The sequence below is a fragment of the Rattus rattus genome, chromosome 1 (assembly GCF_011064425.1).
Source record: "Rattus rattus isolate New Zealand chromosome 1, Rrattus_CSIRO_v1, whole genome shotgun sequence".
Classification (NCBI taxonomy): domain Eukaryota; kingdom Metazoa; phylum Chordata; class Mammalia; order Rodentia; family Muridae; genus Rattus; species Rattus rattus.
The window spans coordinates 197,481,924-197,554,012 of record NC_046154.1 but is presented as its reverse complement, the minus strand read 5'-3'; positions in this window follow the sequence as shown (position 1 = coordinate 197,554,012).

Sequence of the window (72,089 nt, the reverse complement as noted above, 5' to 3'; positions counted from 1 at the left end):
GAAAGACATTTTAAAAATCCCGCCTGTGACTGTTCTATCACGTCAATCCTTTCCCTTAAAGACATCAGTGCAAACTGGCTTTGTCATTTTTATCCCTTCATAAGTTTTCGCTCACCAACTTTAGCTCTTACCGCTCAGGGTCCTGCTCTAACCTAACATAGACTTTGCTTTAGTCTCCTTACCATTCGCTGGGAGTCTGCTTCCCTTTGTGCTCTGAGAATGCATAAAAGTCATTTGAAACCACATTCTACCCAGAAAGGCATTGTGAAATACATTCCACCATCCCTGAACTGGTCTTTAAGCTTCAGGCTTCCTTCCCTGAACTTTTTGTGAACCCTGGATTGAAGGGTTTTTCTCCATTTGATCCCAAAGGGCATAGAAGCCCTACCCAAACTCATGTGTTGACCAAAAGGAAGACTCACAGAGCTGGGGGAATGACTTTGCCAGAAAATGGGTTGAATTCTAAACTTAAAACGAGGAGAAGTTAGTCTACTAGATTTGTTTTAACCACTGGAGTCTAGTCTAATCGAGGGAATTGTGATCTTCTCCCAGATTTATCAAATCCTTAAAGGAGAGGAGAGTGTCATATTTTTGCACCATGTCACAAATGAAATAACTCCTAAAATCAATGCATTTAGATGCTGAAGCATGGACAGGGTCTGACACTTCCTGTAATGTAGTGTGCTCCCCGACTGGGCTCCACACTGTTGCTGTCTGGATTTGGTACCCTCTCATGGATGCTGAAAGTCAACGGAACAGATGTAACACGTCTTCACAGGAAGCAATATAAAAGGGAAAATTGAGAGACCAAGAATCGAACTTTGCAAATAGGCGACCATCTGAACAAGAAGAAAGAGAACAGGAAGAACATGGGAGTTTCACGCATGCTGTAGGACTTGAGACAGAGGGTAGGCTGAAATCTGCATAGAGCAAGATTTCACCTAATGTCAATGATCTCACCTAAAAAGGACATTGAAATCTGCATGAGAAAGAGGCCCCTGAGGTCCATGGAATTCTCAAAAGGATACTATGACAAAGGCTACCTAGACCAATAGTGAAATACAGTGAGGAACTGATAGTAGCCATCCACTAAATATGAGAGCCACTGAAATCTGCAAGCACTACTTAAACCCTTAAGTAAAACCATCACCATGATTGTCCTTCTTACGTTTGGAGACTATCCCGGGTTTAGAAAGCAACAAGAATGACCATTGTATAAATCCTCTTTTTGTAGAGAGAATCTCTGCTGGACCATGTAAAAGAATTCACCTGTCAATAAAAAGTCTTTGGCAAATGAGCTGAGACAGGAAATAGGAGGTGGGATTTCTGGCAGAGAGAGAAAAGAATTCTGGGACATAGTCAGGTGTGAGAGGAAGACAGAGAGGAAGAGGGTCACATAAACCTGAGGAGAGGTTACTAACCGGTAGATGAAGTTAGACTAGAATAAACTGGAATGTTGAGGTAGAAGCTAGTGGGAGAACAGAGCCAAGGTTATTGATCTAAGCATTTATTAATATATAGTCTCAGAATCTTTACTTCTGGGAACAAAGGGGCTAGGAGGCAAAGCCGAGGGTCACATCCTTTTAGCAACATGGATGAGGGCCCATGGGCTTACATCTCAAAATAATAATTCTGAATTGAAAGTAGAAGGAAAAAATACCAAAGAAGAAATATACTGCCCCAAGACTATAGGGTTTTCTAACATGGTATTCAAATATTTCTTCCTTAACTCCACTAAATCATTGTCATGAAGCTTTTGGATCTCTCAAACATTTTAATTAATTGTTATAGGACCTTAAACTGTATATATCATATTCTAAAGGCCTCTTGGCCTCAAATAAAAGAGTTTTATTTGTATGATTTAATGGCTAAAGGATTATCCTCCTTGTTGTTTAAAATGATAAATGTCACCTATATCAGTGGTTCTCAACCTCACTTCACTTTATTACAGTTCCTCAAGTTGTGGTGACCCCCCCCCACCGCCGTAAAATCATTTTGTTACTACTTCATAAGAGTAGCATTGCTACTGTTATGAGTCATAATGTAAATATCTGATATTAAAGATATTTGATATATGACCCCCAGAGAGGTAGAGACCCACAAGTTGAGAACCACTGATCTAGAAGATGGTATCTATGGGGTTGGTCAGTAACCACTATTGGGGACATTGGCAGAGGCAGTCAGGTAATTGGGAACTTTCCAATGACACAAACCTCTGATACCATGAGCTGAAACAAACTATTCTTCCTCAAAACTAGCTATTTTAGATATTCTACCAAAGACAGAAATACCATTAGCCTAACACTCATTGAACATGAAGGATTCAGAAGAGAAGGGACATTCTTGTCAGTAGTGTTATACACATACATATAATTTATAGATAATGAGATGTTATTAAATATTCCCTCTTATGTATTAAATCTGAAGAGATAAAAGGCCAACTGTTATCAACCACAATGCAGCAGCTACAGAGATGAAGAAGGCCCATGGCCAAAATGTGCTAAAGGCTACAGGACCTGAGAGCATACAGTGTGTCATTTTGAAACCCTCAGGACCATTCCACCCATGTAGGAGCAGCCAGCAGACACTCCCTACTACCCTACCACCCTTTAGTCCCTAGTTGTTTTTTTATCTTGTAATTGTCATCAAAAGATGGCAAACTGGAAACTTTACTACTTGAAGAATAAATTCTTGTGCTGAAAAGAAATCAGTGAGCTAATCAATCAACAACCTTAGCTAAGTCTTTAGAGGGGATGAAGTCAAGTGCAGCCCTGAAACCAGCAAACAGACTTCTCGGCTGGACGTTAACCCTAAACCTATCCCATGAGTCACTCAGTATGACAGCAGGATAAAGATGCTGCATATACATTGGAAACAACGTCAGTGCATCTGCTGTGAATGACCAGTGGGCCTTCCTGGTGATGGACCTGAAGTGAAATCATCCCCACGGGCAACCACTTCCATTCTAATTAGCAATCTTTTCAAAACGTAACATCTTTTGGCATGTGGGTCAGTTTTCCTCCTGAATACTGACTGAGCTTAGTAGCTGGTGAGAGTCTAAAGCAAACTAACTTTTGACGCACTGATCTAACCCTTCTCTGGTGGAATATAGTTGGCAGCAGAAATTGAGGCTGATACCATTTTTCCATGTCCGCGCCAATCCAGACACATGGCTGAGTATGTCGCTCTTCCCAGAGGAGCTACACAGGAGTTCGGGATCATCAACACATCGATTCTCCAGAGAAATCAGAGTAAACGATGAGGTCACCTCTGCATAATTAAACTAAAAATAAATTCCATCTTGTATGGAAACCGCTGTGGACATTTTTTTGCAAACATAACTCTGGTCTCAGAGAGGTAAAAGGAACTGGAGCTTTTGTTGATTTTGAAATGCATCTTCCCTTCTGAATACATCTTCTCTGACAATGAGTTTCATTCTCTAAACATCTTAACAAGAATGTACATCGTGGTTATTTCATTCCAAAAAAAAATTGAGGAAGAATTCCATACCTACTGCTGTTTTTGAATGTGGGAGCATCATAATTAGATGTAATGAAGAAACTGACATCTTTGTCCTAGACATCTACTCTTTGATGATGATGATGATTATGATGATGATGGTGGTGGTGGTGGTGGTGATGATGATATATAATCACACACATACGTTTACCACATGCATGCATGTGGCAATGCCAATTATTTACTTCAAAGTAGTATCTACTTTCCTTATAAAATAGAAATATTCTAATAGGTCTGGAATTCACAGCCACTAACTTCTAACTTGCATGATGTTAAATTAATAATGCAGAATCAAATCTCACAATAAACTGTGGGCCACTGATAGTTTTACCTACAGTAAGTTGCTCTTTGGATGGCCCATTGTTACCTTGCATGGAGGTTTCTCTTTCATCCCTAGCCCCAGTATCTCCTGGAGAGCTACTGCTCATACCCTAAGCAAAACATGCATCACAGATCACAACACCACAGAATAGCTTACGCCACTTCGACTGAGCGTGCTGCAGAGACCCTGCCCCTCACACCAGTCTCTGCTCCTGTTCACACATGGTCAATAACTGTCTTTGTCCATATTCTTTACAGACATATGTCTTTCCACCTCTAATATCTACTTCGGATATTGTCTCCTCCCAAAACATTCCCTGACCCTTGTATCTCTACACCTGAGGAGTTACTTTTTCCTTCTGCATTTCCACGATGTATAACAAAGAATCACGTCGATTAAACTTACCAGACTGCATTCTAATCTCATTCTGGATCTGAGAGAGAGATGAAGTCCCAGCCGCGTGGGCTAGGATGGTCTTATACAGTTCTCTTAATGTAGTGTTTGCTCAAAAATATTTGCAGAACCAAACAAAAAGTTTAAAGACACACTTCAATACATCATAACAATAAAAATGGCAAGTGAAAGAAACTTAAAAAAATTACCAAGCTCTTTCATCCATAACAATATTGCTTAGCTGTTTAATACTTTATTTTTCAACAATTTTCAAGCTATTTACTTAGCTCATTGTTTTGACAAGATATAAGACACAAGTAAGTGCTTGTTTAAACTTGAAAAAAATCCTACGGGATCCTGGGAGAAGATGGAGGAAACACAGTAAGCAACTGAACAAATATGTGTTGTGAGATTTACCCTCTGCCCAGGAGACACCAGAAAGAACTTCATTAGCAAACTTCTTCCTTCATCTATGAGGTAATGAAAGGGGAATTGCCAAAGCCCTCAAGCAAGGGAGTGGGTGACATCAACTTTATCCTGAGCAACCTAAATCTATCCACAAGGCCATGCCCTCTAGAAAAGGCTTTGGTAAAAAGGGGAGTTAAATCGCGTGTTTCATTTATCACTCATTTATATCCTGAACAGCTGCCCCTTGAACAAAGACATGAACTTGAACTCTGAGTGTGGGAATTCTCTAAACAGTCTGGAGGTTTTGCCTCAATTAGTTGCTGCTTTCTTATTCTGAACCAGCTGCCTTATAATAAAAAATCATACGGCAGACAGTTTTCCAAGTTCCTCTGTTGTATAAATAAAGAATGAGTCTTGTCTTTGTCACAGGTCCCAAGGACAGAACTACTATACCTTTGGCATTTCCCAGGGGATAAAAATATCCTTGTTATTCATGTTAAGTTCTCAGACCACACACATATAAATTCCTGCTTATGGGAGAACACCTGGTGGGTCCTACTTTGTTCTAACATCTGACTGAGATAGAAAGATCAACTATGCAATTAGAGGGGACTTTGAATCAAGTGGTAGCCCCTGGTTTCTGAGGATGGAAGGGGCCATAAAGACTGAAGTCAGGGGCCCAGTTCACACGATTCGCGTGCATTTAGGCAATAGAACTCCCTAGAGCTCTTCTGAACTTTAGACACATAGTTCCTGTGAAGTCCTTGCCAGGAGAGTGAGCAGAGTGATGTGCCCAGAGAGAAACACATCATGATTCCAAGAGAACACTTAGAAGATCTATATACTCAAGCTCTTCTAGACTTGGTCCTGTGTATCTCTTTTGTTGGCTCTTGTCACAACCTTGCAGCAAGAATGTGAAGGGCTTTCCTGAGATCTGGGGGACACTCTGCTGGACATCATACCTGAAAGGCAGGCCAACTTTCAAATTTTTAATCGGTCAGAAACACAGGTAGCCTGAGGACTCGTGTGGGCAAGTGGTGTCTGACATGAGATGCATGCTGTTTGCAACTCTTCACTTAATCTCTGGGATCACTGACAACTCTGAGAGGAGGAGGCGGTTATCAGCAGAACTGTACAGAACTATTACAATGCTCTGCCACACGTTTGCTCTCTGTGAATGAAACATGGCAGGCCTAGACTCACGGGATGTTGGTCTAACATTGTCTTAGTTTCTTTCTCATTGCTTACGATAAAATGCCTTGACAACAGCAACTTAAGGGAGAAAGGTTCATTGTGGCTTGTATTTCTGAAGGGATACCGTTTATCATGATGGGGAAGAGAAGGCATAGGTCAGAGAGGACATGGTGGCTGAACAGAAGGCTAGCTGGTCATACTGCATCTGTTCCTGGGAAATCTACTTCCTCTATCAAGGCTCCACCTCCTAAAGGGTCCATAATGTTCCCAAACTGCACCATCAGCTAGGACCAAATATTCAAACATATGAGCCTATGAAGGACTCTTAACATTCAAATCATAACTGGTGCCAAACTCATCTCTGTATATATGTGATCTTAAACAAGCATTATAGCGAAGTGTCCATATTCTCATCCTAGCTCTGTGGCTCCTGCTGGTTCCTGCCTTTACACTGCTACCATGGTTCTCAGTATGGAGGAGAAAGCAATGATCACTGTCTTAGTTAGGGTTTGACTGCTGTGAACAGACACCATGACCAAGGCAAGTCTTATAAAGGACAACATAAATTGGGGCTGCCTTACAGGTTCAGTCCATTATCATCAAGTTGGGAGCAGAGCAGCATCTAGGCAGGTATGGTGCAAACAGAGCTGAGAGTTCTGCATCTTCATCTAAAGGCTGCTAGTGAAGACAACTAGGAGGAGGGTCATAAGCCAATGCCCACAGTGACACACCTATTCCAACAAGGCCACACCTCCTAATAGTGCCACTTCCTGGGCTAAGCATATTCAAACCATCACAGTTGCTTTCTTCTAGATTGTAGTTATCAAATTTTAGGTCATGACCCCTTTGGGGGTTGAACAATCTTTTCACAGGGCTCCCATATTTGATATCCTGCATCTCTGATATTTACATTATAATTCATAACAGTAGCAAAAATAACCATCATGAAGTAGCAATGAAATAATTTTATGGTTGGGGTCACCACTGTATGAAACTGTATCAAAGGGGTGCAGCATCAGGAAGGTTGAGAACTGCTGTTCTAGATAGAAGCCTTTGTATTGTACTTTATCAGTAACTACAAGAAGGCAGTGTGAGACCCTTAGCACAGTACTTCCTTCTACCTGAGACATCATTCCCCAAGTAGACCTCATTGGCAATTTATCCATGCTCTGTAAAAAGAAAACAAACTCATTTTTGTTGGATCTTTACTGAACACACTATTGTAATTTCAGCTCCCATGCTAACTTCTTGAGGCGCAAAAAGATGGCCCATGACTTACCTTCAGCATTTAGAGAAGGACATGATAAATAATGAACGGGTATTCACTAAAATAGGTATGTGGATCCATGATTTTTTTTCCTGAAATGTGGTAAGCTTAGGTTAAAACTCTACATGTCTTTTCCTGTAATAACTGTAAAAAATGATTATCCCAAAATCCAAGGAGAAGCAGGAGAAAGAGACAGGAAACAAAATGCCAGGGGTCGTGCCCAGAGGAAGAACCTGTAGAGTAGAGTTTTGAGGATAGTGAAAACGAAAGGATGAAGATGTTGGTAGCAAGTGGAGTGAGAATGTGAAGAGACACAAAGAGAGTCAGACCATCTGCGCTACAATTTTCAGGCGGGAATGACTACTAGCAAATGTTACACTAATTCAGAAAAGGGAAAAGGTACCTTGTCGGTCCCAGTGAAGATAACAAGAAATGAGTCTTATGAAAGTAAATCTCATAAACGTTGAGAAATTACAGAGAAACAAGAGTTTGAAACAGCTAACCCTGATGCATATGGAAACCACCAGATTATCAGGAAAATGAAACATCTGAAATTTGACCATTTTGAGACCAGATATGTTATAAATGTCTAAGAAACACCCTGGACATCAAAGGCATAGGACAAATAGAATTTTCACAGCTCACTAATAGTTTTATATTAATTTCATGTTGAAAAGATCATCTAATTTTTGGAATATGTTGAGCTAAACAGATCGTATGATTACATTTCATTTCATGTGTTTCTATTTCCTAGTTCAATGTGGCCAGTGGAATATTTGAATGATACACAGATGCCAACATGATGCTTCCATCCGCTGTGTGTAGATAGAAGCATTGCAAATGTATAAAGAGTTCTGCCCATTTACTAAGAGTCCTCAGGAGATGGAGAATGAAAAGCATGCTCCCCTTAGAGAAGTCTGTCAAGGAAGAAATATCTAAGAAAAAGACAGTTTTGACATCAGGAAAGCAGCTAAAACATGGTTGGAGAAAGCTGGGGAAGGCAGAGCGATAGATTCATTGACAGGAAAAGTGGCTGCTCGGCAGGTCTTCTACTCTGTGCTGGTTTAAAAGCTCAGAGCCACTCAGTTAGTTAAAGCTGACTACATTTTGGTAGGAGGTAAGTGAATGAATGAGCCATTCAATTACAATATACTTCATCAATAAACATCTATCAGAGTTCATGTTTCCTGGGCTCTAGAGATCTACAAATGACTGCCTTCATTGCTATCAGTATGGTAAGTCTGTCAGAGTGTATACATTCCCGTACATATCTTAGAAGACTCTCTAGGTAGGAGTCTGAAGTCATAGTTGAGAGTGAAGCACTCACACGTTACAGCCAGTCTACTACCACTCATGCTGGGACATGTGCTAAGAAAATAATCCACACGGCACAATTTTGTGTCGTTCTCACTACAAGAAGGGTTATTCTCTCAATTAAAGGCTTTTATTTTAACGAAATACACTAAATTGGTTAGTTGTTAGTTTTATGTCAACTTGACACAAGCTAGAGACATTTGGGAAGAGGGAATCTCAATGTCTCCTTAAGACTTGACTTGCCTATAAGCAGATATGTAATGCATTCTCTCTCTCTCTCTCTCTCTCTCTCTCTCTCTCTCTCTCTCTCTCTGTGTGTGTGTGTGTGTGTGTGTGTGTGTGTGTGTGTGTGTCTGAGACAAGATCTCTATACATAACTCTGGCTATCCTAGAACTCACTATGTAGACAAGGCTAGCCTTGAACTCACAGAGATTCCTGCCCTCACCCCTGCCTCCCACCGCTGCCTCTGCCTCCCACCTCTGCCTCTGCCTCTGCCTCTGCCTCTGCCTCTGCCTCTGCCTCTGCCTCTGCCTCTGCCTCTGCCTCTGCCTCTGCCTCTGCCTCTGCCTCTGCCTCTGCCTCTGCCTCTGCCTCTGCCTCTGCCTCTGCCTCTGCCTCTGCCTCTGCCTCTGCCTCTGCCTCTGCAGTGCTGGGGTTGAAGCTGCTCACCACCATGCTAGGCTTTGTAGTGCATTTTCTTGATTAGGTGTAGGTGTTGCCACCCCTGGGTGTGTGATCTTGGATGCATAAGAAAGCCTGCCCAATCAGCTATAGGGAGCAAACCAGAAAGAGGAATTCCTCTGTGGCTTTTGCTTCAGCTCCTGCCTCCTTGTTCCTGCCCTGACTTGCTTTGATGGAAGATGGAAACTGAAACTATAAACCAAATAACCTTTTTACTCTCTAACTAAGAAGTGTATTTGAGGGAAAACATTTATAGGAATCAAGGAAAGTAAGAATTTGCCTCCCCCCCCTCTCTCTCTCACACACACACACACACACACACACACACACACACACACACACTACAATGATAGACCGTTCAAAACTTTTAAAAGTATCAGCTCATGGTGTAACAATATCATTCTGTGCACCCAAAAAGATAGAAGGTCAGATGTGGAAAGTTCTTACCATAAAGAAATTGTGTTTGAAGGGCTTGGTACGGTTAAGCCACATGTTACAGAACATCTGTGAGCATCTCAGACCGCTCTATACATTTGTACATTTCCAATGTTTTGGTTTTTTTTAATATTAGTTAAAATCTAATTTAAAATATGTAAAAGAAAACATGAGGTCTTGTTGGAACACGTGAGGGAGTTACTCGGTGCTGGTCTCGAGGCCACACTGGAGTCCTATCAGTTACATTTGTGACATGTAGTTATTTAGTCTCTGCTTAATGGTCCAGTGACTCACCCCTTTTATAAGGTCACTGTTGCCATTTCTAAAATGTCTTCTTCACAATGAATCTAAATCTTTTCTCCAGATATTTTTATATAGTTCAGTCCAGAACCACAACAGCATAAATCTGATCTCCTACTACAAAAGAGCTGGTCCCTTAAAACCATTCAGCTTCATAGCTAAACCTCCCCACCCCCACCTCCTCTGAAGATCTGTCCCCACTTCTTCCTTCTCATTACCTATTCCTAGCTCTGACTTTTTTTTTTTTTTTTTTTTTTTTTCCGGAGCTGGGGGACCCGAACCCAGGGCCTTGCGCTTCCCTAGGCAGCGCTCTACCACTGAGCTAAAACCCCAGCCCCTCTGACTTTCACTTCATAGCATCCCTGTGGTATCTGAAACGTCATAAATATACAGGTCATTTAAAAGACATACCAAGAAACAGCAGAGAGTCACACAGCCGGAGCCTTCCTGAGTTATCCGTCATTCTGAGCTCTCTGACACTAGCAGTAGTGATCTCTTCACCCTGGACAGTCAAAAGCACATGAATCCACAACTGGTCACACTTTTACTGGCAACCAATGTGCTACATCCTGTGGAGGACGCCTGGGAGTCACTACCCTTCTGAAGACTGACTGACATTACTGTCATTACCCTTCTGAAGACATTACTTCCTGTGAAGTTGCTTCAGTTTACAACAAAGGCAAAATGGGACAAGTAGACAGGAAGATCCCCCCTTTACTTAAGTGAAGGTGACATCACCACAAATGCATGTTCAGATCATTCTCCTCGGGAACTCAAGGCCCTAGAATTGTTCTTTCTCTTCAAACTTATAGAACATTTAGAAGCCTTTAAAGCAGGATTGTTGGGGTTTATTAAATAATAAGAAAAGGGTCTGTGACTGTACAAAGGTGATAAACTGGAAATGTACTGAAACACCAAGTGCCTGATTCAACAGCCTTGGCTCTGTGTGTCTTTACTGGTTTCTCTCTATCAACGGGCGGAAGCATCAGAATCAACTTAATTATCTCTTCAGTCAAGGACTTTCGAAAGCCACCTATGAGGCAGGCTAAGAAAGACTGTAATCTCTGATCAACTTTCATGCTCAGCATGCAGGTATTGCAGGATCCACAGAGTGGACCACACTGCTCCGGAGTCTTCAGGAAGAGCTTTCACAGGTGAGGGGGTGTGGCGCCTTCCTTACCTTCCTTGACGCTCACTTCCTGTTGACAGTAGGGACAGTGATAGGCTCTAGGCACCGCAGAAGGGCGCCCATTCCAGCTGGGTCAACCCATGTCCCTGGCAAGCTCTTGATCTGTTATACAAAGCACTCTGTAAACCTCCAGGTCCTCTCTGCTCCCCCCACCCTCTACCCTGTGAATTGTGATGCCTTAGATTTTCTCCAGCTCACTGCATGACCAATAGCCTAACCCCCGAGGCAACTATAACAATCCATCTTCAGTGTAATTTCCTGTTAAGTAAATGTGACTGACACGCAGCCTGAACTTCAAGTTGATGAAGGGGAGTCCTGATGGGTTTGAGTTGGAGCACTTCTGGATTTTGACAGGCACCTTGATGAACAGAGTACCATGCAGTCACTCCCAGACACAAAGGATGTGGAACTCCCTCGGCAGGGAGGCGGTTAGAGAGCTCTGCTGCTGAAGAACAAGTCCCACAATACTGCTGGGCCCAGGAATCTCACGAGAGTCTCATCAGGGAGTCTTCTACCTTTCTGTCAACAGAAGTTTTAAAGTCACTGGATATGGGCTTTCAGGACTAAATGCAGTCAGTGTCACAAGACAGCACCTTTCACTACAAACACATTCATCTGTGATCATTGAGGTGGAGCACAAATGTCAATGTCCACCACCTAAATGCCGGCAAGTGAGACCCAAACTCCATTCAATAACATATGGAAATGTCTGATATTGTTGTTCAGTTGTTTAGTAATCTTTGGAGCTGCTGAACTATATTCTATTGTTCAACCCCCAGCAGCTATCCTGTTAAAACTTAGCCCAAACCTAAAGCGAAGCTTCCTCTCTTCCCATCATACATCCCGTTCTTCCTGTTACACAACCTTTCACAGCTTTCCCCTCAGCAGACCATTTAGAGAAGGCTGTGGGGAGATTACTACCCAGTCAACAGCTCCGTCTGTGTCCTTCCCTCTCAAGAGGTTCTCGACTTCTTCCCGGGCTTCTGGCTGTTTGCTTGCCCCTCTGGACACACTCCTCACCTCCCACATTTTCCAAGTGCATTTAGAATAATGTCTCTTACTCACGGAAGTGGGCATTCTAGAGGTCTCTCTGATAAAATAGCTTCTGGCCAAGCATTGCATGACTCAATCCCAATAGAGAGCCTGGGATGACAGACTTTCCTGAAGGACATGGTCAAAGGCTGGAGAGGCAGTCCAGTCAGTAAAGTGTTCTCTCCATTCCCAGAACACATGTAAGAACGTCAGGTGTGGTGGGTGTCGTGAGCGTGTGATCTCAGCATGGCCCGCTAGTCTAAGAGAATCGGTGAGCTCCAGACCAATGAGACACATTGCTTCGGCTTTCCTTACAGTCACGGTTGTCCCAAGAGGGTAAGGAAAGTCTCCTGAAGTTGTTCACACACACACACACACACACACACACACACACACACACACACACACACACAGTGGTGATTTGAATAAAAAATGGCCCCCATAGGTCCATGGGGAGTGGCACGTGGTGGAGGAAGTACAGGACATCAGTATCACTAGGGTGTGGGCTTGGAGATCTCAGAGGTTCAAGCCAGGCCTAATGGCGCACTGTTTCTTCCCGCTGCCTGCAGATTCAGTAGAACGCTCAGCTTCCTGTCTGGCACTACGTCTGCCTGCACGCCACCATGCTTCCAGCCATGCCGATGGACTAAATCTATGAATTGTAAGCCAGCCCAATCAAATATTTTCCTTTATAAGAGTTGCCTTGGACACTGTCTCATCAGAGCAATGAAGCCCTAACACACACACACACACACACACACACACACACACACACACACACACACACACACACACTCTGATGGGAAATACTCAGGAAGTAATTGTGGTTAATACTATTCTTCCAATAAAACAATATTCTCTAAGTTGATAGACATTGATTCGAATGTAAAATTAACCTAGATATATTACCATGAGTTCCAAAACTGGATGCCACGCACGTATTACTGTTTATGCCATGTGTGTATTACTCCTTATGCCATGCATGTCTTACTTCATGCATGTGCTATTCCTTATGCCATGCATGCATTACTTCATGCGTGGTACTCTCTATGCCATGCGTGTATCACTTCTTACTCCATGCATGTATCAGTCCTCATATGCTTTGATGCTGTTGCTCTCACATGTTGGCCAGCATCAGAAACAGCTGGAGAGATGATGTAGGCACAGACCCTTGGACTTTACATCCAAGACTTTTGTTATAGTACATTTGAAGATCTGTACCACCAGCATATGCCCAATATGCCAGGATCCTGTGTCCCTTTAAAATGCAATGCTTCAACAGAAGTGTACATCCCTTTCACCCGAAGAGCACGGGAAGCACATCTCACTGCTGTTGCTAGCACAGTGGCTGGATCATGTAGGTAGCACACATGCTCACCTGTCCCCTTCAGCCCACACGCAGCAGTGGTGAATCATCCTGTTCCCACAGATCCTATTTCACTTTCCTGTAGGATCTTCGGAGTGAGGGCTGCTGTACCTGGCCTATTGATCATCCCTCCCAGACCCCTGTCACTATAGTAGCCGTAAGGACAGAAATGTGGAACTACTCAGAAGAGGATGCTCATTTCCCAGCCCCAGGGCCGTCGCCCCTTAATCATCACGTTTGTTGCTGATTGCTCCTGAGCGCTGGTGGGAAAGAATATGCAAAGAGGGAGAACTTTGAAGGCGACGGAAACAGACGAGGCAGTACACACAGCTCCATACGTTTAACTTTTAGACGTGACAATAATTTTTGTCCTCTCCGGAGCAGGTGACAAATGGGTGGCTCCCGGCATAAAAATGACTGATGTTCTGATTACGTGGCTGCTTCCACCCCGCTTTTGTCAAGGCACTATGCATGAGAACTGTAACCAAAATCATAACCCCTGTTCCGCATCTTCTCATGAACGAGAGTTCTCTGTAATGTCTACAAGATTCTATGACCTTAAAAAGCGTAGCAGTAATCAGGTCTGAAGCCCCGGCCACACTCACAGAAAATAGGCTCTGTAGACTGAAATCCAGCGTCGGTTTTCCTCTTTCTGCCCTCTCTGTTGCTAGCCCCTCTCTCGTGTGTTCAGTCCACAGCCACCTCTGAACATGTGGAACTCTCAGACACTTCGGCAGCACGGGCTCCTCTGCTCAATGTGACAGGACACATTTAGATATGTCAGCCATGGCAGGTCTGTTTAACGTAAAACTCAGATGGGGCGTTTATCCCCAAATCCAGGGTGTAACTAATGTTTACATCAAAAGAATTACTATTAAAAATTGTCGTTGTTGTTATTGTTGTTCTTATTGTTGGTTTTGTTTTTTTGGTTTTCGTTGTTGTTGTTGTTTGCTTGTTTTTCACGACAGAGTTTCTCTGTATAGTCCCGGCCAAACTGGAGCAGCCTGGCTCAAACTCAGGAATCCACCTGCCTCTGCCTCCCAATCGATGTAATTAAAGGTACACCACCACCACCTGGTATCAAAAGTTACTAAAATATCCATGTTTCTTATATATTAGAATTATTTCAGAAGTGTGCCATTCAGTATCCTTGACCATCGACTTGCAGATGCATTCTTAAAATGTTTTCTCCTGTTCCTCCGGCGTGGAGCTAGGGGCTAACCAACCGTTTCTTCTCTGTACTCAGGTGAGCTGCAACTTGACCACACTTTAGAACTCTTGGCTAGAGATTGTTTTTATTTGACATGGATCTATGTCCAAACAACAGTGACGTCCAAGAGGGGTCCTGAAGTGAAGTAATATTGGCTGCATGTGTCCTGAAGAGGCTTACAGTCACAGAGAACAGGCATGAGACCGAGTGGAAGATTGTGAGCAGACTACAGAGAGCAACGGCTAAGTCCTGTGACCTGGGAACGTGAGGCCGACCACCTTTGCCTGAGGGTATGAAGACTCCCAAAGGAGGGCGTGAGCTTGGCTTCTGAGTGCTCATGGGTAAATAAAATTAGAAAAATAGTTCAGGCAGGCCACCTGTACATCTACCTTTTCTTCACTTTGCATCCAGGACAAACAGCAAACTCCCAACCACAGAAAGCTGAAACCATAGAATATTTTCTGCTGTCTATTTCAGTTCCGTCTTCCACCAATAGTAGAAACTTTCAGTTCTAGATCACTGAGGATGTTTGCAGTGAAAACCGCAGGGTTGACTCACATTGTAGATGAGGAGAATAGCAGAGGACCCACAGCAGCAACGCTGTGTCACCTCCAATTCTATCCACAAAACTTAATCTAATTTAACTACCTTCATTAAAAAGCAATCACTTAAATTTGGTTGAAAATATTTGTTAAAGGGCCTTTGACTCTTTATGAAAATAATGTCAAGATAGAATTATGGGTAGCTTATTCTCTAACTTAAATATTTTATTACAAGAAAAGGAAGTAGATAGGAAAATAAAGTTTATGTGCATCTGGTTCCTAGGGAAACATTCTTTAGTGTTTTCTATAAAGGTGGAAATAAAAGAAAGAAGGCAAACACTCTTCCGACAGGAGAAGGAATAAAGTCATTATTCTACAATTCCTCACTGAGAGGTTAGGTGGAGAAGCCAAGTGAGGTGTGTGTGTTATTGGCACTTCTAGCTGTCCTACCTGATGTGAATGTAAGTTACAGCCGTGATGGGGTAGCTCAGCCCAAGAGCTAATAGACACAAGAAGCTGAAAGGGGTAAAGTTAAAGACAATGACAGAATGGGTGTCCCTTTAAAATGTTTTCAAAATTAATCATTTGTCTTAATTACTTATCATTGGGACAAATCATCTCTCTCCTTCCAAAGGGCAGACATAAGAATGTATTCATGCTAACCACCCTATTTCTCTGGTCATGGCATGCCTTTGACTTGGTGTTTCAAATACCCTCATCAAGTTAGCTCTCGAGTGGGGAGTGGCGTAGAGGTACCAACACCTGATTCTCCAACATGCATGACCACAGGTGCCTATAACTCCAGCCATGGGATTGGCAGAGACATGGGGCCTCACTTGCCAGATGCCTAGCCAAGGAACAGGGTTCAGGGAAGGGCCTTGTTTCAAGGGAACAGTCAGAGAGAAGGACCCCTGGCACCTTCCTCCAACCTCCACATGGGCACACACACGGGCCCACAGACATGTGGATGATATTTGTTTATAACAGCATGTTTACAAACCCAAGACTGTATGCTGCTGACGGTTACACACCTGCTTCCTCCATGGAGTTGGCCTGCTTTGTTTTTCTCTATCTAAAACTTCAAGTCCTTGTTTTAGACACAAAAGAAGGGAGGAGGGAGGACCGTAAGAGTCAACAGTTCTCAAAGACGATAACTATAAAACGCTTGTCAGAAAAATCACTTAGTAAATTCTAAAACTTTTATTTTTACTTTATGCATATGGACATTTTGCCTGCATGTATGTCTGTTCACTATGAGTGCAAGGTCCACAGATGCTGGAAGAGGATGAAAGAGACCTGTACTTACAGGGCTGTGAGCTGCCATGTGGATGCTGGGAATTGTATTTGTGTCCTCTGGAAGAGGAACAAGCGTTCTTACCTGCTGAGCCATCTCTCCAGCTTAACTTAGTACATGAGATGAGAAAATGTCTACACCTCCCAATTTTTTTTCTTTGTATAAGCAAGATAATTTTCTTGTTTAGAAATAATATATTACTCAATTTTAACATTTATATTTACTGAAATCCACAATTTTAAACCAAAATAAGTAAAACGACTAAATTGGGTGGGTATGGTCGCTCACACGTTGGGAGCCATATGCACTGAACTGCTGTGAGTTTGACACCAAACTGGGCTACATAGTAAAGTCCAAGCCAGCCTGGACAACAGGGTGAGATAGCCCAAGAAAATAAATGAACAGATTCATAAATAAATATATTCCTTCCCCTACCTTCCAAAAATTCCTATTGTGGAATCAATTAAAGTAAGCTTTAATGATAAACATAAAATGCATAAAATAGGAGCAACAGGAAAATGGAATACAGATACAATAAACTACATATAGCATTGGAAAATATTAGTGAAGTTTGTATTAATCAGTGTGTGTGTGTGTGTGTGTGTGTGTGTGTGTGTGTGTGTGTGTGTGTAAGACAGATCGGGTGAAAGAGTATGTGTGTTAATCTTTACTCAACCATGATCATGAGCTGGTCATGGCCAACATTTTGAAACCTACTGTTCTCAAGCACTCTGATTACAAGCTCAGTGCCAGCGTGAGTAACCCCCTTTTAAGCTGTCAGTCAGTGGGGTCCCACAGACGATACACAAACATAGCCACTGTTCTTAGTTCCTGTCTTAGTTAGGGTTTACATTACTATGAGGAAATGCCATGATCATAACCGACTTGATGAAGAGAGCTTTATTTCACTTCTGCTTCCACATCAATTTATCATCGAAGGAAGTTGGATTAGGAACTCCAGGCAGGACCCTGGATACAAGAACTGAAGCAAAGGCCATGGAGGAATGCCACTTCCTGGCACTCCCCATAGCTTGCTCAGTCTACTCTCTTACAAGATCCAGGACCTGGAGCAAGGAATGGCACTGACCACAGAATGCTGGTCCCTACCACAGCAATCATTAATCAAGAAAATGCACCCTGAATTTGCCCCCAGACCAATCTGGTAGGGACATTTTCTTAACTGACACTCCTTCTTCTCATATGATTCTAGGTAGCATGAAGCTGCCATATAACGACCCAGTACATCTACCCTCCAGAACTTGAGGACAAGACCCAACTGTGGAAGGCATCATATCATTGTGTCATAGGATATGGAGAAATCACCTGGCAGTGTCAGCCTTCTGTCTAGCTTTTGTACTTGTTGGAAGGATCGACGCATGCTGCTGGTGGAGAAACATAATAGTCTTATCTAGATGTGAGCCCTGTGATCTATAAGAATGACTAGTTAGACAAGATATGCTCACTGGGGCAAGGGCATGAGTATTAGAAGAGTAAATCCTTTCTGGTTGGATTTAATTCCTTCATCCTGTGGTGCTGCTAACTAGGACAAAGACCTGTTGCTGGCTAGACTCTAGGCTGTAGGCTGTAGGCTGTAGGCTGTAGGCTGTAGGCTGTAGGCTCTAGGCTCTAGGCTGTAGGCTCTAGGCTCTAGGCTCTAGGCTCTAGGCTGTAGGGGAGATCCTAGTACCTATTACTCTGCTAAAAGGACATATTAATAAGCTAACTCCTAAGATCGTATCCTTGTGCCTGTAGAGTAGTACATATCTCTGCCCTCGTCAGAGAAGACCCTTTGTGTCATTAAGAGAAATTAACAGAGACCCAAAATAGATCAATGGGCAGAGAACAAAAGACTGGGGTGTTATGCTCTAAATGAGACATCTGTATCATACCTCCTCCCAAAAAGGCTCAGGGATCGTCATGAAGGAAAGATCGAAGAGTCAGTGGTAGAAGATGTCTGCGACGAAACAACATGTGCTGGGCAGACTAGGGTCATGGCACACTTGAATTCACAGTGGCTGGCTGGAAGACAGGACAAAATAAAGCCAGCCAAAAATCCCAGTGTGTAGGGGGTGGGGCGGAATCTCCACCTCCTAGCTGAGGTGCTAGTGGCAGTTGATGACTTCTAGGGGCAGAAGAGTCGCTTTTCTTCAGAGCTGCAGCCTGAGGCTAACCATACTCCTGTAGATGGTCCTGAATCAATGGGCCTACAGCAGCTTGAAGTAGATTCAGTGGTTTAAGGGAAACAATAAAAATAGCAGAAAACCAAAGAATAGCATGGAAAGTTGGGTGATGAGGGCGGGACAGGGGCTGGGGGTGCCAGGGACAGACATGGACAAACAGGAGAAGCTAGAGAAGGGAGTAAGGAGTACCTTTGATCAATGTACATTTGATGCATGCTTAAATTTCTCAAACAACAAGACAAGAACTAAAGCAGACTGATGTTCCACTGTATTACATGTGTGAAGGGAAAGCACTGATTACTGATCACGAGGAGTCTGTCCACCTACTTCTGTACCTCAAAGACAGCATGCAATATTGAAGGCCAAGGAACGGGCCTCCAAAGAAACACTTTCCTGTTTTGAAACTAAAGCTCAAACATCTCACCGGCCATCCGAAAGAGCATTCTGCAGGGATGTGTCTGTGACTTTCCTCCACCCTGGTGACTACAGTGTCTCCAGATCTACTTTACAGGGCTACTATGTTAGACACTGGAAGGAAAACAGAAAGTCCGTGACCCTTGTCATCATGGTGAGTTCACTGTCTAGGAAACACTGGCAAAAATAAGTATGTGTGTGAGGCGCTACAACGGCTGTGTTAAATGGGATGGATCTGATTGGGAAAAAAGAAAGTAAGCATTCAGGATATTACAGGTACGATGTCCTTTACTCAAAATGCTTGTAACCATGGGCTTTGAATTTTGGGACTTATTTTTTTTTAAGTGGGAGATATTTGCATAAAACACTTTGGGAGCAGGACAAAAATCTTAAAAAAATTATGTCCCCAGTATATATATATATATATATATATATATATATATATATATATATATGATATATACCTTCTACATACAGTATTTTATTCACATTAACAATATTAAATCCTGTGAGAAGCTGGCATTTAAGCCTCAATCTTAAGGATGAGAACTAGGAGCTCAATGATGTGCTGAGAATATTCCCAGCGAGGGGATTTGGGGAGGGGGGTCTAAAATGTCCCAAGGTGACAGTGGTCACAGGACACATTGTCAGGAAGTGAATGACAGAGAGACTGATGACAGGAGCAGGGAACATTCCTGACGCAGGGACTGCCCCGACTCTGAGGATCTCGAAGGTGATTCCAGCAAATAGAAGGACTGGGAAATGTATGTGTGTTTCAGAGGGGGGGGGGTTATTGGAAGTGAGAGAGGAAATGAGAGGGTAGAGGGAAGTTAATATTCTCAAAGTGCATGGTATATTTGAATACAAATGTCTTTCAGAAAGCAACCATTATGCACAGTGTATGCTAATAAGTGTAAAATGTAAAGAGAATTGCTTTATCATCAAAGTGCTGACTCAGCTTAACTCATATAACGCTTAAGTTTCAAAACTCAGGCATACGGCTATAAATTACGGGCAATATTATCTATAAATGACCTATTACGGCAGCCTGATAAGGAGTTGGACATCAATCCCCTTTCACAAGGACGGAATGAACAGCGGCATCAGAATGTGTTCACATCTTCCCTTGGTCGATCATATAGTCTGCCCTTAGCAATGGCAAAACAGGGCTGAAAATGAAGTTATGAATAGCAGTCAACATTTACTTTTCTTTTTAATACAAAGCATCATGCCTCGTCTCAATGGAGATGAAATTCCTGTGACTCAATATATTCAACATCTTTCATGACCACAATTCCTTCTGATTTGACATCTCATTAAAAACATTCTCTGCTTGCGGCTGGATGAACGGTTTCATAAATCGCATACACGAGTCCCGCCTCGGCAGACTGAAAGGAACATGGTTCTGAAGAGTAAACGCACGCCGATTTTAGTTCGTTTTTTGTCGTTGTTGTTGTTGTGCTCACTTGCAAAGTTAGTCAAGTTTATGATTACAGTGCCACGACCACTTTTATAAATATTCTGTACAGCTTGACTACGCTGCACAGAGAAATTCAGATACCAAAAGCTGGTTGAGCAGAGCCGCAACACAAACCAGAAGGGGACACACGACACGGGAACTGATTTTCAAAGTGCAAAAATTATAGCACCTCTCAAAAGAAACCGTTCAGGCAGCAACACATGGAGAAAGCCGTTTAGTGCTCTTGATAATGCCTTTTCATCTAAAAATGTTCAAAACACTCGAGCATGCAGTGATTGGTTTTGTCATTATTTATTCTGTGGTCTGGGTTGGATAGAAGCCACAGGTGTGACCAGAATGTATATCCATGTGCCAGGAGAACTACAGTCATGGAGGTCTATGGGGAAGGACCATGGAGTAAGAGGGGTGTGAAGGTAAGAGAATAAAGATGGTGAAGGCGACTCCAACCACTGACATTGACTCAGTAGTCCTCCAGCACACTCAGAGGACACACCCATGAGGACGGTGATGCCTTCCACTTGCATAAGGACTGTGATGCTTTCCCCTTGCAGCTACCTTCTGCATAGGCTGATAACGTCATCTTCATTTTAAGACAGTAATGTAGGGATGTTCTGGTGTTGGTCATTTTTAGCATAGGTCACGATGTCCACAGTGTTTATCATGAACTTTGGGAAATTGTTGAAATTCAATGTTGCTCCATAAAATCATAAAGGAGCCAGGCCTTCAGAGATAAGTTACTAGACTGCAGACATTGCATCCGAACCATAGCAATGTTCTCAATTACCAGTGGCTTCTCACGAAGATATCCTAGCCTCCCTCCAGATGACAGACACAAAAGGTAGCAATATAATTGGGGGGCGGGGTGCAGACAAGAATAAAATAGACAAACCAGAGCATTACTGGATCAGACCCTTCCGTGGCACACAGAAGAGTCACACATGTGCTCCACGCCGGCACCACATGCAACCCGGATAATGAGGGTTTGGCCTTACACCACACTCTGGCAGTAAAACTCTACATTCAGAGTCTGGTCTCCAGCTCAGCAGATTGCAAGAGCTCTTCACAACCCCCGAAACCATGATTGCCCAAACCGGCTTCCGTTGCTGCTGTCACAACATTCCCTGTAGCATGATCCTGAGTTGCCCATACACAATTCTCATCTCACTGAGTCTCAGGACCCTCTCCTCATGGGCTGGGCCTGTAGCACCTTCCCACTTAGTTAGCTACCTCTGTGAACGCACTTGCTCTGGGCTAAGTCCGCTCTGCCTCACCCTTTCCCTCTTACTTTTTAATTTAGGAAATCTCCTCCGGTGTCTTTCTGCTAAGAACAACTCTGTAGCCCGTACCTGCTGCTCTCATCCCTGAAAGAAGGCTGCAGAGTTCAGCAATATTTGAGAAAACAAACTCAGTATAGCACAATGGCACAGGAAAATGCATTTCAAGTCCTTTGAAGTTACAAAGACCTGTGAGTGAAATTTCTCCTGGAGTCCCGCTGCTTAGAACTAGGCCCTGAGGAAAATGCTGAGCGCTGGAGCCAGCTAGGATGCCCTTTCCTGCCTCAGGCGAGGCTTTGCTGGATGGCTGTGGACTGTGCAGCCTAACTATGGAAGTTCCCAAGTCAAATTAGATATGACCAACTCCTAAACTGCCTGTAGCCCACAGCTCGTAACCCACTTTTATTAGACAATACTACAATGACTCATTGTCGAAACAAACATGTTTCACGTGGACTATCCTGGGCCAGATACTGATTTTATAATTTGGATTCTATTAATAAATACTAAAATACTCTGCCTGGCAGAAATTCCAATCAAGTAAGGAAAACAGCCATTTAAAAAGGCAAACACTATGTGTGTGTGTGTGTGTGGGTGGGTGGGTGGTGTGTATGTATATATGATATGAATATATATGATGTAGATATTATATATCATAGTTTATTAGACATGTAATTAGATTACACGCACACACACACACACATACACACACACACACACACACACACACACACACAACATAGCTTATTAGAAGGAGAGTATCTACTAGGTTTCTCTATTGTAAAGTTCCCATTTTTCTCTTCCTTAATAGTGAATCATTAAGCCTGCATTTAAAGAAAAGAGAACTGGTCTACCTCATGACATACAAGAAGCATTTCTGGATACACAATGAAGTCACACTTTCTAGCTATGCACACACCCTGCTTCTCTAAACTCTTTCTCCTGCCTTAATCTTAGAACCACTATTTTTCCTTCTAGTAAAGAATGTATTTAAAAAGCATTTGACACTAGGCAGACATTCATAACTACAGATGTCTCTGTCCAGGCTCTCTCAGTGAGCAGGCCTATGCAACCTTTACCTGCATATTGATGCACATATATGACTATATTTATTTTTTATCTCTCTTGCACTTAATAAAACAAACCTAAGTTCTCTGGATGACATTCTAATTTTCTCTGTTGCTGATTTGTAGTTTCTTCCTCTGACAAAGAAGCCTGATGGTCTGAGTTGAGTTCTGTCTCAAAAAAAAAAAAAAATCCCCATGCTGATATGAACCCTTAGTGCATCAGGCAGTCTGTACGTTTGGTTTAGGATTATGAAGGAAATTCAGGGGAGGTATTGGAGTGTTAATTTAACATTTTTCTGTAAATTCTGTTGCAGCCACATTGAAAGGGAAATCATGTCAAGATGTATGTGGCGGAGATGGCCTAGAAGAAATGTTTTCCTCATGGACCCCAGAATGAAGCAAAGCCACAATACCTCGATCTAAGACTTCTAACAACTAAAATTAGATGACTTATTGTGAGCCACAATCTATATTTTGTTGAAGTTTCCTCAGTTTTAACCCAGGGTTCTCCCCCCATATCCAACACAATTTATCTTGAATTTATATTGAATCACCATGCTTTCTTAGGCTACCCTTAACTCTAGTCCTTTGTGACTGCCTTGATGACTTCAACGATGATAGGAAAGGTTGTATGGAAAATGACACACAATTGGGATTTAGATTTTATGTATTATTCATCTTTTCATCAGCCCCCTCCCCACACCATGTCTGTGTGTGCCCACACATGCATGAAACACACAAGTTAGTTCAATCCTGTCTTGTGGGGTCTGGAGTTGGAATTTAAATGAAGACTGCAAACAAGCATCTCTACCTGTTAAGCCAACTTACCAGCCCACAACTTGGATTTGTCTGCTTTTCTCATGACAGAGTTGGATTTATAGAGGCTGAGAAGAGAGACCATATTGCTAAAGCGACATTCTCTTCACACCATACGATTAATAGGACATATCACTGTCCTTGATCCTATAGATGAGAGAGTTGTCCTCAGAGCTCTGCAGTGGAAACTCCTATGCCCTTCTGTACAGCACACTTTCAGAAGACTGTCATGAATAGTTTGTAAGAGTGGGGGATGAAATTCCACCCCCATGAGGTACAGCTGTGCCCAAATCATTTGGAAGTTGGTGAGATGGCCCTTGCTGCCATACCTGAAGACCTGAGCTCAATCCTTGGAACCAATATAGAAGGAGAAAAGCACTTCAACAAGGTAGATCTTCAGTCTAACTCCACATGGGCACGTGGCAAGCACATTCACATACATACATTCAGAAAATAAATAAATGAACGTTATAAAGACTTTAAAAATCTAAAGACAAAAGAAATTTATTTGGAATTTTGCTGAATGAAAAGTTCAATTCTTGCCTTTTGGTCAGTCATTTGGTACATTTTAGTATTAATATGGCATCAGGGATGTATACTTATAGATTGTATGATAATCTAGTATTACTTTAGTTATCCCTCTACCATTTACTGTTATTGATATTTTAAAGTAGTTTCCTATATAATAAATAAACTCTGAACTTGCTATGCATTCATAGTGTGCTATGAACTGTCTTAACTATGTTTAACCGATGAATTCTCTTTTAAACATATTTGTCTAACAAGTAAACATTTTAAAGCATACATTTAAAAAATGGTATACTGGAGAGCTAGTATATTTTAAAAATTCAATTCTTACTCTAGAATACATATCATTATTTTCACTAATTTACCATATTTGTAATCTGTTTTCAAAAATAATAACTTTACAAATTCCATACTTTATAATTAAATTTATATATTTTTGCCCAAGTCATATTTATATTTTCCAAATCTGTTCATGTTTAAAATGTTTGCTTTCACATTTGTTTTTACATTTTGTGAGCCAATATAAAACAGAACTGATGATGTATTACTGATTCTGACATAGTCATGAAAGCACACATTATACTTCTATTAAAAGTTATATTTTATGACAGGTTTGTCAGATTTAATTTATGACTCTCACACATCTCTAGCTCAGTAGCCATGCAGTATATTTTCTTACCAGAACACTTTTTCAAGCATATATTCTAAAGAAAAAGATAAAGATAAATAGAAAATATTTTTCAGAGCAACTTCATATATATGTATAAATGTATATATAATTCCATGTCTAACTTCTTATTTCTCATTCCAATATCATATTTTAGAAACATTTTTCTCATTTGAAGAAAAAAATGTATATAGATATCCATGTTGTCATGTTTGATTTCCTGAAAGGAGCATACCTATTCAGCCATTCCTCCCTAGTAGCAGGGAACGGCTAGGTTGGTAGCCACCTTGAACATTCTGTTCATGTGGATAGACCTGGAGGTTAGAGGATAAATGGAATGTTCAGGAAAACAGGGGTATGGTTTGCAGGGGGAAGCAGTCAGAGCTGAATCACACAGGCCACCTGGCCTTGCCACTGATTGAGACCTTCTCCTGCAAGAGGCTAAACGCACATTAATGACTTTTCCAGTGTATTGCTTTATGAGACCCTCTGAGTAGTGTAGAGAATGAATGGAGGGGATGTGAAAATTCCTATTGTCCAGTATTCAGGCTCACTGATGAGGTGGGCAGTCATGGCAGCACTGGTGACTATGAAACAAATGGAATGTCCTCCCTCCCCAGGCCGTAACACAAAGTCATTACCACTGCAAAATGTACTGAAAACTGAGAGCGAAGGAGCTGGAAGGGTGGCTGGGCCTCATCATGTGGCAAGAAGCACACTGGAGCAGCCGCACCGTAAGAAAACTGGCATTTGCACTTCTGCTTTTAAGTCTCGGTGAAACATCCAAAAGACATCTCACTAGAGCTCGAAAACAAGAACTGACCAGAGGCACTGTAATGAGCATGATTAGCATGTAGGTCACAGCTGGATTCTTGAGTGGGGATGGCATTGCTTAGAGACAGAGTATAAAACAGTTGATTCTCAGTTGAGACTTAAGGGAGTTATGTGGTCTCGTGGGGAACGTCTGACAATGTCGGAAGACATTAGATTTGTTGACACAAATAAGGACATGGGGCAAAGGGAGGCCAGGGATGCTCCACATACATCTCAGCCCACAGTGCACAACTCAGGTCCCCATGCTGAAAGTTACTTAAATAAAATAACCAGTAGTGCCCTAGGGAGAAGCCTGGTCATGAAAGGAGGCAACTGGTAAACCTCCTGCAAAGCACAAGTGGGTCAGGAACCGATGATGAGAAGGACCAGTCGCAGAACTGCAGGACATCTCAACCAAAGGCTGAGTTTAGGCGGTAGGGCTCCAGTGCTGACAGAGCACAGGAATACACATTGTGTTTCATACCGAGGACTAGGAACTAATGCAAACAAACAACAAATAACTTTTCAAAACCCCTTAAAGCATTTGCTAATCTCTCCTGTAATTGACACAAAGTAGGTATCCAGTTATAGATACAAAGAGGAAACTATACCAACCTCTTACTGATTTCCTGCCTTGGTCACCTTCCTAGTTCCTCAGAGGCTGAACCTAAGGGAAGGAAGCTGACTACTGATTAAGGGAGTAGGGGATTCCTAATACCATGTAGGGAAGAGGATAAATGTGTTTCTGTGAAAAGAGCAAGCCCTGATCGTGAATGTGAAGCACACCAAATGATCATTTAGAGTCTATTGGAACACTGTCTGTGAAATTCCAGAGACAATGCCCCAGGAAGCGGTTGAGTTTAGGGAACACTACTAAGGCCTGGGTGACTGGGAAAGTCTTTTAATAGTGAAGACAATGATGAAAGATGTTCAGCTCGAATTATTCAAGCCTCTTTGGTTTAAGAGGCTCAGAACCTCCTGCCTGAGAATCTATCCAGGTCTAGGTTCAATCCAGTAGCATGAAATACATATATAGATATATCTATTTATAACACATAAATATTTATTTGTTTATATATGTATTTATAATATATAATGTAACATATAACATATAATATAACATAACATATAAATATGTTTATTTATAGTATATAAGTATCTATTCATAATACATATTTATATTTCTATGAGAGAATATAAATATATGTATTTATAGACATGCATCTATGTTACTGTTATATACTTGTAATTACATGGTATTTTCTCCCTCCAGAAAACTAAGTATACACATCCTTCCATCGTCTTCTTTGATATTCCTTTTAAATCATTTATTCTTTGTTTTGGATAAGACCTGACCCCAGGCTGGCCTTGAACGTGCAATCCTGCTGCCTCTGCCTCCCAGGTGCTAAGATTACAGTGTATTCACAATACTGACTTATAGGCTGTCCTTCTTAGGAACGACTTCAAGGCCCAGTTATGCAAAGCTCATTTGTTCATACGTATTGATGAAATATTTACATATATATTAGTTTAATGTCTATCTCCTTAATAAATACCATGCTATATAAATGCAGACATTATATTCCATTCCGTTTATGGCAAAAAAAAAAGCTAAGAAACTACCATTACTGCCTGGCATCAAAAACAGTAATTGAAATTGATTAATAATGTGTGAGTAAAGAAGAAATGAATGACTGTGGCTCTATTTTTCAAATGACTCTTGTTTACCCTGGTGTATTTCAAAAGATGCATTTTTATGCAGGATTACCCTATAAATGTATTTTTTTTTAAATAGTGAAACAGCCTAGCAGTATAGAGAATCAAATTTGGAATCATAAAGGTCAACCCATAAATAGGGCAGTGCTGCCTGGGAGCCTTCTCTGGGGCTAGGCTCACTCAAGTGTGTGTGTGTGTGTGTGTGTGTGTGTGTGTGTGTGTGTGTGTGTGTGTGTGTGTAGTGTGTGTATTTATAAAACATATATATATGTATATATATATACAGTTATATATTTATAACTACATGGTATTTCCTCCCTTTAGAATACTATGACAGTGGTGGAAACCTAGCCCAAGCTAACAGTTTTAAAATTGGAAAGGGAACAGTCTATTTCCTTCCATTATAAAAAGAAATCTTCAGAAGAGACAAATTTTTGAAATGTACAGACCTAGTAACAGGATTATTGTATTATCGTAAACAATTTTATGCAAAGGAACTTCCGTGCTAGACTTCAAAGGGGGACGGAATTAAGAGGAAAAAGTGGGTCAAAGGGAGAGGATGTCTCCGATTGGGAAAGATAGTCTCAGGGGAGCATTTTACAGGGCGCTCAAGCACGAGGCCTTTGTAGCAAGCCTGGCTTACAGCTAAACCAGCCATTTGTGACCAGGAATGTATTAAAGGCAGAAAGCTGCCTCTCTGAGGACGGACAGAAAACTCCCATAAAAATCTACGCCATCAAGACATTGAGTAAAGAAGGGGTTCTCAACCTGTGGGTCATTACCCCTTCAGGGGTCACATGTCAGATATTTACATTGTGATTCATGCCAGTAGCAAAACTGAGGTTATGAAGAAGCAACAAAAATAATTTTCTGGCTGGGGGTCACCACCACATGAGGAAGTGTATTAAAGAATGATAGCGTGGCTGAGAACCACCGGAATAAATAAAGCAACAGATAAAGAGGTAAAACTGCAAACACACATTTAAGTGTACAGGGGTCCAGGACTTCTAGAAACCCAGGCAGTGACATCAACATCCAACTTAAAAGGGGGGAGCAGGAGAACAATAACAATGTAAAGATGTAATAAGGATTCAGCCAATAGCACATGGTTTTATCTGCAGTTTCTATTTTACTAAAAGGTTGCTTTCAAGTTTTCTATCATTTGGTTTACAACTGAGAATCAGCAATCAGTAGGTAGATTAACAATTTAACACTAATTAAATTTTACTGTGTATTTTAATCACGATCCACGATCATCACAAATATGCCACGAAGGAGTGCTCTGTCTCATTGCACAAGCAATAGAAACCCATGGTGAATCTTGGGAACCATGTAGACTGGTGTCCTTTGCTGGAAACTTTACATTTAACATTTGCAATCGGGCTTAACTATTGAAGATTAAAGTCAATAACTGAGAACTACACCAGGAACTAGACAGATGGCTTAGTGATTGAAAGTACATTTTGCTCTTACAGAGGACCTGAGTTCAGTTCCTAGCACTCACATCAGCAGGCTTGCAACCATGTGTTCCTCCAGCTCCAGGGGGATCTAATGCCTCTGGCCTCCATGAACACCTTAACTCACATGTACACACACACACACACACACACACACACACACACACACACACACACACACTTTAAAATAACAAAAACGAAACTATAAAAACTATAGTAATAGAAGAAAGTTGTCATTGTTCATTATCTACTTAGGGCTTCACATCCATTTGATCGCATCCATTTGATCTAGCCATAGCCATTGATAATAGAGCCATATAATATAACTGAGCCCACCTCACTGGTACATAAAAGGTACTGGACAGTCAAATAGCCTATGCTTCAGCACTAAAGACAGGGTCATTTATGAGGCAAAGTTAAAAATGTGGGGAAATGGTTCTGTGATCTGTGGATCTGGGGATCTTGTGGTTCTTGTGGATCTTTAGGGGCTGTGCAATTTGAAGATTCACTAAGGAAAAAAACAAAGGCAGAACAGAAACTTCTGAGTGCTTTGGAGGGCGTTCTGAACTTCTTACGGCTTACCTCGGTTTTCTTTTTGCTCACTGCACAGCTTGTTCTCATCTTTCATCCATAAATTCCTTCTCAAAGAGTTGCAGTGAATGCCATGGCTTCCGTTTCTGGGTTGGAGAGTCCTAACTCTAGATCCAGCCTGATCCTCCCCTGAATCTCTGCTGAGGACCTCTGCCTACCTCACAGTCTCAAACATCCATGGATTCACAGATCCACAGATCCACAGATCCACAGAACCATTTCCACACATTTTTTCCTTTGCCTCATAAATGACCCTGTCTTTGGTGCAAGGACTTGAAGGCCACATTTCTCATCACCCCTCTACCACCAGTGGGACAGGACTATCCCCCAGCCTTTTAAGTGTTCCCTCTGCTAGAGGCTAGTGTTTGTTTCCCACATTTTTTTCCAAAGAACAAATCACAAAACATACCCATTCATCTATATTGCATTTTGTCTGTTATTGTTGGACACCTTTGCACCTGATAGTGAAAGATACAACAGTAAACAAAGTAGACAAGGAAGGAAGGAAGGAAGAAGAAAGGAAGAAGGAAGGAAGGTAAAGAGGAAGGAAGGAAGACAAACAGGGGAGGGAGGGAGGGAGGGAGAGGAGAGAGAGAGAGAGAGAGAGAGTCTTTGCTTAGTTATTTAATCTTTGCTTCTATAATATAAGCTCTGTAATCCTCTCTTTCTTCCTGTCTTTCTTTCTTCTCCTCTCTCTCTCTCTCTCTCTCTCTCTCTCTCTCTCTCTCTCTCTTCCTCTGCCCGTGTGTGTGTGTGTGTGTGTGTGTGTGTGTGATGTCATGTGTGCAGATGCCCTGTATCAGACGGAGACAATATCATACTATGCTAATGAGTACTCTTAACGCTCCATCACTCATTCCCACTCTAAACAACTACTTTTAATTTCCCAAACAGCACAGCACTGCCCGACAACCACATCTCTACCTGTGTGCTCCCTGCTACTTAACATTCTGTTCCAACTGCCCTTTCTCAGCCTAACTCCACTCCACCTCCAGCAAGACTTCCCGCTTCACCCCTGTTCCAGTTTCGCAATCCATCATCAGACTCCCCAAGCCATGTGAACATCTCCCATGGCAGCATTTGCAGCACTAAACTGTCAGAGCACAATGATTCATGTGTTCCTCTCTAGTTACACGTTCTCACAGAGCACAGAACCATGGGCTCTGATATTGTCATAGTCCAACATCTGTGTGGTAGAGCTCCCGAAACAGAACACCATCAGCTTCACCTTGTTTGTTTGTTTGTTTTTCAAGACTGTGTTTCTCTGGGAAGCCATGGCTGGGTATGAAATCACTCTGTAGACCAGGCTGGCTTCAAACTCAGAACTCCTCCTGCCCCTGCCTCCCTACTGCTGGGATTGAAGGCATGAGTCACCGCCTGGGGAGCCTCACAGTTTTTAACAGAAACCTTGTCACCAGGTTCCACAGGCTTCACACCTGTTTTCTCTCTGGTTTCTCTCCTTGGGTTGGAAAGGCTCCCTGCTCCTTCTCCTGCCAAGATTACCTTCTCTGTATGTGAATCCCTGTGGGTCTCTGGACGTACATAGTTCCTCCCCAAATAAGAGTACCAGTCAAATTCGATTGAGGAATGACCCAAATAGTTTCATTTTAGCATAAGCACCTTTTCAAAGGCTCCCTTTTGCAAGTACAGACACACTGTTAGGATTTTAATATATAAATGTTAAAGGTGCAGCTGTAGCATAACACTGCACGTGACAGACGGCAGATGGCCAGTCTTTGCTTTTAGTCCTAACCACGTCCATACCGTCTTTGCTTTATGAGTTTCTCGGAGTTCTTTGCTGTCTGAACTGGAATTTTCTTTTTAAGAACTTTATGGTTGGTTATCCCTTAGATGAATGCAATGTTTTTGATTAAATGCATTCCTAACTCTCTTCTTTCTAACTTTCTGCCATCACTTCTTCCTCTCGACTTCACTTCTTCTTTTTGAAACCCACTCACTATACTTAGTGATATCAGTGTATGCTTTTGACAGAGGGCCATCTCCTGAAGGATGGGCAGCCTACTGGGGACTGACGGAGAGAGTCAATAAGTACCTTTCAGTAAGTTATTCTCCTTGAATATATTGAGACAAAAATAATAGGATCTGGGGGATGGATTGATGGATAAGAACATTTTCCTGCACAAGCCTGAGAGCCTGAGTTGGGACCCTCAACTCCAGGGTAAAAGCCTGATGTGGCCAGATGTGTTCCACCTATAACCCCAGTGCTACAAGGGAGGGTTGTGGAGACAGATTAATCTCTAGGCTTGCTGCCTGGTCAGTCAAGCTAAAAGTCAGTGATCCCCAGTCTCAGTGGGAAACCCTGTCTCAAGGGGATGTGGTAGCAAATGACAAAAATCCCTTCTGATTGGGAAAACCTTCCCCTATTAGAATTCCCATAAATTTGGTAAATCTTCAATGTGATAAATCTTTGGTCTGCAATCCAAAGAGATAATATGTATAGGTGTTTGATTTGGTGTTGAATTTTTTTCCTGTATGTTGTTTAGCATGGGGAAAGATGAACTCTCTGTGTCTCTATGCGTGTGTGTGTGTGTGTGTGTGTGTGTGTGTGTGTGTGTGTGTGTGTGTGTGTGTTGGTGAACTTTGTAGCCCTACAATGAGATCCCTGACAGAGACTACATATAAAGGAACAAACTTTTATTCAGCTAAGGTTTCTGAAGGTTCAGTCTGTTGGCTTGGCCAACCAGTAACCTTTGTCGCTATATCAAGTGAGAACGGAGTTGAGGGGTGGGAGAGGCAAGGGAGAACAAGCAAGAGATAAAAGCAGAGAAAGGAAATGATGAGGCCATTCTTGGTCATAACAAGCATCAGAAAAACTATCAAAGTGTTACAGAGTAAATACTTCACACCCCAAAAACCTACAGTCTCCCCACATCTCAGATGTCCCAAGCACCTATATGCTCCCCTCCAATAATGCCACGGTGCAGACCAAGATGTCAATCACGATGGACTCCTCTATTCAAACCATGAGAATGCATACATTGGCATGTGCACAGTGAGACTAACAGATTCTCAAGGTGCATTCTGAGACTCCCCACACTTCCGAGCACCATCAGCGAGACCTAAGTGCTCTTTCCTTTCTAGTTCAGGGCGCCCTTACACAGTGTCTTCACACAGCCTCACAGCTGTCATGACAACAGGCTCTTCTGTCAGGAGGAGAAAGCAGCTAGTTCTCCTAATGCACGAATGAACCAGGAAGACGTCTGAATAACAGAACTCCCCAGAGTTTGGATGACACCATTGCAGCCCTGCCGATCCTGCCCGTCTGGTTTCAAGGCGATGTCTTCTTCACACGGGTTGTTCATACATAATGACAGAATGAAGAGAGCATGGGAGGGATGGCCCGGTTTCACTTCCCATTTACGGCTCTGCATGTTTCATCCTTAAAGAGCACCATAAAAATGATAATGGGCAATCTAGGCACTGAAAATACACGGAAGGCATAGAGTTTCGACGTTTTGCTGTGACAAATGTTTCTGAGGGAAAAGAAATTGCTACATCCCAGCAGCAAACAAGCCTGATGTCACAAACACCGAAAGCTGTACTTAGCACAAGTTTTAAAACTGAAACAGTTGGCATGGAAATACTACGAATTGGGAAAAAAAAAACCATAGAAATATACCTGCATTCATTTTAATTATTCTTAACATAATTAAAGTTAGCACATTTTTTAAAGGGGTTTCAGATGTGAAGGAAAAAATCCCAAAGATAATACAGTGAATTCCAAGAATCCTTACGTCCTGTTGCCCCTCGTTATGATTCCAAGACAACAGACTAATGCCGATACATTCTTACTAACTAATGTCTGTGCCTTTCCTCAGATTCTCCTGTTGCTTCAGTTGTTTTGTCTCTGTGGCAGGGCCTCAGGTAGCCCACACCAGCCGCACACTCATTAATAGCTGATGTTGGCCTTGAACTCCTGATTCCCCTGCCTCTACCTCCAAGTGTTGGGAGTGTAAGAATGTGAAACACTCGTTTTATGCAGTTCTGGGATCAAGAACTTGCATAATGCCTAGGTATTCTAGGCCAGCAGGTACTGTATGGACCGAGCTGTTTCTGCAGCCTAAACCTTAGTCAGACTGTCCGCATAATCTCTGACAGTCTTCCTGCTCTGGCTCCCGGACCGGCCCCACTGGGTTGTTTGTCCTGCTTCTCGGGCTCCTCGTGTCTATTTTTAACTATTTCGTCGAGTGCTCTGACTGGTGATCCTGAGATTTCTGGGGAGAACTGAGCGTTGCCGAACGCCACTCACATTTGACGTTGCTTTAGGTTTTATGTATGTTTGGTTGGCCGGTTGGTTTGGGTTTAAAAACAAAAATTATTCTTTGAGAATTCTGTGCATTGTATTTTGGTCATACTCTCCGCCAAATTCTCTCAGATCCACATCCCCTCTGTACTCAAATAACTTTGTATCTCACTTTTTTTCTAAACCTATTGAGTCCAACTGTGGTGTCTGTATACTCGGAGGTACGGAGCCAGCCACGGCAATGTGTTCAATGTAGTAGATACCACACCCTTAAAAGAAGTAACTCTTCCTCACACAGTAGCTAGAAATTATCAATTATTTTATTTTACTTTACATTATTTTTGCTACACAGGCCACACACCCTATGGGAGAAGCTACTACCATTACTCTGGTAAGTAGACAGAGTAGAAACCTAATGACGTACTATACTCACAGAACATTACGTCTCTCAAAGCTCATCAGAGAAGCCGCGTTCTGTCGTAGACAGCAATTCACACCGAGACTTACGGACTGCTCAAGGTGCAAAGAACAAAAGGCTTCTTCAGAGTTCTCGGTTCTAGATGGAATATTTACGTCACAGAGCCTCTTGGCAAAGCTCAGGAGTCATCGTGGAAGACAAGGAGGAGAGGTTGGCATTGCTTTGCATGGTTAAACAGAGATTGCATGTTTGGGGCAGCAAGATCATGGAAGCAATGAGTTCTGCTTATCAATCACATTTGTGCATGATGTCACACTGTCTGTCACTGACGTCAGCCTTTGTCACCTGACCTGGGTATGTCCGTAGCTCCTTTGAGTAACTATGGTGAAGTCACTTCTTCTCTACACTATACCATTTAGAATGAAGACATTGCATGCAGCCTATGTTAGGGAATGGGGAGTCACAATTCTCATGCTTGCGGGTGAAGAAGCTACATCAGTGATTTAGAGGCGAGAGATGGAGCCTCATCTCTGAGAACCTGTACTTGGGTGGATGTTCCCCAGTGGCATATCAAAAAAACACCTTTATTCCTTTATTATTTTTATCTTTCAAATACGTGGTTGTTCTCTCAGCGCTGTTATGCCTGTATTCCACAATTTTATGTTAGTTCAAATTTTTATTTTAATTCAAAATTATTAATTGATCTTCTGACTTCTCAATCCTTTTTTTTTTTTTACTGCCATGAGTGCTGTTCATTAAGTCACATATTTGAGAGTTTTCCAAATGTCTTTCTAACTTCTATTTTAAGCTCGTTGCCATCTGTGTATGTATTCATGTGGTATCAGTCTTTTAAATTTGATGAAGAACGTCTTATGAATTAGTTCGGTCACTCTTGGCCAATGTGCATACACGGCTTGAGGAAAGCAGACTCAGCTGTTGCTGAATGGCGTGCTCTACAGCTGTTGACTGGACGGAGCTCACTGAGAGCGCTGTCTAGTTCCACTGCGTGCTTCTGATTTTCTGCTCAATTGATCTACTCCTTACTGGAGGAGAGGTGTTGACATCTGAAGCCGCTACGGTAGGTCTGCTCATTTTTCTTTGCAGGGCCAACAGTTTTTACCACAAAGGATCTGGTGTTGTGTTTGGGGGTATTCATACTGCTATTCCTCCTTGGAGAACTAATTCGTTTCTGAATGTCTCTCTGTGTCCTTGATAATTTCTCTGGGGGTGAAATCTTACTTTGGCTGAAATTACAGTGGTGAGTTTTGCTTTTGTAAAGCCATTCATGCTGATACAGCACACGTCCTTTCCTGCTCTTTTAATTAAAACACGAGGATTTACTGAGTTGGATCATTTTTCATTCAACCCAATGCTGTGTTTTAGTTAGTTGACTGGGATAGTAAAATCAATCACATTTGGGGTCATCATTTCAGAACTGGACTAATTTCTAACATGCTGGCAATGTCACTGTATTATTTGTGTGGCTCTGCCATGTGCCCCCTTTACTGTGAGAAGTTCGCACCACACAGCAGACGTCTCACGGGATCTTTGCACAAACCAACCACAAGCACACTTCTTAGTTCTACAAGAATTTGCGATGTGCATTTTAAATGGATCCAAGTTCAGCTTCGGAAAACAGAATTTCTGTCAACATGTGGTTTAAGAATCATACAGCAGAGGATTGCACAATTCTCTCCCCTACTTATGACATCATCGTTTATTTTATGACTCACCTATTGTAGCCATCACATACATCCTCAACATCATGTCTTTGAGCCGATTTATTAAGTACGTCATGAGAAAAACAAAGGATTTTACTTTCCTTGTATTTACTTCTTCCTACACACTTACTTGTTCACGTAGACCTGAGTCTCTGGGTTTACTCAATCCTTTTCCTTTTCTTTGAGAAACTTAGTTCATCGTTTTGGGAAGGGCGAATGTGATGGCAAAAAGAAGCACCATTCGGTTTTGTTCATCTAAACAAGTGTTTGCTAGTCCTTTACTTCTAAAGAATGGCTTCCCTGGACAGGGATGGGAAGGTGGTGTTGTATTTCTCTTCACTCTTTAAATACCACACCCCACCCGCATGGGCTCTTGCGAGTTGCCCACTGTAATTCTCATCCTTATTCTTGTACAGGTTAGACCAATTCACAATAGGTTAGACCAATTCACAGCTTCTTTCAGAACTTCCTCTCCATTTCCTGGAACATGGATATTACTTATCTATGAAGGCCGGTTAGTCCTTTATACCTCTCTTGGTGTTTTCTGAATTTCCTAGGCCTGACATTTGGGGAGGATATATTCATTCTTTCATCTGTTTTTCGTTATGACATTTAATTATACGTGCATTTTACCTTTTGATACTTCATCACGGTCGTTGTGCGTTTGCTTTGAATATTCCCACTGTAACTATGGATCTTTGGACTTTAGGCCAGGGTTCCTAGCTTTCATAGCTAAGCTCGGTGAGCTCTTGCTTAGCCGATCCATTCCCTCAGCAGGGAGAGCCCCAGCAGGGCTTGTCTGGCTGCATACACCTGACTCCTAGCATTTCTTTTAATTTTTTTTCTTGGATGTTTCTGTCTTTTCTTACTTCTCCCATCTGTTCGTGCATATTGTCTGATTTTGCTATTAGAGCCCTTCACAATGAATCACAGTGGTGTAAAGTCATCTTTTGAAGAATTCCAAGTTCTGTGTGAGACCCGATTCTGGTTCGGATGCTTCATCTGTTTGCCTTTTCTCAGTGTTTTCCCTTGCCTTCTAATATAACTAGTTACTCCTTCTGTAAGAGTCCTAGATGATGAGTTAGATAACGGGACCAAGGTAGATGCTCTAGGGCGTGAGGGTTTGTGATGATCTGGCTAGCATCAAGCTGTTTAATGTTCGCTATAGATGGAAATGTCAGAGCTCCCATGCTCCTCTAGTACTCGGGTCTTCTCTCCCATGCTTTCTTGAGGACTCATCCCGGTATGGTTTCTGCACCCTGTAACTCAACTGTAACCCTCATTTTCACACAGGAGCCCTGTCATGGTGACTAGAAAGAATGGTGCATCTCCCTGTTGGATAACAAAGGAAATCTTCAGGGCTTGAGTAGAGAAATTTGTTTTCTTCAAGAAGAATGGGATTCTGGGAAAGCTTTTGCCTTTGGAGGAGACCCTTGTTGCAATGCCTACTAGGGAAGATTCAACAGTAGGTATTCTTTTCTCCTTTGTGAGCCAGCAGGATCTTTGTTTGTTTGTTTGTTTGTTTTTCTTTTATGAAAATCTCCTGTTCCTGGAGGTTGGGTCCAGTGAGAGCCCTTCCTTGTCTGTTGAGCCCAGCATTGTTTCACTCTAATGCACACAGCTCCCACAAGCAGCTCCTCCCGGGTTCTTATTCTCACTATTTCTGCTGCACAGAAGTAAATCTTGCCACTGTCTAAACTCACCTTCTCCCCAAGATTTACTGGGGGAGGAGGTACTGCTCCAAGATTGCTGGCGAGCCCATGAATATCACTTCTTTCAGCTTATTCAACTTTTCTTATTACAAGGACAGAAGCGGTGGCTTCTAAGTTCATTATATGGTGAGGACCTTACACAGTTGTTATATTTTAATGATTAGTGATGTCTACTTATTTATTTACATATTCACTTACTCTGTGTAGATCTCTTCTTCCAACATGTGGGGCCAAGGAATCCAACTCCTGTTTCAATCTCAGTAGCAAGCACTTTTTCCCACTAAGCCAGCATTCTTCCTTCCTATTTATGTTTTTATGCTTATTTTTCTAGGACTATAAATGCAATATAAAGAACTGATTATCAGCTCACCATACCACTAAGCACTTGGGGAGAAAAAACTTCATTCACTTATTCAATAAGTACTACGCACCCATTGGCTGGGAGAACATATTCTGCACAGTAGGGATGCAGTGATGGGGAAGGCCCCTGTGGTCTCTGTCTCATAGAACAGGATTTTATGTTCTATGAGAAAGACAGACACGAGATATAAACACAGAAACATTAATCTTGGCCTTGAAGAAGCTTCTGAGAGACAAGGCAAAATGGAATGACATTAAAGCAACATTTCTCAACCTATAGGTCGTGGCCCCTTGGGAATTCTCAGATATTTACATTACAATGAATATAAGACCAGCCTGCATATCAAATATTTATATTATGATTTATAATAGTAGCAATCTTACAGTTATGAAGTACCAACAAAAATAGAATTATGGTTGGGGGATACCCTGCTCCTCACCATGGCAGTAATGGTCTATAAGCAAGCCTCTGATTAAATGTTCTCTTTCATAAGAGTTACCTTGGTCATAGTGTCTCTTAACAGCAATAGAACCATAACTAAGACAGCAGGTTAAAGCACAAGCAGAAATGCTGTTTAACGAGAACGTCTAGGGGCTTGCTGTAAAAACATTAGGCAGGGGCAAGACTACAGAACTGGGATTTGTAAGGACATAGAGCCCTTTCCACGGACAATTTGTGGGGCTGGGGAGGAAAGTGTGTGGCCCAGGCCTCCTCCGTCTTCGTTGTCAGTCAGAGAAATATTGAATTTCACAGCCATCCTCCCATATAAATGCCCTGCAGCTCTCTGCAGAGTCTTCTACATCGCATGGAATAGGTAGGAATCATCTCTGTGTGAGGCCTCCAAAGGATAGAGAGCTTTGTGTGCTGAGGGAGCCAGTTCAGCCCAACGGGCGCTGGGTGGCTACACGTGATGGAGTGCTTCTGGACACAGCTAAAATCTGCCTTGCCCCCATTTAAAGTCCCCAATTTTAGAGTAGCCCTGTCCCCCACTCCATCCCCCCCCAAAAAAAACCTCTCTACAAGGATGACATAGTCTATATTTTTGCTGTCGAATTCAGAAGCCAGGAACACATTCAGTCATTCACCACTTGAAAAATCCTTCCTGTCCATAGAGAACAGAATTCTTTAATTTTAACTACATAACAGTGTGTGGTCAGTGGCTGCAGCGCAGGGCAACATGAAGCAAACTTACTCTTTCCACACAGAGGATCCCAGCCTGTCCTTCGAGCTGTCTCTTTTCTACTTTGTAGCTGGGGATCACGGGCTCCCATTCTCAATGTTGTTCCCATGACAGCTGTTGTAGCCACGCATCGTTACGGACGTGTCCTCATTCACTCACATTCAGCTCAGGTCCCTGGGACCACGAGACCCCTGAACTTTCATGCAGATTTTCTGTACATGCACGCATAGTTTTGAGAGGAAGGCTTTCAGAGCTTCATTCAGATTCTCAAAGGAAGTCCCGACACCCCCTAAATGGAGGCTGGGGTGGGAAGGGAAGATGAAAGAAAATGAGGCACAATGGCAGTATTAAAGTGAACTCTGAAATATCATGTAACAAATAAAAGGCCGAGATGAAAGACGGTCTGACCGCTGCAAGCCTCCGCGGGTTTCTTCCAAACCGCCTATACATTTTTTACAAAAGAATTGCCTCAGTTTCTTTCCAAGACACGGCAAGCATTCTTTTCCTCTGACACAGTAAATTAATTTAGCTTGACCTGTGCAGCTCGTGGTTATGTTCTTTCCAGTCGAACCACCCTTAAAAGGTCTTTCTATATGCGTATAGCTATATATGCCTGCACAAAACATTCCTTACATCAAAGGTAAATAAAAATATGCTGTGTACATTATTTGGGGTAGATTTAAGGTAATTTTTTTTATTCCCCTTAGATATTTTTTCTCCTTTGACATGACAACTCAAGGGAAAGGGAAAAAAGAAGAGGAAGAAGAGGAGGAGGAAGAGAAGTAGAAATAGGAAGAGGAGGAAGAAAAGGAAAAGGAGGAAGACGAGGAAGATAAGGAGGAGGGACAGAAGGAAATGGAGGAAGAGAAGGAAGAAAATACCCCTCAAAATATTTTCCTTCTGTTCAAGCCATTTCTAATTCCCCTGGTTCACATCAAGCTGCCTCTACGGAGAAGGATATATATTTTAGAGAACACTGAACGAATTCATCTTACTAAATCAAAGGATGTGTGCTGTCAAGTAACGTGACCTCCACTGACCTAAATCAAGACATCTCAGCACAGCCAGTGCCATTTCATCCGATCTTTAAAGAACTCCAGGAAGGATAATTCTGTTACCTTAAATGGCAATTTATTCTAGTGCCGTCAACAAGGGGCCAGGTATAACCCTACATGAAAGTGAATTTGCAGGTACTACATTGCCTTTTCCAAGAGTACACACATCAAGTAAAAGCCGTTTGGTAGCTGTGGCTTCTCCTAATACATCTTAATGTAATTCAAGCATTAAAGTTGCAAGAGAAGACCCCTAGGCATACTGAATATTCAGTGCTTGAGTTTTCTAAATTCCAGGGTTTTATAGCACTTTAATCTATTCCTAGTCTATCCATTTATTTCTCTTTTTTCAACATTAGATTTTCACAGCTATGCCTGCCTACTCCACACACACACACACACACACACACACACACACACACACACACACACACACACACACACACTTATATTTTCTCAAGAAACAATACTCCATCTTGACAGAATTACCCAAAGGTACAAAGGTACTTCATACAACAATTAACAAAAAAGCAAAGGATCAAAGTATGCAACTTTTCAACCTACCTCCTTGCAACTCAGTCTTCCTGGAAAAACTTCAAAACATTTGAGTTTCCCAGTTCTAAAGAAAGAAGCCACTGTACCACATGAACAAAAATTCCTCTAAGTCAGCATTCCCTAGCGTGAGCAGCAGAACCTGAGGTCGGTCCGGTGAGAATTAGCTCCCGATAACTAAGCTAGACAGCCGGTTATCTACGTGACTATTAGAGACGACATAGAGCCTGTACCTTTTCAACACCTATCTGCATGGTCCGCATCCCTATTCCCCAGCATCAAGAGCAAGGATACCTGTTAGCCCAACTCCTGTTCCAATCTCACTCCTTGTGTTTTCAACCCAACAGCCAGAGGGATGATAGTTTTAAAATAAAAGTCAGGTCATGTTGACATAACTCTCAACATCCTAATGAAGCTCAACTGGTTTCAAGCTCATGAAAAGGATGGCTCCCATCACTACCCTGCCACAGAGCTAGCTAATTCCTTCGGGTTGATGTCCCTTTGCCTCGGAAGACCCATGAGTAAAAGCTTCCAAGCTCAGAATGGTAAGTTCACCCACTGTTTCCCTGATGCTTATAACTATGTAAAATGTTGTAGACTTCACTTCCCTTAGTTTTTGACTTGTTTGGTCTGTCCTGCACCAAGAATATGAGGTTTGTGAGCAGAGGGATTCAAACACTCAGATTGCTACATAGCAATCGCTAAGTAAAGTCAGTGCATACATTTAATGAACATGTGCAGAATAAGAAGAGAACTGAGAAGATAAGGAAAAATGACCTTCCTGACTTGTCTAAACTTGAAGACGTATATAAATACAACATCGCTCTTCAACATTTGGTGTTTTTGTTTTGCTGAGAGATAGAATCTTACAATGTAGCCCAAGCTGGTTCATGGTTAATCCTTCTAACGGTCAACAAGTGCTGGGGTCACAGGCATGTACCGAGACCACTCTCTGCACCGTTTTAAAAAGTAGAAAGACCATTTATTACAAAAGCAATCAGAATGCTCATTAAAAATATCAAAATGAAGCCTTAGCAGGGTTCAGCAGACAGCAAGCACTTGGGCGCTTCTAGCGCTGGCTTCACTGCACAGTTCTTAGGATGAACTCTTGAGAGTTCAATTGCTGGCCACAGACATGCATCAAAGGCTGGGTAACAATTCAGCTTCGGAGCTCCTCATTTGCTCAAAGCCTTTTGCAGGAGGTTACCCAGATCTCAAACTGTATTCAGTGGCCATATGCTTTTATAGAATTTGCGAAGATGAGATCTCGATGTGCTCCCACTGTGACTGCTGTCGGCACTCACCATCCTCTTCAGATCTCCTTTACCCAGCAGTCCCTTACACTGAGGGGCAATGCAGCAGGCACCGGCATCCTCCAAGCCTGGCAGCACAAACTGACCCAAGGGTGACATTATGTTTTGGTTCTGCGCCTTTTATCTGTTGGCTTTGATATCATTTTCAAGGACAATGATTAATGACTGTTCCAGAGCAGGAATATTCAGAGATGTTTCCAACTCATCCTGCTGGGTCAAGGGTCATTTCACAGTGAAATGGCCTCCTGCCAAACCGGCACCAGAAATTGTGTACAGAAAAGGGAGAAGAAAGAGTATTTGAAGAATACGAAGTCAAGAGTCAGCCTGTAAAACAAAAAAAATCTTCCAATTAGCAAGTGTCTAAATGTATAAGTAGAGGATTCGGTTCCCATCAGTGGTTAAACTCAAAGAAAGCTCTCCCTGTTGAACATCTCCCTGTTGAACGTATATTTGCTATCATGAGGACACGCACAAGAAACGCAACCAATCTACCGCAGGGGTGTGGACAGCAGCTATGACGGCTCACGAATGGTCAAGTCTTACATAACTTAAGCATTAACATAAAAAAGAGGGAAGAATGTAATTGGTCGAGATTGCTTGCCTCACATGTAAGAAGCCTTTAGCCCAATCTAACACTTCATAAACTGGGGGAGGGGCACCTGTTTGTAATCTTTAGGGATGGAGGTGAGAAGATCAGAAGACCTCTCCATAGACCTGGAGGCCAGCTTGAGGCCCATAAGACTGGGCATACTGTGGGAAATGGGAGTGGAGAGATGGCTCGGGGGTTAAGACTATATTTCACCCATGTGAATGATTGAGGTTTGGTTCCGAGCACCCACATGACTGCTCAGAACCATTGATAACTCCAGTACCTGGGAATCTAAACGGTCTTCTGGTCTCTTAGGAACCAGGCGTGCGCAAGGTACCTCTATCTGTAGGCAAAATACTCACAAAGGAAAATTTAAAAATTAAAGAACATGGAAAGGGGGGATGAAAAAAAGATTCACAGACCCCACCAGAGGATTCAGCAGTCTTCCCTTTGTAGCAAACAGTGTAAAATCACTGTGGTGTATAAAGTCGATCCGATGGTTACCAAGTTAATGTAAGAAATAAATTACTTCACAGAAAGACCACAAAATCTGTTACTAAAACCTGTTCATAAACCAAACACAGACATATGCTCAATGGCAAAGCAGAGACAACCCTAGTGATCCAAGAGAAACACCATCGAAGTTCAGACCAGGGCATTCACCACCGAGTGCAAGAGATTGCAACTGGGCTTTGATCTTTCGTAATCAATTCTTCTATGAATAATCTGTCTGAGGCCATCGGAGCACAGGTGTTCGCAGCCTTGACCTGGAGTGGGCTGATTTAAGCTTGCCACTTAATAATGTATTTGTGACATTTGTGCTGTTTATCAACTTTAGAAAATGTGACTTTTTTTTCTCATTCCAACCTTTACTTCCACACTTAATTCTGTGTTCATATTTTAAAGACCTGAGACTCACTGGGCCCATCGCTGTCTCTGGCTAAGGATGCTTTAACTCTCATATCCAGTTGCTGAAGTTGCCTCTGGCAAGAGTATACCAATGGGCCGGTTCCCATAAAGTTTCAGCAACGGTGGATATTAGCATTTATTCTCCATTTGGGACAGTCTGAGAGAGAAAACTGTCCCTATCATCTGTGAGCACTGACGGTGTCACATGTTTTCATACAGGTATCGGGCATATTAATACATTTCCTGGTAGCTAGTCTATTCCACTTCTAATGCTGGTTTCCGTCAGAGAGGCAGTGTTATCATATGACTGGCAAACAAATGATTGCATAAATAAGTCAAGTATGACAGAGGAACGTCAGGAAATTGAAAACATTAATCCTAAGAGTACTAATAGGCCAAACATAGACGTTCTCTTCAAGAGTGAAGCAGAGACCAGTTAGAGGCTATTCTAGTGACCTATGAGAGACACCAGTGACGTCTGGGCTAAGATGCTCTCACACAATTAGTGTCACTGATGTGTACATTCCTATCTTACTCATATTTTTCTTAAAGATTTATTTATTTATGTATATGAGTACACTGTCGCTGTCTTCAGACACACCAGGAGAGGGCATCGGATTCCATTTCAGATGGCTGTGAGCCACCATGTAGTTGCTGGGATTTGAACTCAGGATCTCTAGAAAAGCAATCAATGCTCTTAACCACTGAGCCATCTCTCCATCCCTGTCAAATACATATATTTGACACATATATATCTTCACTTAAATATTTTACCTATCAAAGACTAGGTTATTCATCTAGAGAGGAAGTTCTTGCTGGGAAAGAAAACATGACATACTAACTCTATCTCATATTTCCCCATCCCTCCCAAAGCACTCAGCTGAAGTAATTTAAAGAGGTAAAAATTTAAACAAAATCTAAATTCTTTATATTCTCTCTCCACCAACGAATCAGATGGTCTAAATCCATTCAGTCAACAAGAGTTCAACACAGATGGCCAGCGGGAAGTGTGAGGTGTGTGGCCAAAAGAACATCCCTTCAGTCTGCTCTTAATTGTGGATTTAGGCTTTTGTCCTGTAAGGCTGCATCACCGACCACTGACACAGCAACCACCGGCACAGCCACTCCTTCTAAGACTCATTTACACTCCCCCACCTGCCTTATTCTTTTCAGTTCACCTAGTTCTCGGAGTCCTAAAACTTTTAAATATAAAAACACAGCTACCAAGAAATGAGGAATCTGCTAAGCAAATTGTATGTTCTAAACGAATATAAATTACAGTTAATCCTGGCCCCTGGGAAGGCTTTTGAATACATTAATATAACTGGAAAATATAATTTTAGAAACAAAAGTAGTTATTAATTATGAGAAACAATAAAGCATGGTCCCAAAGAAACATTCAGCAATTTTGGTGTAAATACTTTTTTAAAAAATTTTATGTGTATGAATATATTTCCAAATCCACCAAGACAAATTTTAATAACATATATCTTAATAACAATATCTGTACAAAATTCAAAATTCTTCAGGACAAAAATATCTTTAGAGAGCGTGTAGGTTCCCAATAAACTCAATCATACAGTGGTTTTTATTTTTTTAAATATAAAAGTTGCAGAAAGCTATAGAGAAAATTATAGATAAATTTTCATAGGACGAACACACTGAGGTCAACATCCCCAGATCATGAAGATCACTATCAGAATTCAGACAGTCCTAGCATGCCTTTGTCCAAATCATGATCTCTGCACACAGAATAATCACATCCAACTTTTAAGATTGTAGGATAGCTTGGCTGTGTGTGTGTGTGTGTGTGTGTGTGTGTATGGTGTCTGTGTGTGTGTTTCAAAGTTAATCTGTAGAGTTGAAAGTTGAAAGTATAAAAAGTTAAATATACACATATGTATGTTTGTGCTTATGTATATATGTTAATGTATATATACACACATATATGCATATACACAATGTGTATGGTTGTTTTGACTGTTGTTATGTCTGGACATCACATATATTTCTAGTGTCTGAGCTGGCCAGAAGAGAGCAACAGATCCCCTGGAACTGGAGTTATGGGTGGTTGGGAGTGAGCTAACATGTAGGCTCAGGGAATTGATCCCTGGGCCTGTAGAAGAGCAGCCAGTGCTGATACCCGCTGAACCATCCCTGCAGTCTCTGAGCTCTGCAAAGCTGACCTACAGTGTTAAAAGTTAAACATGATATTCTGTGTGCAGAGAGCATGAGATGGAAGAAGGTATTCTATTACTCTCTAAAGTCTAAGGATGTTTAGTTCATGATCTGGGAATCACAGTGTATATTCATACTGTGTCTGGCCTCCTTGTCTTATCTTCTGGTTGCTGGGCATGAGAATAATAGTTGGCCCTCCTACGCTTTACAACAGAGCAAGCAGTAAACAGTCCTCCATCCCTCTTGTGACTTCCACAATTAGGCTCTTCCTCCTGTAAAGTTCTAAAGTTCAAACTTTCAGTATGAATCAAGAAACAAGCTCAGTGTAAGCTAATACATTGATTCAGACTTCATGACTTGTAGAACGACTTGTTGATGGAGACCGAACTGCTATTCATTACACTCATAAAATGATGATAATGATGACCTTTATTATATAACTCACCAATGTAATTTGAAAAAGTACTGTTTAATATGGGAACAATTGGAATTATAATTATAATATATTAATTATAAAGTGAATAAATTATAAAGAATATCTTCCAAAATCAAAGAGTACAGATGCTTTACCTAGTTTTCCTTTGCATGTATGTGTGCATGCATGTTTACGTAAACAGAGACACACATGTGTTATGCACATCAAGGTCATAGGTTGACACATATGACTTCCTCAACCATATTCCAACTTATATATTGAGACAGGACCTCTTACTTGATACCAGAGGACACCAGTACAGCTTGTCTATCTAGCCAGCTTATCCTGGAAATGCCCTCTCTCTGTCCCACACATTGGGATTGCATTAACCACCAGGCCTATCCAAGATTAGCCTAAGTGCTGGGGATCCCAATTCAGGTGCTTACACTTGTACAATGAATGTTTCTCCACTGAGCCATCTCCCCAACTCACATCATCTAGCTCTAAGTGCATCACTGGAAACGACCATGTTCTCTGCCCCTCACTCTCTATCTGTAACTCCTAACAACACCTCAGATGGCCCACATGTTTCCTGAGAAGGAATGCCACTGTATAGGTAACAGTGCTTCACGTAGTCACTTCGGCATTCCCTCCAGACTTACACCAGTTGGTTTCTACTTTATTCCCTCTCAAACACTAGCCATTACTAGATTATACCCAAAAGGAGAAGCATTTGCTTCAAAGGCTAAGACAAAAAGGGGGGGGGGGGCAGAAAGAGGATATAAATTACTATTTTTAAAAATACTGCATTTCCATCAGCTTGGTCATTTTCCTCTGTGCAATGACATTTTCATTTTCTTTGCTTGATCTGACTTCTAACCAAGTTCATTCTTAAATTACAGGCAGCTAAGCCTTTGAAAATTTTATCTGCTGCTTTCAGGATCCACGGAGACAAATGGGAGAGTTGCGGACCATGACACAGCCCCAGCTTGAGACTGTAGAAGTTAGGGAAGACCAGGGTGTCTAACCTCAGCAACAGCCTGGCTCTCTAAGCTTTCACTGTGTGGACTTCTCTCCTGGTTAGGTCATTGACTGAGTCCACTGAGAGGTCATGTGTGACCTCCCAAGGAACCAAACTAGAAAATATATGACTTGTCCCAAGTACAATGGTAAATTCTGAACACTTGGATTCCATGGCTCCATCTAAGGTTCATACATCCAGAAGCCATAGAACTCCTACTAACAGCAACAAGAAAAGCAAAGGAGCCACCCTGCTGTCTTACAGGAGCAGCCACCTCTAGACAACTGTGAAATTGCCTTTGACCTGGAATTCACTAACACCCAGGTGTATAAGCATTTCAGCGGCCAGGTCTACCACACTAGTCACTACTCAAATTCCTCAAAGCCAGTCAGCCCCTGTACACACACACACACACACACACACACACACACACACACACACACATACACCCACGCGCGCGCGCGCGCGCGCGCATGCATCAAAGCACATTAAGAGACAGCCATTTAAGGGTGAATTGTTTCTCTATAAAGAAGGAAAAAAAAGAAATGCAACCATATAAGTGAGGTGAATATGACCTTATCTCAGAATAGGGTCTTCACAGTAATTAAATGAAGAGGAAGGCATCAGTGCATGCCCTAATCCAATATGGCTGCCATCCTTGTAAGATGAAGATGCTCTGGGGACTTTTAGACATAAGAGAAGAATGGTACCAGATAACTGAAGAAGAAATATAGACACTGGTAACTGAGGAGACAGCATGTGAGCAACGCCAGAAGCTAGAGAGCAACACGGGACAATGCTGACCATAGTCTCCGAGTGAAGACAAGCCTGCCACCATCTTGACTTGGGGCTTCTGCTTCAGGCATTGTGAATCAAGAGCTTGCCACTGTCTTTGAGCACCCAATTTTTCCTGCTGTGTTGTGGCAGCCTTGGGGAACAGTTGTACACTACACTAACTGTATAGAAAGTCTGGCTTCCTCAAAGCCCTTTCTTCCAAGACTCCAGACTGCAGGGTCGGAGGAGGAGACTAATCTAGTACAGTTCACTGAATTTGTTCGGTTCTCCATTATCTGTGAAAAGACCAAGTGCTGTGAGCAATTAATCAATTTGCCTTTGAGAACGCATTCTGTACTTCCCTCCTATCTAAATGTAAGAGACTAGCATCTTGGGAATTCATCACTCTTCAGACAGCTGTAAGAGCTAAAACACACTGAGTGTTTACTACGCACCAAGCTCCTCTCTAAGGAGCCCTACAGGTTACCTTATTTCTTTCTTGCTGTGAAATTAGCGTCCTTGTAAATTCAGAAACAAAACAACAGGATGCCTGCTCGCCCAAAGACAATGGCAGACAGTCTCAGACAGAGTCAGTTTCCTCCCAACCGAGGAACGACTGTGAGAAAGTCACCCTGGAGAAAGGGTGACTCTCCAGCTTGCCTTGTTTCTGCTTTGACCCATTCTTCCATTTTAGGCATTGATCAGATTATCACATGTGGATATAAAAGACCCACGTCCAGCAGGGCTTGAGTCCTATCTGCAAATGTGGTGTTCCTTGTTTGTCCTAAGGCAAGGGGATCAAACACTTTGGTTTAAAGGGCCTTGCATTGAATGACATCATACAACACTGTCAACCAAGCCCTGAGCAGAGAAGGTGACACTGCAAGCAAACAGTGCTTTCAGATGCTTAATTGCCTGATCTCTCTTTAGGAGCAGGCCTTGCTCTAGCGTGACCTTTTCCTGATTTACAAGCTTGAAGTGCTCCCTTCCTCTCTAATCCCGCTTAACATGCACTGTTTTCGAAGGTATTTATGGGAAACTAACCCCATTTGAATTACCACTATTCAAGGATTGCTTCTTTGACATCCACTTACATCTCCCCAACAGCAACTTTGTTTGGTGCCTTGTCCAAGCAGATATTCAAACCAAGTGTGTTCAGTGAAGACTGGATAGATATATAATGATCATTATATTAAGCTACTAGTTCTGCTTTAACAGTAACTTGAACCCTGGAGTCAGAATATTCAGCCCACTCAAAGGTGCATAAGGGAATTTCATTTTAAAACTTCAGTTCTTATCCACTACAAAAACTGTAATTCAGACGTAAAGTAAAAAATACAAAAAGAAGTGTAAATTGTTGCTTTGTAATAAGGCCTCAACATATCTTTATGTATCCCAAATGCACATCCAAAATATAAAGCCTCCTCCGAACAATAGCTTTTCAAAGTCAAAGGAATCTCAGTGTCGCATTAGCATAGCTATTCTAACACCAGAGTTGCAGCTCACTTTCCTGTACATGGCTCCTTGACATCTGCCCAGAGAGTGACAGAAATTGCCTTTTCAAAATGGTGGTAATTAATTTTTTTTAAAAGTCAATCATCTAGATGTTAGGCTTCTACAATGTGTCTCAGAAGTTGTATATCAGGGCTATATCATGCTGTTTTAGGGAAAATAACTGCTGGGTTTTGGGGAGAACTGGATTCTAGTTTTAGCTCCACTGTACAGTAATACAAGAGGTGCAGGCGACACAGAGTCCACAACTTGTGTCTTTATGCTTCATTTTCTTTTTAAATTAGTCAATGACTTAATGACTTTATTGAAAGAACAGTCAAAGGAACGAGTTAATTTATTGACTAGGCAGCGCATGTAGAGCTCAGCTCGGGGTCCTATGCTCCCTGTCCCTGGTCTATGCGATGGCACTGGCTAGCTGCAGACATTCATCCTGTCCTTCTGGATTTGGGTGGCAATAATATTTATGTCCAAAGTCTTCATTGATTTGTGTGGCAGAAGATCTGCATGATGGCTCATGAATAGAACTAAAAACAAAACAAAGTGAAACGATAAGGGAGCATCGCACGATGGCTCACACCCATAATACCAGTGCTTGCGAGGCTGAGGCAGGAGACTCACTGTAAGCCTGAGACCAGCCTAGGCCACAGAGTGAGACCCTGTCTCACACAAGCCCTCAGCAACAATACCAGCAACAAAATTAGAAGACGGTAGTGACCATTTTTCCTGCCATCTCTTACTCTCGCTCAGTTGAAGACAAGCTAAGTATGATGTATGGCGTGCTCCATGGGGAGGCTTCATGAGAAGGAATGGAAGAATTTTGGTCAACAGCCTGTGAGGAAAAAAAAGCCAGCACTGCCAACCCAATTGGTTCTGAACCCAAACTATATGAGAGGGGAGTAGGTTCCTCTCAAGTTTTCGGGTGAAATTGCAGTCCCTTGCTTATCTTTGCCTGGGCCACTGTTTGTGGGAAGCCTGAGGACAGAGATACCAGCAAAGTTGTCACTGAGTTACTGGTACACAGAGCAATTTGTCACATAGCAGCAGAGAGCTAAGATAACTCTTTGAAGTTAGTAGATGTCGTGTGACTTACTGGTGAACAGAAGTCCAATAAACAGGGTGACTGGAAGTCACACAGCCTTCTTGATTTTAAAGGGATAAAATGCATCTTGTCTTAGTTATTGCTTCTTCTCCCTTGTCTTCTTTTCTCCTGAAATGTAGAAGTCATGCCTCAAAGAGCAGCTGTCCCAACCCTGAGCCCCCTATATGGCCATGGAGCTGCCTGCCACCAGAACACTAATCAGTCACCTTCCTCCTGATGCCTCACTGCAGAAGACACAGAAAGCTTTGATCCTGTTGTTGTTAGAGCCAAACGCAAGTTAAGTTAGCCCCTTTCCAGATGTGTGGGAGCTTCAGGTTTCTCTATAAAGGAAAAGGTGCCCGTCCGTCAGCTTCCTACCCAATCAATGATGTGAAGCTTTCCTCCTTCTAAAACTCACAAACATAAAGCACGATGGTTACTTTCTTTTAAAGAACTCAAAGCTCTGACTCATAATGACGAGAACAAGTGCACGATTACTAACTGTGAATGGACTTTCACTGATGTTTTTGATAAACAAATCCCAAATGAGAAAGACAAATGACTTATGTCTTTCTCACATAAGAAGAATCTAAATTTAAAATTATTATGGGTATATGAATAGTTTAGTTAGATGTGTGTAGAGGGTAATGCAGCTAGGAAGAAGCAAGAAGCTTATGAGTAGGGGGTCCTAAGGGAGGGGAGAGAAGAGGGTGATACATATGGCTGGTGTGGAAGCAGAAGGGGGCTCCCTAGAGGAAGGAAGGGATCCAGCAGGGACATGGGAGAGGACCTTGGGGAAGAACGACCAGAGACAAAGTTCAATGGCACAGATGTGTGCAAACATCCTAAAGAAACACGTTACTTGGTCTACTAAACAAAAACCTTAATGTAAAAAGAATAAGGTTTATGGGAAGTGGAGAGATACCTCAGTTGGTAAAGTATTTGCCACACAATCACGAGAACTTGAGTTTAACCCCCAGAACCCACAGAAGAACTGTGCGTGACATCCTGCACTTGAAATTCTACTGCTAGAAAGACAAAAACATGCGCAACCTTGGTGATTACTGGCCGGCGAGTCTAGACTAACTGGCAAACCTCAGGCCAGTATAAGACCCTGACTCGAAAACCAAGGGAGAGAACACTGAGGAAATAAGCTTGTCTTCTGGCCTCCACATGCACTCACATGTACACATGCATGTGCACTTGCACACAAATGAGCAGGCAGGCATGTGAACACAGAAAAAAAGTAAGACAAAAGTACGTCATTAGCAAGAAACTACAACTCAGCTATTTAAAAAAACATTTTAAATATTTCCCTATGCTATTCATTAATTTAAGTGAGTTGTGTCTTCAAGAAAATTCACAAGATATAAACCCACTAAATAGCAAGATGAAAGATGCGGGTGGCATCTTTGTAGCCTACAGCAGTGCTCCTGAGCCTTCCTAATGCTGTGACCTTTAATACAGTTCCTCATGCTGTGGTGAGCTACTTCATAACTGTAATTTGGCCACTGTTATCAATTGTGATGTGAATATCTGTATTTTCTAGTGGTTTTAGGTGACACTTGTGAAAGGGTTGTTCAACCGTCCCACCCCTAAAAGGGATCACAACCCAGAGGTTGAGAACCACTGACTTACAGGATTCTGTCCAGGCCCCTCGATGCTGCCACTGAACATGTACTGAACATTTTCCCCAGGAAGAAATAGAGCATTTGCTTTGCACAACATCTACTTTCTAATCAGACTCCCAGCAGAAAGCACCTCTCCCCACCAAGGAGATTGAAAGCCCGCCTTCTATCTTGGCAACACACAGAAGACAGCAATTACAGCAAAGACAATGCCGACGAAGATGTTCTGGTTAGAGGAGATACATTACATGACCACAGCAAACAATTTCAAAAAAGAAAAAGAAAGAAAGAAAAGAAAGAGAAAACCTCAAGAAAGCAAGCCATACTTAGGAATGCATGGATAAATTAAGCCTCTGCTCTCCACTTAAAAGCTGAAATTCAGAAGCAAAGAGGAAGCTGTATTTATGGAGAGCCTGCAATGAGATGCAGACATCCTCATAACTGCACGAGTGCCTGGAGAACCAAGTCTGGGGCAAAATGATCTCAGTGTCCCTGCAGGTTAATGACTGTCGTCAGAGCACATCACTGAGGTAAACCTGAGACCACGATGAAAATACACTATGAGGCTTGGTTACTGCATGATTTGTTGTTTGTAAGAACATGCAGAAAGCTGAAATTGTCATTATTGGGTTTGAGTTCTTTTACCCATGTCAAATCCTTGAACCGAATCCATAAAGCATCAGGACTGTGTTGCTTCTACTAACGATATCCACCATCCATTCCCTGCTTGATTTGTTCCACATGTTGTTCTAAGATTTGTACACGTACTAAATCACTTGATCGTCAAAACTGTAAGTTAAGGGTATTAGTACTATACCCATTCTATGGATGATGAGACTAAGTAACTTGTCCACCAATTAATATGTGACAGAGCTATATAGATAGTCTCACTCTTAACCATCCCTGACTAAACGTTCAGTTAGAAACTAGCACCCAACAAGTGGGACTCCTGGTCTTTATTTAGTTGTGCTACTCAGTCAGGATCTCATTCTTTAGTGTGGACAAACGGAATATGTAGCTCCTCTTTAAAACATGATTCATGAAGCAGATTAATGTCAAAATCATGCTAGCAACTTCCTCTCCTTGTCTTCTGCTATAAAATAAATAACCCCAAATTCAAAGACTTAAAAGCAACTCTTGCTTATCCCAGGACCCCTCAATCCTAACAGAATTGCTCTCTGACTCACATAATACCAGCTCAAATGGCTGAGAAGCTGGGGATGGGCTGACTCAGGGCCTGAAGGCTGGATAGCCTTGATGGATCTCAGCATCTCAGGAGCTGACGCTAGCTCTCAGGTAGGACCTTGTTTGGGCAGCAGGGCAGTCTACCTACACGCTTACTCACAGCTAGCCAGATGGCTTCCAAGGGCAAACACCCCAGGAGAATGAGGAAGAAGGAAGGACATGATAATTATGTGAATGGCTTCTGAACTAAAACCTATCGCTTTCAACTCTTGGTCAGGCAACTCAGATTCAAAGGGGAAAGACATCAAATACATCCTTGAGGAAAAGGATGTCTGTGCTATATTATAAAGAGAGTGTGTTATCATATGCAATCGACTGAAGCAGTCTGGAAACTATGACATCACAGCGAGACCATGAGAGCATTTCAACGTCTAAGAATAGTGGATCCAACATTACAAATAATAAAATTAGATAATGTCAACAATATCCTGCTTATAATTAACTATCTTGTGAGTTATTTTAAGAACAAAATATGCACTACATAAATGTCTTCTATGATAGGATTCAAAGACATTCTGATTTATAATGTCATTGTATCTGATTCAATGTCAACCTCCTCTGAGGAATGTAATGAGGCCAAATCACCTTTCTAATGGGAACAGTTAGGGAAATAAGAGCTGATACTGTTAAAGATTAGATTTCTCCATCATCGAGTTAAAGGGGAAAAGTGAGCACAGCCATTCAGGCCTTCAAAGATAAAATGTCATTTTCGGCAACACCTACTACCTCTGAGACATTTCATCTCACTCTGAAAAAGCACTGTAAATCAAAATCTTGTTTCACTTCACCAAGATGGCACGTCATTTGTACATCCTTTGCTGGGGACCCTAGAAAACAACTCCATCACAGTAATTCCTGTGCATCCGGTCAATAGTCAGCAACAGCCATTGATTTCCTTCTGATGGCAAGCACTTGGCATCCCCCATCCCCGTGTCTACAATCCAGGGTGGTCCTTACAAATGGGCTGCGTGCTCTATTCAACCTTCGTCAGCCTCACCTGGAAGCCCTACTCTCAGCTGCAACGCCCTTTCCCTACCTGACCCGATCTTAAGAGGTTACTTAACCCAAACCCAAATCTTGGCTTCTATGCTCCATCTTAATTGACACCCAAAGTCCCAGCAATCGTTATGGCGGATCTGGTAAAAATCTTGTGTGAAAATTATCTGAAGGCATTCAAACTTACAAAGGGGGACTCCATGAAAGGCCACGTAGAGGCAAGAAGACTGCACAGAGCTTCAGCCACGCAGTGTCTGCTGGGCAAATAAAGACCTCAATGGGCTGATCGTGGCCATGTTGGCTTACCAAAAGAACTTAACATAGGTCAGAGAAGGTGAGACAGGTAATAATGGAGTTGAGTTCCTGGATATTTCTAGATGAGAGTGGGAAGTAAGAATGAGGAAATCAGTAGATCAAAGGAACAGGTGAGAAGAAGAGAGTGATAATTTAATTCCTCCCCCGGGAGAACGAAGGCGCCGCACAGACAAGTTCCAGTAGCTCTACATGGAACAGTTTGTGTCTGTGAGCTACTCAGTTAATAATCACTGAGTGGAGATGAGTGACCACGGTAAATGGGAACGATCCTCAAGACCCAATGAAGTGAAACCTTAAAGGCCCTGCTTCCCTCCCTCTTCGGATAGGCTCTTCTCCAGACCTCCATCTACTTGTCAATGTACTCTGTCTCTGTGTCCAAGTCTCAGCCACAGTAGAACACCGACCACCTGTCCCACATGCAGGCTCGCGTGCGGGCTGGGTCTCCATCACACATGCAAAGGAACACAGATAGAGCTACCTGAAAGACATCTACTCACATCTACATGATCACACACCTGTGCAGTCCCTCCCCTTATGGAAATGGGCATTACCTTCAGCCTGGACTATTTAACAGCTTGTGGGACTGATCCCTCATTAACAGCATCCTACGTCTTGGAGTCATAGCCTACAAATAGAGCTATTTCCCTGTCAGCCTCATCGGCCCGCTGAAGAGCAACATGGATGATGCCTGTCCTCAGATGACGTCACTTGTCTGTTTCCTTTGAGAAAATATTTCTTGGAAACTCCCCTTCTCCCTGCAAGTCCCACCCACCATCTTGTTTTGAATATCTAGTCACTAGCACTGATGGACATGCCTTGGGAAAGCCAGGGGATAAACGTCCTCTATGCTGTCACCAGCCTAGCCTAAGTCTAGCCTCACCTCTCTCATTAACTTGCTTTCTTTGGTCCAGTCATTTCACCCCATTTCTGTCTCCTCACTTATAAAACTAGAGGTGAGGAGTAGAAAAATCTACCAGCCTCTTCCAATCACAAATTCTTCAAATCAATAAGTAATTAGGGGGAAAACTCCAAACAATAATCCTTCTCAATGGTGCAAAGTAATGTAGAAAGGCAATTTTCCTCATAATCTAAAATGTGTTGCTTACTTCTTCAACCAATAAATAAGGAAATATTTGCAAGCACTCGCTACGTACAAAGCGCTGGGTCACTTCTCTCATGTTTCCGAATCTGTATTTTAGAATATTATCTGTTTGAGTTTTGATCAAGGTTTTGGGAACTTTAGATTATTGGTCCAATGATCTAAATTTTAGATTATCGGTCCAATTTTAGATTATCGGTGGATAGAATGTATGATTTGTTGATTTATCCAATTACTCAAGAGATCGTCAGATGAGAAGCTAACTGCCTCTTCACAGACTCTGGAGAAGGAAAGGCTGACTTGCTCGCCTTGCCATGGAAGGTGTGGTGTTCATAAGAGTGGCTAACATGGTTAACTTTGTGAGCTTAATATAAGGGAGCAAATGGTGATCATAACAACTACATTTCTTCCTACAAACAGAATGTCATCCTCACCACCACATATACACGCTGGCTATGGACCAGCTCAAAGTGCCATCCTGACAACCAATCCCTAAGAAAGACATTATTTGTCCCATAAGCAGATTACAAGATTATAAAACCATAGAAGATAGTAGGAATCACCAACTTTTTGCCTCAGAATTGTCACTACCAGAGGGCACGAGCAATCTCCCAGCAGCATCCTAACATTTTGGTTTCTGAGTGAATCTGATGCTCTGTGTAAATCTGTGACGACTTCAGGGTTAATGCGTGCATTTACCGGAAATTCTCCTTGGTTCTTCCTCAAAGCAGAGAGCCTAGCTGCAGTACAGTCCAGGAAGATTTTGCTGAACGAATGCAACAAGGTTTCAGAAGCCGCAAACCTGAAGGTTGTCACAGTGACAGAGTGTCCTTCGGAGACGCCTGTGCGCGTCTTCCCCAGGCAGTCAAAGGGGCATCTGCTTCGTTTGCCTCCAGGGTCTGGAGCAAGACCCATCTGTTTGTGCCCTTATACAAGTAGCCCGATGACAAAATTATCTTCAGCTCCTCAGATGAACACATCCAAATAGGCACTTAATCATCACTAAACAGAAAACCTTTATCTCCTTCTTAGAGGCTATTTTTAAAGCCAAATATGGTCAGATTAGTATTAGTTTACAGCATTCCAAAGTTAAATTCCAAAACCGGCTTTGGAAGCCCAGTAAACACTGTCACTCGGTAAGGGAGAAACTAATGGATGATATTAGTTGCTGGTGGGAAGTGAAATCCCTGGCTCAAACACGATCAGGCCGGCAGCACCCAGACCGTTAATGGAATCTAAGTAACAACTGAAGGAATGAGAGTGATCAGCTCTATTGACTGCATCAGAGACAGAGGCGGGGGCGAAAGGCGTAAGAGATTTAAAAGCAAACGTAAAGTCTAAGGGGAAAACAAAGCGCATTTGCATCGTTGAATTTATTTGTAAGGTTGCCCCGGATGCCGATAAATAATAAGGCTAGTTTAAGGATCCCCTGAAACCATTTCTTTCTATTCTTGACTAGCAACATATTAAATATAACTCTTTAAAAGGCAAGGTCAGAACAAGGATAAATGTAATAACTGCCTAAAATGTTTAACAGTCATAAACTTAGGGAAATTGGGAATTTTTGTTAATGTTGTTCTAGCTCGTGAAGGAGTCAAAATTGTTCGGTGGCAGGTGGGGGGTGGAGGAGTACTGACTCCCTTGGAGGCCTAGGTCAGGTTTGAAGAGCACAGATGTAATTCATATAAAACTAATGTGAAAATAAAATCATCTCAAAGCTGAGCATGTAGCTGGGCAGAATGTTCCATTACCAGCCCTAATAAAGGAAAAGAAAGAAACTGAGCTCATTCGCTGCTTAGAAAGAGAGGAATGGAAAGAGAAGTTAAAGCTACTGAGAAGTGCCCTGTGAACCAGGCACTTACTAGGTGCTTTACAGCCATGTAGATCTTTAACACACATGACCACCTGCACATGGATGCACTGCTCCTCCTCTGTATGATACCTACCAGAACTCAGGGAAACTGCGTGCTTGTTCAATCAAGATCACCCACTAATGGGAGCAGGCGGAGAGAGAAAATCACTATATCTGCCTTTTCTACTACACACGTGTCTACATATGACATCAAACAGCCCTTGACACAGGATCCCTAAAAGACAAACTATCCTAATGGGTAATCAGATTTTAACATCAGTTAGGTGGCCTCGACAAAAAGTCTCTAATGGAAATGATCCATTAGTGACAACTTCTTTGTAAAATGAGAAAGAACGCATTGTCACACAGGGTGGGGACGGAAGAAATATTTCTCCCACACAGCTGAGTGCTTATACAATCAAGCGGTCATATATAATAGTTTGAAGGTTAAAAATAAAATAAAAACGGTTCATAAAAAAGTTTATTTACAAAGTTATGTCGCCAAGTAATCATCATTTCTAAGCAAAAGGGTGCAGGAAAATAAGTGAAACCGATTTTTTCAACAATGGGAAGAACGTTCACAAATTCACATTGTGAAAGCTAAATGGTTTATTATTAACATTGTTGGAATAAAGTCTGATAGATCTTTAATGGTGACCTAATACAATACAGAAAAATTCAACCCACTCCAAAATAGACTTCGTGATATAAGCATATTTTAGTCAATAGTAACCTTGTCAATGGGAGCCCTATTATCTGTCAAACAGAACAATTCCTGAGTTCTCCAGGGTGCACTGAACCAGAGACTATCTCAACTTGAATCCCGGTTTACAACACTAATGGGAGATGTTGGCCTCAATTACAGCAGTTTCGTGAAAGAGAGCACGCTTTGACAAAACAGGATCTATCCATGCACCACCCAAAACCGACTTTAAAGGGCAGAAATTTCAAGAAACTGTCGAAGTGCTTCTGTCTTCCATTTTACATGTGTAACAATATGGCCATAGTCTGCATGCACTGGATCTTAAACTCTATCCTCTTGAAGGACAACCAGAGCTAAAGTGGTCAACCAGGGACAGGTGTGGAACTGTAAAACATGATTCACATTCGTTAGAATCCGTGGATTTCTTCTGAATCTGTGAACATGCTCTATGGGTCCCTGGGAACCAATAATGCTATTGGGTTTAAAACAATTCAGTATAAGAATATGAGTAGTCAGCTGTGTTTGACACCCACACCTTAGACTAGACATGTGAGGCCCATATTCTAGGACAATAATATTGTTTTCTGTACATATACATGTGTGTTATGCATGTACATTTCTGTGCATGTGCACATGTGTATGCATGTCTGCTTCAATTTGACAGCCTATGTCTTCCTCAAACATTCACCACTGATTTCTTGAGACAGAATTTCTCACTGAGCCTGGAGGTCAGCAATTTGACTAATCTGGGTCTCCAGCTTACCCCGGGAGCCCTTCCCCCAAGGGTTAGAAATACAGGCCATACCTGCCAGGCTTTTACTGAGGTCTGGGAGTTCAAACTCTAGTCCTGACAATTACATAGTATGTTCTTTATCTACTGAGCCACCTCCCCAGTTTCTTGCTTTGTTTTTCATATAAAGTAATTCCTTTGCATTTGGATGGGCAGCTATTCTGAGCACAATGAAGCCGGCAGTGGGCTCCTTTACAGCTCTGAAAACGCCAACAAGGACAGAGTAAACATCTTGGTAAATCTCTTCTTAGTCAACAAAAATTGAAGACTAGACATTTGTTATAAACCAAAGTCTAACATAGAGAGCTCTCTAGCACACTGTAAGCAGAGTACATCTTTCTCAAGAGAGCACGGATCTTTCCTTGAGTAGACCCCACTGTAAGCCATCAAACAAGCCTAAGTATGTGTCTGAAGGCACTGGTGGGGTACAAAGTCTGCTTTAGAAGAAGAATGAATTCAAATTTGAAATCAGTAGCAGAAAGAAATCTAAAAACTTCACAGTTGCACAGAAATGTAAAGAATACATTTCCAAATAAAAATGGAGTAAAGATAATAATGAATATCTTTTAAAATAATATATATCATTATACTATATATTAATGCATAATCATATATTATATATTAATACAATATAATACATATATGCTATTAATATATAATGATATTATAATGTATTGTTATAATAATGTTATATATAATCGAATCTATAAATAATGAATAATAGAATAATAAAAGGACAAAAATAAAGGAATAAAGGAATCACAAGAATACCAGTAATTATTAAAATGCATGAAAATTAAATAAAATAGACAATCTAATGAGATGCAGCAAAAGTAGTACTTACAGGGAAGTCTCTAGCTAGACATTTCTATCTCAAGGAAACACTGGGGTAAAAGTCACTGAGAAAGGAAAAGAAAAGCAAATCTGAAGCAAACAGAAGGGAAATGCTAAGTATTAGAACAGTAAGAAAAGAGAAGAAAAAAATCAACAAGAAAATTAGATCTTTGAAAATGTCTACAAAATGTATATATTTTTAATGGTTGACCAACAGGGTACATAAAAGAGGATTCAAGTTACTAAACTCAACACTGAATGAGGAGATACTGCTCAGCTGGATACAAATTAGAAAGATTATAAAGGAACTCTATAGTTTGACCCCATGGCTTGATGAGCCTGGTTTATTATACAGCCCAGGGCTTACACAGCCACTGTGGGCTTGGCTGCCCCACATGGATCATTAATCCAGAAAGTGAACCCCCTGACACATCCCATGTGACGGGAGCAACTCCTCAACCAACAAACATGCTCTAAAAGCACGTGTTGTAAAAGATTATATAACAATGAAATGGGATTTATCCCAGGAATGCAAGGTTTACTCAGTATCTGAAAGTCAATGAATCTACCGCCCCTTTTCAATTCCTCAATCCCGAGGTGACTCTAGCTTGTGTGGAGCTGACAATAAGTAACAGGTACAGATGCAAACATCAAAATCAGTCCAACAAGGAGTAGGAAACCTGGATGGAACCCCAAACTGGGAAATTGGATTAGTAACATTAGAGAAAGTTAGTGCAAATGCATTGTAAAAATTACTCAAAGGGGGGTTGGGATTTGGCTCAGTGGTAGAGCGCTACCTAGCAAGCTAAGGCCCTGGGTTGATCCCCAGCTCGAAAAAAAAAAAAAAAAAATTACTCAAAGGAGTAATTAGAAGCTCATTCTCTGAGGCCAGGATGGAGATAATATGAGAAGCACACAAGTAAAAAGTCAGGAATGTAAACGACTCTATAGACTGATGTCTCTTAAGAATATATAAGCAAAAACCTTCAACGAACACTGACAAACATGTTCTAAAAACATACTTCTTAAAAGATTATATAGAACAGTAAAATGGGATTTGTCCCCAGAATGCTAGGTCCATTCAGTATTTGAAAGTCAGTGAATCTAACATACCATATCAACAGAACAATGGACTAAGTCACAAAATGACCTCAATAGAAACAGAAAGCCAGATCACAGTAGGAAACATCCTTCGCATTTTATCAAATTCTCAACCAAAAAGAAAAAGAAAGAAGAAAGAAAAGAAAGAAAGGAAAGGAAGCAGCGGATCTAAGGAAAACCTGTAACTAGCCACACATAATGGTGAAACTTGTATTCTTTCTCTGAAGGATGGGGAACAGGAAAGACAATGGCATCCACTCTTGCCCATTCCATCCACCCTGTAAACCAGGGTTTAACCAGAATGAGCAGCAGAGAGAAATAAAAGGCACCGATATTGGGAAAGTTAAAGCACCATATTTACAGATGAAATAGTCTTGGGTGTGAAGAACCCTGAAATCTGGGTTTTAAAAAACATTCAAATAAATGAATGCACTTAACCAAGTGACAATGTGCAAGATAGATATCCGGAAATCAATGTATGTCTATATTTTTATTAAATATAATTCAATCTATAATATCTTTGAAAAGGGAAAATTATAGAGAAATAATTTTAGTAAAAGATACACAGAACTGATAGTTGAGTACCACAACACCTTACTTCACTGAAAGAAGACCTACGTAAGTGGAAAGGCGTACCATGTTCATAGGTCAGACAATCTGAAATCATCACAACCGCAACAATTCCAAAATCAACAGTGTCCACACGCCCTCCATCAGAACCTCAGTTCCGCTTTAAGTCGTTCTTAAAATTCACTCCGAAATTTGAAGGGCTCAGAATGGTCATTTTTTAAAAAAAGTATCTGAACAAGTTTAGAGGAATACAACTTTTATCTCAAAATTAAAGACACAGTTATAATAATCGGGTCAATATGGTTCTGGCTCAAGCATATAGAGTAGACAGAGTAGATATTCCAGAAATAAAAGCCTAGCCTACCAGGCAAATGAAAACATCACCTACACAGTAGACACTTTCTGTACTGGGGACTTGTGTTTATAGAAAGGACCACCGTAACTCAACAATAGAACAGTAAGTGAGATTTGATATAGCGAATGATCTGAGGAGGAGTTCTCCCACGGAAAATTCAGCAACACTCAGTGAGCCGCAAAGGGATGCTCAGCATCATTGGCTGTCCAGGTGATGGATATCACAGCAGCTATGAGGCAGTAACTGCTCTCTACAGAAACAACGGAGGGCGAAGGCACGTTAGATATGCTAGATCTACAGAAATGTGAGCACGGAAGACAGGCCTGGTGGCTTTGTGAAACACTTTGGCACTTGCTCAAATCATTTACCACAGACTTACTACATGATCTAGCAATTCTACTCTTAAGTGGCATCCAAGAGACGTGAACCCATGTCCAAGCAGAGAAACCATAAATGCCCAACCTGGCATTGTTCATTATGGCAAAACATGGACGCAACCCAAGTGTCCATCAACTGAACGATGATAAATATGGTGTGGCATAAGCACATCTCGGAATAGGTTTGCCAATAAAAATGATGGGTTTCCAGATGCCCTTCTACAGAGGAATGGATACAGAAAATGTGGTACATCTACACAATGGAATACTACTCAGCTATCGAAAACAATGACTTTATGAAATTCATAGGCAAATGGATGGAACTGGAAAATATCATCCTGAGTGAGGTAACCCAATCACAGAAAAACACACATGGTATGCACTCATTGATAAGTGGATATTAGCCCAAATGCTCGAATTACCCTAAATGCACAGAACACATGAAACTCAAGAAGGATGACCAAAATGCAGATGCTTCACTCCTTCTTTAAAAGGGGAACAAGAATACCCTTGGGAGGGGATAGGGAGGCGAAGTTTAGAACAGAGGCAGAAGGACCACCCATTCAGAGCTGAGAATAGGACCCCCGTTGAAGGAATCAGAGAAAGGACTGAAAGAGCTTGAAGGGGCTCGAGACCCCATATGAACAACAATGCCAACCAACCAGAGCTTCCAGGGACTAAGCCACTACCCAAAGACTACTGGGCTCCAACCTCATAGGTAGCAATGAGTAGCCTAGTAAGGGCACCAGTGGAAGGGGAAGGCCTTGGTCCTGCCAAGACTGAACCCCCAGTGAACCGGATTGTTGGGGGGAGGGTGGTAATGGGGGGAGGATGGGAAGGGGAACACCCATATAGAAGGGGAAGGGGAAGGGTTAGGGGGATGTTGGCCTGGAAACCGGCAAAGGGACTAGCAATTGAAATGTAAATAAGAAATACCCAATTTAATAAAGATGGAGAAAAAAAATGACGAGTTTCTAACGATGTGAATAAACCTCAAAAACATGCCGAGTGAAAAAATTCAAGTCACAAACAACATATCAGTCAGATGCATGTATGTAAAATGGATCTAGCAGGCAAAGCCATAAATATAGTTGATTAGCAGTTTCCAAGACTAACATATGTTTGGGGGTTTTATTGATATTTCTATCAGTGCAACAACAGGAATGTTCTTCAAAAATGAGTTGGGCTGATCAGTTCAGAATTCTGCATATACAAAAAGTCACTGCATAGAACATTTTGAATGAGTATACTTAAGTGACAGATTCCTCATAAAGAAAGTGTAGGATATGAGGGTTCAATAAAGTTGTTAGATATGTGGATCAAAGAAACAAACATTTTAAAGAAGAAAACCAACAAAGGGCATGTGAGGCCTTGGAATCTGACAGGAAGCTCTGACAGTCACCCCTCCTTCAGCACAGTCATCACCTCACCTGTATTTCCACTGTTACAGAAACAAATACAAGCACCAAGCCAAACTCAGCACCCCCTCCTCCCTGACAACAGAGAGTAGAGAGAGAACAGGAACTAGTGTCCAGCAGGTACAGACTGACTCATTCGAAAAGATAGCAAAGGGACAGCAAGGTTTCACCAAATAACAGCCCCACACATCATCTCCATTTTACTGACAGCATTTAAGAACAGAAGAGAAACTTTACCCACAAGAGTCTCTTGCCTCCCAAACCCCGACATCCCATTCCAAACCTGAGATAAAGCTTTCCTACCTCACCAGCAGGATCCACTGACGTCTCCTGTGGCAGAAAGAAGGTGGGTGTAGCACTAGCCTGTCACATCTAAGGAACTGTGTCAATGCTTCGCCTCCCCACTTCACACGGAAGGCCTAAGATGAGGCACCTGGCAATCCCTGGCAGAACAGTCACGGAAAACAGTGACCTCTTAACATTCAACACTGGACCTAGGGAACTGACCATAGAGAAGAATTTCAAAAATGAATTCTCAAGCAAAGCTGGAGCAGAGAGATTTTTCCTTAGAGTTCAAAACCAATCCTCTCCTTGACTTGTTTGATAACAGGCCATGAGCTATTGCGACATCTGGATCTTTGCTGCAACTGCCAAGATTAAGGACCATATTGTCTCCACCAAAAGAGAGGACGCGGAAGAGAAAGAGCCTGTGCGGTAAAATGCCAAGGCGGGAGAGAAAGGGAACTCCGCAGCAGGCAGAGCAACATGAAACATTGTTTCACCACAGAGACAAAGTAAGGATGAAGAACCGATGTGAAAAGGTGCTCTCTGGAGCAGAAAGAAAAACCGGACAAGGCTAAGCCTGAACAAGTCTGTTTGTTGTTGGGATACTGATGGGTGGTCGTGCCTAGATTAACAGCCATCCACATAGAAAATAAATCAAGCACAGGAGGGAAAGAACGGTAGCCATGCACCTCACACTGCAACCTCAGAGTAAATATTTCTGCAAGATATGTAGGTATTTTCCAAAGACCACGCAATTGGAGGTCTCCTGGATGGAGCTACAAATCCTCGGCATGGCTTCTCAATGCTTGCTTTTGTCATTCACAGAATTTCCAAAAGAGAGTTAGCTAGTAGAAACCTCCCAAAACCCGAGAAAAGTCTGGAGACTGCCAAGCGGTGAACAAGTCCATTTAAAAACCAAATGCCAAAGCCATTTCCACGATTTGTAAATTTCAGATTTCTAAAAACAAAAGAGTTAGGTTTGGATTCTTCTCTGCTATCACAAATGCCACAGGGCAGCGAGGCAGTGACTACAACTGTGGTGTACAAAGCCATAGCTATCTGCCGTATGCAGCCTTTAAACAAAGAAAAGTGAGTCAAAGGAAGCTTTCGGTTTCTCAGAGGCACTAAGCAATGAGGCACTAGCTACAGTTCAAGAGATCAAAAACCTAAGTAGCCACCGCCTTCTGTGCTGGAGGTATAGAAGCTTTGGATTCCTCTGGAAGGTTCTGCTGAAAAGGCTAATATGTGAAGACTTTACTTGGGATAATTTGTTTTGGGGCTTGGGACTTACTGTTAATCAGGGGAAAGGATGGTCTGTTTTGGCTTTTTGAGACATTCATGATCCTGCCTGAGCTTCCCAAGAGCTCAGATCACACATTTACAGGTCTACACCAGCACAGACAGCTTAATAAGAATTCTTTTTTTTTTTTTAAGATCTACTTATTTATTTTATGTACACTGCAGCTGTCTTCGGACACACCAGAAGAGGGCATCAGATCTCTTTACAGATGGTTGCGAGCCACCATGTGGTTGCTGGGAATTGAACTCAGGACCTCTGGGAGAGCAGTCAGTGCTCTTAACCGCTGAGCCATCTCTCCAGCCCAAGAATTCTTAACTAAGTAAATACAGAGGCAACTTGGAATCTCTGCCTTGAAAGTTAGAGTATATTTCAGTTACATGTACGCCTCAGGAAATAAACTTCCACTGCACCTTTCCAGGGAAAGTGCTATTTTAGACATGAAACTTGGTTGGCTGGTCTCATTCTCAATTCATGACTGCAAATCCCAAATAGGCACTACTGATTGCCTGGGATCCCACTGCTGAGCCCTGACAAGCTAATTTCACACAGCCATTTCCCTTTACAAACATTCAAGCCAGCATTCCCCAGCCCCCAGCAATCCCCCTTCCTAATCTTGATAGACATTACCTTATTCTTCAAAGAGAAAAATAAGACAGTGCGCTCAGAGCCTACTGCCACCAGCCTGGTGGTGTCACCTTCCCTCCTTAGAAATGAAAGGTGTTGCATTCTAATAAAGGCTATCTCCTTCATTTCAGAGTCCCTGCTGATCACCTTAGCTCCTCTGTCTAGCATAAGCATGTCCCTCTTTGCTGGCTCAAGTCCCCAGACATCAAAACACACTGCAATTCAGTTTTACCAAAAGGTGTGGCTATTTCATTTTCTTAAGCTATGACCCCTTTCCATGACTCCCACTTCTGGCTTCTGATCATCAAGGAACTGTTTGCTGACACCCACCCAAAGGGGCCCACGGTTCACACCACCACAGTCTGTATCACATTGGGGTCCCTCTTCATAACACTTAGAACAGGAGAAGAAAACAGACCCAAAACAGTGCAGATCTTGTCCATCTGTGCACACCACACCTCCTAAATGCTACGAACAACATCAGTAATGAGGATACTAGGATAATAGTTCATCTGTCAAAAATCCAAATTTTGGATTCCCTTGCTCAATTTTCAAAGGCATTTCCAGAAAAGAAGTTATATGTCTTCCCCGAGGGCATGTGACTAGGGGAGAGAGGTATGGCCGGGAGGGACCCAAGTGGCTTGTAGCCAGTACTTGATACTGCTTCTCCATATAACTAGTTTCAAACTTTTGGTTTGTTTGTTCAATGAAGATTCTCACCAAGCTACCAAGAAACAAAGCAAAGATATAACTTGAAATGTTCACCCCTTTTAATGAGATCTCCACATCACCCCTCTCCCCAAAACTGAGGGATTATCATGGAAGGGGAGGAAGAAAGATTATCAGAACCAGAGGTTGGTAGAACTGCTTTAAAATAATATTTTCAGAAAATGAAAGGCCCATTGCATATGCATGAGCTCATATAGGCCATAGCTTAATTCGTAGACCTACATAAGACCGGGCCAGTTAAAATTCCAACTGACGCTGGTTGGGGAAGGGCTCAGGAAACCCCACCCTGTGCTGAGGAGCTATTGATTATTAAAGGTTGTTAGGGGAGGGACATTTTCTTCATGGATACATCCCCTGGTAGGATACAGCTCCTATGCTCGAGGAGATGGCTCTATACCCAGGTAGATACTGGCTGCAACAACTGAACTCTGGTTTTCAATAGTAAAATACATATAATAATGAGGGGAATGTCGTTGGGGAAGGAGTTGATAGAAAAGTAGAGATGGTAGGGACTGAAGGGTAGAGGCTGGGGATCAGAACTGGGACGTTGGTTTTGATCAAAACACACTGTGCACTTGTATAAAAGTCTCAAGAAGAAAGGACCCACTTAAGAACATTAGGAAAGGGAATACAGTGGGGTGCAGATAAGACCATGTGCTGTAGTTGGGGTTCTTTAGACAACACATGCACGCTGTGTCTCGACAGCTGTTCTGCCTCAGGTTCTAGGTCCCACACAGGAATGCGAGTATGCCATGGTCAGGAGCTCCAGAGACGGAGCAGAGAGCGATTTCAGGTAATACTCTGATTGCCCAGTGTAGGGAATTAATTGGAACATAAGTTAAAAGGCTACAGACTTTGTGCTGCTGGCCTGTGAGTCTCGCAGGAGACGTTGCCTTGTATTTATTGTCACCTCCTTTCTGGTGACTGTCCACGTATATTGATGTCCCAGTCCCATCCACTCCTGGAGCCTGCGGAAGAGAATGCAGATAGTTCTCAAGCTCTCAGAATAATTTATGTGGGAAGCACTAGTGAAGAATTGGTTCTTTGAAGGCAAAGAGCTGAGCTGAGTAAAATGTAGAGGTAATGAGAAGTCACTGCGAAGAGCCCAGTAGGAAGAGAGCTGGGATCAGGAAGTGGAGAGAGAAGGAAGTAAGATTAGCCAGGAAGCATTTTACAGACGCACAGGCTCAGGCAACCTGGCATCAGTGTGTAGTGACTGTGGGTCCAGGACCATGGGAAGTCTGACTTCTACTCTTTATGGCAGAGATGCCAGGTGAAATACAAGACGCTGGCTTCACTTGGTTGAGTGATCGCCAAGCATGCAGAAGCCCTAAGCTGGATCCGCAGCATCATGTAACCCGGGTGTGTGATGTACACTCTCAATCCCAGTGTCTAAGAAGTGGAAGCAAGAGGGATAGATGTTCAATACCATCCTCTGCTAGAGAGGTGGCTCAGCAGGCAAGAGTGCTTCCCCTTTACCAGGACCCACGTTCTGATCCCAGCACACACGTTGGGTTGCTCACAACCCCCTGATAAGATGGATGAAGCAAAGAAGTGCAGGCTGACAGGAACCGGATATAGATCTCTCCTGAGAGACTCAGCCAGAATACGGCAAATACATAGGCGAATGCCAGCAGCAAACCACTGAACTGAGAACGGGACCCCCCATTGAAGGAATCTTAGAAAGGACTGAAAGAGCTTGAAGGGGCTTGAGACCCCATATGAACAACAATGCCAACCAACCAGAGCTTCCAGGGACTAAGTCACTACCCAAAGACTATACATGGACTGACCCTGGGCTCCAACTGTATAGGTAGTAATGAATAACCTAGTAAGAGCACCAGTGGAAGGGGAAGACCTTGGTCCTGCCAAGACTGAACCCCCAGTGAATGTGATTGTTGGGGGAGGGCAGCAATGGGGGCAGGATGGGGAGGGGAACACCCATATAGAAGGAGAGGGGGAAACCAGGAAAGGGAATAACAATTGAAATGTAAATAAGAAATACCCAAGTTAATAAAGATGGAGAAAAAAAATACTTCTGAGGGACCTGTTGCCTTCTTCTAAGCCCTGTAGGTACCCCCACACATGTGGCATGCACACACATGCACCCCAGTAAGAGTAAATCTTAATATAAGATTATCCTTCCTTACACAGGGAGTTCGAGGCTAGCCTGGGCTACATTCCCATCTGTAGAGATATCCTGAGACAATCAAGCATATCATACCTACCACGTCCAACTTCCCATTATCAGCCCTAGCCACTGTCAAACCTGGACAGATGAATATGTTTGCCCACTTGTAAAGTAAGCTGACCCCAACCCAGCACTGTATTTATATACACATGATAAAGAAAAAATATCCCGAGGAAAGCTCATACACCAAGTGATAAATCAAGAGAATCGTGTGAGCCTCAGAACGCTGAAAGAAGCAAATGAACAGCATTAGATTCCAACTCAGTGGGAGCGCATGTAGCGCTTTCGCTGTTATTAGAGCCATGATAGATGCAGTCAATTCTCTTCATTCAAAGGAACTGTAACACAACTACTTCTCCCCTGCTCAAAACGTAGCGTCTGTGAATTGTACAATCTGTCAAAAATGGAGTCTACCCGAAGCAAAGCCACTTAAATCAACAAATCTTCATGTTGAAATTCACTGACCTAAATATTAAAGAAGACAGAGGAGACATAGCCGCAAATTACCAGTGGGGGGTGGGGGGTGGGGGAGGTAGGACGCGCAGCACCACTGCGCTGGAACTCTCTGGAGTGGAGAGCCCTGCTGCGCCTCCCGGCTATGTCTCTCAGCCTCTCACAAAGGCCATCATTCTAGGTGCTAATCTGAGGGGCTTGCTGGACTTTTCCACAAAGCAATTCATCCCACAAAGGTAAATCAAAATTCTCCAGCTTGCTCAGAGAAACAGAACTAACTATGCTCTTCCGTTACAAAAGCCACACAAGATGAATGGGCTCATGATTCGGGATAGAGGGATGTGGATGGAATCTCCATTCCCCATTTCTCAAGGCAACCAACCATATCCCAGGGAGCTTACCAGGAACTGAGACTCTCTCCTTTCTTTTATTAGTTTTCTTGTATGACTTTTGCTTCTCTTCTGATATTTGATTTCAGAGATTTTTTTTTCTAAGGGAAAAACCTCCTTACCCTCGGGAGGATTAAATTAGGGCACAGCTGGCTTTACGCCATCAAGAAAGAATTCAAGGAAGAAATCGAAACATCACTTTGCCTTCCCCCGCCCACCCGTGCCCAGATCTCTCCCGACAGAGACACAGCAGATGTCAGGTCCCTGTGCACACCATACCCTGGGAAGAAATGGCCGGGGTGGTCTGCAAGAGCCCACGTGGGTGCGACTTACACAGAGAGAATCTAAGCGTAAGCCCACCTTTCAGTCAGCCCCAATCACCTCATCTGTGTCTGTTCTACTTGCAAGGGCTGCTCTCCTACCCCAACCCTTCATCCATTTGCTTAATCAGGTTCACCTTTCAAGAATCAAAACATGACTAATAAAAGATAGGTGCGTCATGCCTCCGTTAGTGTGTTTTATTGCTTCTCTTAGGCAACTAACTTCTGCAGCAGGCAAGTTTGTGTTGTTAATTCTATAATCGATGACAACTACATTGACGACAATCATTTTAGCTTTCTTTCGCTCCCCCCTCACCCCAACTGTGTGTGTGTGTGTGTGTGTGTGTGTGTGTGTGTGCACTTACTAGATGCACACTCATGCTTGTACATGCATGGAGGCTGAAGTGCATTGTGAAATTGTTAGGTACACACACCCAAGGGGAGGTGGGGAGGTAAATGTTAGCTTTCTTCCCTCAAGAAACTCTCACCTTTCATTGTTTCTGAACGTTTTATGTGTGGGGGTGTTTCGTCTGCATGTGTGTCTGTGCATCTGGTGCACATCTGGAGCCCCACAGGTGCCAAAAGAAATGTGTGTCAGATCTCCTGGGGCTGGAGTTACAGGTAGTTATGAGCTGCCAACGTCAGTGCTGGGAATTGAACCAAGGTCCACTGAAAGAACAGCCAGTACTCCAACCTGCTGAGCCGTCCCTCCAGCCCCACCACTTATTTTTTAAGTTCATCAATTCATTAGCCAATTATCCTGAATGATTTGCCTTTCCATTCTCCCTGCCCCCGCCCGCTGCTCAGCCTAGAGTTACGCCCTGCTCAGTGTTTAAAGAGGGTTCTAGTGTTGCAGATCTTTAGAGGTAGAGCTTTCCCTGCTGAGCTCTCCCCAGCCTTCCTCCTTAAAAGTGCTAGCACAGAGCGAGGAAAAAGGTTTTCCTGATGGTACTGTAACAGATTACCATAAATGTGGTAGTCTTAAAATCAGGAAGCACTCTCGCAGAGCCTTAGGGCTTTAGAATCAGCCCGCAGGGTCTGGGAGGACCTTAGTCACGACCTCCTCTCTGCTGCTGCTTCTTGCTCCTAGGAGCTGCTCTGGCGTCTGGGCTTAACCGTGAGTGCTTCTAACCTCCCCGTCATCTTTTCTCCGCTGCCTGTCATCTTTCTCCGAGTCCCCCTTGTAAGGATGCTTTTAAGGGCACATCAGGCTCACGGAACAATGCAGAGTACTCGTCCGTAGCTCAGGGTCCTTAATTTGGCTGACACTGTGGCTCAGGGGCACCTAGTTTACCGAGCACAAGCAAAATCCCGGGATCAATCCCAGCACTGCCAAATAGTAATGGTGGTTGTTAAATCCACTTACACTTGTGTGCGGAGTCCCTTTACCTAAATGCTGTAACAGGCTGAAATTACAGTACTTAATTCTCCATCCCTTCCGGTGGTCCCCTTCAGTCTACCAGAGAGTGCAGCACTGCATAAAAATCACTTTAATCAACTGAAAACCACCACCAGTTACTGGCTGCACTTTAATTGCGTAACATGTTAAAGATTCTTCCTTAGCCTTGCTGAACAGACCCCAGTGTTCATAGACTCTCTTAGCACTTGGTAGGCAAAAAGATTCAAAGATCCTAATCAGGAGAACCGCCTGGACAGCAGATAATTAAATTAAGAAAGTGTTCAGCCAGTAGAACCATCCTTCTTGGACCTTACAGAGATCCAACTTAGAAGGTACCTAATGAACGAGATAAAGGTTTATCATAACAAAAACCAAACCCTGGGCCAGGGTGAGGAGAGCCATAGCAATATGCCGAGTGAAACCGGTTCCTCCTTACCCGGGATGCAAGGGATGACAGAAGAGAGATAATGAAACCCTCCCGGGACGGCCAAACAGTGAACATCCCAGACAGCAAAACTGACTGTAAATTACCACATCTAATTAATCGATTAATTAATTTCATTATTACTAGATTGCTTAGGCCATTTTACTTGACAA